At 36.5% G+C, this 72,089-nt stretch overlaps 3 protein-coding genes and 1 pseudogene across 10 annotated transcripts; 2 read left to right on the top strand and 2 right to left on the bottom strand.

Moving 5' to 3' along the window:
• The first annotated feature begins 2,804 nt into the window (after positions 1 to 2,804).
• Positions 2,805 to 5,994, top strand: LOC131146247 (receptor-like protein EIX1). The gene has a single exon (XM_058095718.1). It carries the CDS (start codon positions 2,901 to 2,903, stop codon positions 5,919 to 5,921), a length of 3,021 nt encoding a protein of 1,006 aa, XP_057951701.1. The 5' UTR covers positions 2,805 to 2,900; the 3' UTR covers positions 5,922 to 5,994.
• Positions 5,995 to 29,613: 23,619 nt separating this feature from the next.
• LOC131147083 (5S ribosomal RNA) lies at positions 29,614 to 29,732 on the top strand (annotated as a pseudogene).
• A 115-nt stretch (positions 29,733 to 29,847) lies between these two features.
• Positions 29,848 to 48,543, bottom strand: LOC131146584 (pentatricopeptide repeat-containing protein At5g38730-like). 7 transcript variants are annotated; one of them, XR_009134409.1, is made up of 5 exons: positions 48,220 to 48,508; positions 35,309 to 35,414; positions 32,921 to 33,301; positions 30,911 to 32,768; positions 29,848 to 30,135 (listed from the first exon to the last, which is right to left on the bottom strand). XR_009134409.1 is itself a non-coding variant. In XM_058096260.1 (3 exons), exon 3 carries the CDS (start codon positions 32,835 to 32,837, stop codon positions 31,080 to 31,082), a length of 1,758 nt encoding a protein of 585 aa, XP_057952243.1. In that variant the 5' UTR covers positions 32,838 to 33,301; positions 35,309 to 35,414; positions 48,220 to 48,508; the 3' UTR covers positions 30,329 to 31,079. The 7 variants fall into 7 exon arrangements, 1 of the variants encoding a protein (XP_057952243.1); XR_009134407.1 differs by having other exon boundaries at positions 30,911 to 33,301; positions 48,220 to 48,519; XR_009134408.1 differs by having other exon boundaries at positions 30,911 to 33,301; positions 35,285 to 35,414.
• A 1,305-nt stretch (positions 48,544 to 49,848) lies between these two features.
• LOC131146624 (uncharacterized) lies at positions 49,849 to 62,810 on the bottom strand. 2 transcript variants are annotated; one of them, XM_058096330.1, is made up of 17 exons: positions 62,588 to 62,810; positions 62,246 to 62,489; positions 59,893 to 60,014; positions 59,684 to 59,772; positions 59,565 to 59,600; positions 59,232 to 59,325; positions 56,963 to 57,005; positions 56,707 to 56,807; positions 54,534 to 54,598; positions 53,878 to 54,374; positions 53,693 to 53,780; positions 53,436 to 53,576; positions 52,593 to 53,161; positions 51,525 to 51,660; positions 51,376 to 51,444; positions 51,111 to 51,260; positions 49,849 to 50,457 (listed from the first exon to the last, which is right to left on the bottom strand). In XM_058096330.1, exons 2-17 carry the CDS (start codon positions 62,461 to 62,463, stop codon positions 50,344 to 50,346), a joined length of 2,532 nt encoding a protein of 843 aa, XP_057952313.1. In that variant the 5' UTR covers positions 62,464 to 62,489; positions 62,588 to 62,810; the 3' UTR covers positions 49,849 to 50,343. The 2 variants fall into 2 exon arrangements, with proteins under 2 accessions (XP_057952313.1, XP_057952314.1); XM_058096331.1 differs by lacking the exons at positions 59,684 to 59,772; positions 59,893 to 60,014; positions 62,246 to 62,489; positions 62,588 to 62,810 and adding an exon at positions 59,408 to 59,444 and having other exon boundaries at positions 59,565 to 59,588.
• Positions 62,811 to 72,089: the final 9,279 nt, after the last annotated feature.

Here is a 72,089-nt window from a genome sequence, read left to right as displayed (position 1 = left end):
GAATTAGAATATTAAATTTCTTATGAGATTGAACTAACTGTTTTAATGAATTTATCTTTCCTAAAAAGAATTGCAACTAAACAAATTATTTTCATAATTATTTAAATTGTACATTATCTATAAAGAATAGACTAATAATTTTAAACATTAAAAGTATTTTTATAAAAAAAAATAAACAAGAAGAAGTTTAATCCATTCATTGCTTAACCACTCTTGACCCATGAAAAATAATACACTAGTCTAATTATACAACATAAATGATGGATAAGACTTTCCTTTTTAGCTAAACTTGGTCCGTCAATATTTATTTTCAAAAATAGAATTGATGTATAGAAGAATTTAATAACTAGTTTACACCCAAAAAAAAAAATGCTCGCTATTAGTATAACATAAATTATAACAAATTTTTTTTATGAATTTATAATAAAGAATTGATAAAAGTTAACTAATTCCAAATATTACTTTCAAAATATCACTATTATTCTATTATTCTCTCGTATTTATTCAAGAAAAATGGAAAAATCAAACCAAACCGAACCAAATGTCGGTTAATAATTTTTTAGCTTTGTTTTAGTTTAGAATTTTTAATTTTTTTTAGTTATTTGTTTGATTTCAATTTGACTCATACAGTGACTATGATTAATCAAGTTGGACTGAAATATTACAAATTTATGTAGAATATATTTTATATAACTATATTAATACTTGAATTTAATGTTTAAATTTTAAAATTGACACACCAATTATACTATATATATAAGAAAAAAAAATTGATGGTATCCTAAATTTTAATAAAATTGGATCCTATGATTTGATTCAATTAATTGGATATTTACTTTAAAACTATTAAATTGAATTTTGTCTAATCATTTCAACTGATTTCATCATCTCAATTATTTTAGACCACATGTATGGATATATGTACTTGAATTTTTACTAAAAGACAAGAAGATATTTTCTACATATAGAAGATCAAAGGTAGAAATTAATTGGGAGGTTGATGGCAAAGTCATGTGTTCAGAACTACATATTGCATTAATGAGAAACGTGAAACCGCTGCGTGGAATGAGGGATTAGTCCAGTACAACAGCGCAGTCTTCACGCTAAAGTGACCTGGGCTGATCACGCTAAAGTGACCTAGGCTGTGACTTTGGCAACAAATCAATTTCTTAGTAGCTTCCTCCCCATCATTTGCTGACAAATTACAATTAAAGAGCTGATAAAGATTACCACGTACATACGCTTAATTATCTTTTCATTTATCGACGGTTTGGGGTCTTGCCAAACCGATTTCCTCTTTTTCTTTTCTTTTTCCTTATTTATCTTTTCATTTAATTATTTTATTTTCTTTTTCGGGTTCGGGTCCTTACATATATCACCATGAATTCTTTGTAAGAAACTGGATAACTCAAAATTTACTTTCGAAACAGATGGGTTGACAATTAATTTCCCTTGAGAGCGGACAATACACATGAAATCTTTAGACAAAAGAATCTTCTTCTGGTTCTTTAGTGGATGATCATATGAGTTCTTAATGATTCTTTGCATCATTACATCTCTAGGATGTCCAAGACGATCATGTTAAAGTGTAAATAATTTTGGATTACTGCACTTTTGGTGCAAGACATTATATGATTCAATTGCTTTAATCTTTGTATAATATAGTCCAGAAGATAAGGTTGATAGCTTTTCTAAAATTTCATCTGCAAGTTGGACATGATCAATATCTATGATCCAACTTGAGGGGGAGTGTAGAGATCCTGTGTATATTGGGGAGATTTTTGGGAGGGGGGGGGGTATTTATTGTACATTATTGAGTGAGATTCTTTTAGGAGATTGTTTCCATATTTAGAGCAAAGATTGTATTATAAGTAGTTTGCACTGGCTTGTACAAAATTATTTAAGAAATACAGAAATTATTCATTTTGATTTCATAAGTCAATTCATGCACCAACCTAGCAAATCATATGGAAGCAGTGATCCTGATTTTATATTGATTTCATGTCTCCATCAGCAGCCATATTAGACCCAAAAGGCAGCAAAATGAATACGATCGGTCAATGCCCATCAATCACAGTTCACTGCCTCAAACTGGAATTAGAGCTTTTGTTCTGATAATTAATTATCCAAAACAGGAAAGAGAAAAACGTATAAATTGAGTACAATTATTACATCCACCTACAAAATTAATGTGAATAATAATAATAATAATAATAATAATAATAATAATAATAATAATTGAGTATGATTTAAGCATTTTTATAAAATTTATATAAAAATAATAATTTTTAAAATTTTTAAAATTGTACATTATCTATAAAGAATAGACTAATAATTTAAAACATTAAAAGCATTTTTATAAAATTTATATATAAAAAAAAATAAACAAGGAGCAGCTTAATCTATTCATTTCTCAACCACTCTTAACTCATGAAAAATAATACACTAGTTCATTTAGCTAGACTTGGTCAGTCAATGTTTATTTTCAAAAATAAAATTATTGTATAGAACAATAAACATTTAAGAAAAATATGAGTCTCTTTCTCTAATTAAAGAGCTAATGAAGATTACCACGTACATACGCTAAATTGGTATGCTAAATAACATTTTCCTTTACAAAAACGTTCTACTAGTACTACAGTGTAGTCTTTATGCTAAATTGACCTGGATTGTGACCCTCACAACGCCAAGTCAATGTTGACTTGACTCATAATAACAAATCAATTTCTAAGTAGCTTCCTTCCTAGCATCTGCCGACAAATTAGAATTAAAGAGCTAATGAAGATTACCACGTACATACGCATGATCTATAAATATAAACTGCTCATCTTCTTCAAATTCAAGTGAAAAAAAAAAATGCCCTTTTATTTAGCCTTTGATCTTTGCATGCATCTATAAGAATGGATGCACACCCAACAGCAATTTTGGTGGTTGTTCTGGTGTTGCTTTCTTGGGTCGGGGCAGTGAGTTTCTCTTATGGACATCCAAATGCCATCCATTGTAGGGCAGAGGAAAGAGAAGCCCTTCTCGAGTTCAAAAAAGGTCTCAGGGATCCTTCCAACCGCCTCTCTTCGTGGGTAGGCGAAAATTGTTGCAGGTGGAGAGGAGTTCAGTGTGACAACACTACAAGTCATGTTCTCCATCTTAACCTCTCCAATCCAATCTACTTTAATATTTATGCTTTTTACGATTATCTTCCTTTGGATGCTTTCATGAGGTCCAGGTTGGGTGGGAACATAAGTGGTTCATTGCTGCAGTTGAAGCATCTCCGGCACTTAGACTTAAGTCGCAATGATTTTGGAGGGCTTAAAATTCCTGATTTCTTTGGTTCCCTCACCTCTCTCACATATCTTAACTTGTCTTCGGCAGGATTTGGTGGCTCCATTCCACCTCAGATTGGGAATCTTTCAAGTTTGCAGTATCTTGATCTTGGCAGCAATGTTGTGGATTTTTCTTCTGAAAATAAAAATGATTTATACGTTACGTCAGATGACGTAAGATGGATTTCTCATCTCACTTCAATTGAGTTTCTAGACATGAGCTCTGTGGATCTCAGCCAGGCATCCAGTAATTGGCTACAGGTGATGAGCATGCTCCCTTCCTTATCCACTTTACACTTGTCTAGTTGTTCGCTGGGTAACACTCTTCCACTTTCTCATGTCAATTTTTCTTCTCTTTCCACCCTTGATCTCTCCGATAACCTCTTCGATTCTTCAATATTTGGCTGCCTCTCTGGCCTTCCTTCTCTTCTCTCACTCAGTCTGCGGTTCTCCAATTTCCTACGGGGTTCAATTCCCATCTCTCTACAAAACATGACAACTCTTCAAATGCTTGATCTTTCTTATTGTGAATTCAACTCTACAGTACCAGAATGGTTGTATGGCATGACTAACCTCCGAAGCCTCGATCTTTCATTTAACAAACTTCAAGGTACAATTTCAGGTGCTATTGACAATCTTACATCACTCACAGAACTCCAACTACGTAAAAGTGACCTCGAAGGAAGAATCCCAAGATCCTTGGGAAATCTTTGTAGTTTAAGAGTTTTAGATTTGTCATGGAACCAACTTAATGGAGATATATCTGAATTTTTGGGACATAATTCATGCATCCAGGAGACACTGGAGTCTTTGGATTTAACTGGAAATCACCTATCAGGCCAATTGCCCGATCAATTAGCAGAATTTAAAACTTTGTCCAATCTTGATATTTCTAAGAACTTCATTTCAGGTCCAATTCCTGTGTCTATAGGGAAATTGTCATCGTTAAGGGACTTGGATATTTCTTCCAACTTTTTCAACGGGAGTATTCCAAAAAGTCTTGGGAGTTTCTCAAACTTAGAAAAGCTGGACATCAGTAAAAATTTCTTACAGGGCACCATTTCAGAAGTGCACTTGGCAAATCTGACGAGGCTAAAATATTTTTTTGCTAATCAGTTAAATCAGTTGGCCTTGCAAGTGAATCGCAACTGGATTCCATCATTTCAACTCCTTAAATTTTCAATGAGCTCAAGCCACGTGGGGCCTCAATTTCCTAGATGGCTGGAAACGCAGAAGAATCTCAGGCAGTTAGAACTACGCAATGCATCAATATCAGATGTCATCCCCGCTTGGTTCTCTAGCTTATCTCAGATCTCTTATTTGGATTTATCGCAGAACCAGATCCAAAGCACATTGCCACCCATGTCTTCTACTTTACATTATTTAGATCTTTCCAAAAATTTCTTAAATGGATCCATTACAACCCACCTGTGCAGAAGGAAAGTGAAGGAAACAAACTTGACATATGTAGATCTATCAAGAAATCATTTCTCTGGAGAACTTCCTGATTGCTGGATGAAATTCAAACAGTTAAGGGTCTTGAGATTGGACAACAATAATTTCCAAGGAAATATGCCAAGCTCCATGAGTTCTCTAACATCTCTCAAGTATTTACAGTTGGGCAGAAACAACCTTTCTGGGAAAATACCTACGGTATGGCGAAATTTTAATAATTTAATAGTTTTGGATCTTGAGGAGAATAAATTTTCTGGAAGCATACCATTGTGGATGGGGAAAAGCTTTCCTGGGCTAAGACTCCTTAGCCTCCGTTCAAATATGTTGAGTGGCAGTATTCCGCCCAAGCTCTGTCTTCTCAAATCTCTTCAAATCCTGGACCTTTCGCATAACAACATCTCAAGAACCATTCCAAAATGTTTTGGTGACTTCAACGCAATGGTCAAGAAGCCAAATAATTCATGGGACTTCGAAGTTGATATTTCTAGTGATGTTTGGATGTCCTTCGTAGATAACATACTGCTAGTAATGAAAGATCAGGAGTATGAATATAGTAGTTCAATACTTCCATTGGCGACAATCATGGACCTTTCATGCAACAACTTATACGGAGAGATCCCGACAGAGTTGACCCGTCTCCAAGGTTTGATATCCTTAAAATTGTCTATGAATAAATTTCACGGAATGATCCCTAAGAAGATTGGTAGCATGACACAATTGGAGTCGTTTGATTTATCAATGAACCAACTTTCAGGTGAAATTCCAAAAGGTATATCAAATTTGACATTCTTGCAGAATTTAAACTTGTCATATAACAACTTGTCAGGTAGAATTCCTTTAAGCACCCAAATCCAATCCTTTAGTCCACTCAGTTTCATTGGCAACCATGACCTCTGTGGCCCTCCACTTACAGATAATTGTACCAAAAATGATGATCATGCGGTTCCAATTATACCAAATGGTGGCATGGAGGAGGAGCATGATAGATGGATTGACATGAAGTGGTTTTATATGGGCTTGCCATTTGGATTTGTGGTGGGTTTTTGGATAGTTTTGGGTCCTTTAGCATTTAGAAAGACTTTCAGATTGGCCTATTTTCAGTACTTGGATGACTTGAAATACAAAGTATTCAGATTTTTCCTTTGAGTCAATGTAATTCGTCAGTTCATGTTTCAGTACTTAATAAAACAACACAAGGTCTGATGAGTTGTCTTTATAATTTTGCCGACATTATGTTTTTCTTACAATTTTGCAAACTTCTATTTACAAATTATAAGTCTATGTACAACTAAAAATTTGGCATTACATGTTGGATTTAAGGCAATGATCTTATTGATCTAGTGTTTCCCCCTATATATATAAAATGTCTTTACAAAATGCATGTGTTATAAATTTGTTTATTTTCTCTACCCAAGATGACAAATAAGTATCACTAGTCCTCATTTTCTAAATTAACTTTTTTTCCACTATACCAAGAATTTCTATTTAACAATGCATTATAATTGATGTGGCATGCCATATTAAAGAGTGAAAAAAAAAATGTCATTGTTGAAAAATTTTGGCACCAAACATTTTCTTATTTTTATATATTGAATACAATGATATGATTTTGCAAGTATTAGACCCTCTGATTTCAAAACAAGACATTGGAACCTGGGATATAGCTAGAGTTTTATATTTTTCTTTTTGAAAATTTGTGATTTTCTAGGAATGTTAATGAATTGTGCAAATAATAGTCTTTTTAAGGATGTTTTCATCATGTCCATTTTTTGAATTTCTATCATTCTTGAATTATGATATTAATACTATGAGAAAAGGTGGGCAAACTTGCAGCCATCACTCCCATTAGAACAGCAAAGGATTAGATTCTCTATTCACTGCAAGCAGCTCAATGCAAATTTCCATCTTTTTTTTCTTCCCTAAATTAACCCAAACATCTCTATAATAATAATAATAATAATAATAATAATAATAATAATAATAATAATAATAATAATTGAGTATGATTTTGACATGCATAAAATTAATTAGAATATTAAATTTCTTATGAAATTGAACTAAGTTAAATAACTGTATTAATGAATTTACCTTTCCTAAAAAAAACTGTAAACCAATAAAATTGTTTTCATAATTATCCTACTTTGTTAAATTGTACATTATCTATAAAGAATAGACTAATAATTTAAAAGATTAAAAGCATTTTTATGAATTTTTTTTTAAAAAAAAAACAAAGAACACATGAATCTATTCATTACTTAACCACTTTTGACTCATGAAAAATAATACACTAGTCTAATTATACAACATAAATGACGGATAAGATTTTCTTTTTAACTAGACTTGGTCAGTCAATGTTTATTTTCAAAAATAGAATTGTTGTATAGAACAATTTGATAACTAGTTTACATAAAAAAAAAAATGCTAGCTATTAATATAACATAAATAATAACAAAAATATTCTTATGAATTTATAATAAAGAATAGATCAAAGTAACAGATGCCAAATATTACTTCAAAATATCTCTATTATTTTTTCGAATTTAATTCATGTTGGATGAAATTAGATTAAAATACTAAAAATACTCTAATAAGTAATACTAATATACTAAAGATACCATAATGAGAACACCATAATGTATCAAAATACTAAAAACAATATAATATGTAATACTGAATGCAAACATATTAGCAATGCTGAAATGTCATAACATCATATAAACTACCATAATAATAATCTACCACAATACTTAATAAAATTGTCATGCCATGAACCCCGAAATGGGACCCAGGGGTGAAAATGTAACCTAACTTGTCCCTGTATCATACAAGTCATCCACAGATACAGTACAAATGATGACAGACTGACCCCGTGGGGTTCCCAGGCACCCTAAATACATCCAAACACAACTGAATATACGCAACAGAAAAGGTCATTCTATATATATACAGTACCATACCAGAGACTATATAAGAGCAGAACACGACTCTATCAAAAATGTACAAACGGATGCTCAAATACATCTCAAAATTGTAACCCACCAAACTACAGTTCTAACACTTACCCAGCGCTAACCGTAGTACACCAGCCACTACACTCCCTACACCAGGACGCTAGTTTCGGTTACTTAAAGGACCTATAAAAATGTACGTACAACAGGGGTAAGACACCTCTTAGTAAGGAAGAACACAGGTTATATCGGTGTGTGGCATTTGAGTGTTATCATGATGCAACATACACGCAATTAAATGCAGTCTAGTACTAGTTTACACAGTGCATACACGCACACATACACAAGATCAGCAATCCTGATGTCGTCACACCCTTTGGCCCGAAGCCAGCCCGCAACATACGGCGTTGGCCCGTAGCTAACCCAGGAACACAGCGCCACCGGCACATGGCTAGTCCCCAACTCCCATGGCATCGTACCGGCGCTAACTAGTGGATCCACACCCTTCAGCCTGATCTACTGATATAGGTTCATGCCCTCGGATATAGAGCCGGACACTCTTGACTACGTGGCTGCCGATAAACACACGCCCTCGGATATAGAACCGGACACTCTCAATACCTGGAACAATTCAGAACCCCATTCCTACTAGCATTTCAACAGTCACACACACATGCATGCTCATTTAACCAAACAAACCACACCCATTTGGTAATCTAAATCATGATTTTCCAAACAAATACAATTTAAACAAGTCAAGGCACAGTCATCCCAATAATCCAGTATAAATCAACATCTACACACGATTTTCAACAAAACTAGGGATGCAACCCGTCGCCCCCTTTTTTCCAAAATTGTAATAATGAAAAACACATAGTTTTCCTCGTTATATCCCCCTAAATGAGTAGCCAAAACACACACAAGACCGTGAACCATAGTTCCACCGAGTCCAATTTTAAAAATAACCAATATAAACACAGTTCCTCTTACCTTTTCCCCGAATTGCAAATCCGGAACTCCAAGGCCCCTAAACAGCGAATCGAGTTCCAAAACCTACAAATCACAGTACAGAATATACTCACAAGACTGTTTCCTACAAAACTACCGGATTAGAATTAAAAATCGAGCCTTACCTTGATTTTACGCCGAAACCCAAAAATCACCAAAACGTGATTCCGATCTGTAAAACGTGCAGAGAATCCTTCCACGATCCTCGTGGTAACTTCAGATTCCCGATTTCAGCAACGATTGGTGAAGAAATCTAGAGAGAGAGAGAGAGAGTAGGGAGAGTTCTAGAGAGAGGGAGAGATAGAATTTGAGTTTCTTAATGGTGAAGTAAAGAAAATTCTATTTATAGCCCCTTTGACCTAGGCAAACTCGTTAACGAGATGGTGTCCTCGTCGACAAGGCTCTATAGTCCTTTCGTCGACGAGACGGGGAATTCATCGATGAATTCTGGTATTCCCAATTTCCCGAAACTCCTCGGCTTCTCCTCATCGACGAGACTCTGAATTTCGTCAATGAGAAGGACAAAGACTTCGTCGACAAAATCTGGCTTCGTCGACGAGGCCTACTCCTTTACCACAATGCCCCTCTATTTAAATATTTAAAAACCATTATCAAGAGTCGAGTTCTTACAATCTCCCCTCCTTATAAAAATTTCGTCCTCGAAATTTGTACTCTCTCATACACGAACTCATTCTTACAATCGAACACATATATACCAATCTAAAGAAAGAATGGCGACCACTACAGCGTAGCCCCATCATACACATACACATACATACCCTCACTTATGGCGGAGGAATGTCGTGATTACATATACAACTGTCTCAGGAGTTCATAATACACACACTTCTGACGACTAACCACCTATTCCAACCCAAAGTAGGATATCATACAAGTGCTCAAAACAATCGCGGGTACTTCCGGCGTATTTCCATTTCCAGTTCCCAAGAAGCTTCCTCAATATCGTGGTTTTGCCACAATACCTTCACTAACGGTATCTCTTTGGTACGAAGTTTCTGAACTTTACGGTCCAGAACCTGAACAGGTATCTCCTCATACGCTAAAGTATCCCCAATTTCCAACTCATCATAACTAATAACATGTGAAGGATCCAACACGTATCTTCTCAACATGGATACGTGAAACACATCGTGGACCCTCGAGAGTGCTGGAGGTAATACAATCCTATGGGCTACCGGACCCACTCACTCAAGTACCTCGAATGGTCTGATATACCTCGGGCTCAGCTTGCCCTTCCTCCCAAATCTCATTACCCCTTTCATCGGAGCAATACGTAGAAATACCTTACCTCCCACTTCGAACTCTAACTCACGGCGGAGAACATCTGCGTAACTTTTTTGCTGACTCTAAGCTGATCTAATCCTCTCTCGGATCAAACCCACCTTCTCAACTACCTGCTGCACGAGTTCAGGTCCTAACACCTGACATTCACCAACCTCATCCCAACACAAAGGAGATCGACACCTCCGACCATACAAAGCCTCGAATGGTGTCATCCCAATACTAGATTGAAAGTTGTTATTATAAGCGAACTCTACAATTGGCATAAACTGTATCCAGCTACCACCAAAGTCTAACACACAAGCTCGCAACATATCTTCCAATATCTGTATCGTCCTCTCCGACTGTCCATCGGTCTGGGGGTGGAATGTTGTACTGAAAGTAAGCTTCTTCCCCAATGCTTCCTGCAAACTCATCCAGAATCGAGAAGTAAACCTCAGATCTCGATCTGACACAATAGACACCAGTACTCCATGCATTCTCACAATTTCATGCACGTACATATCAGCTAGCCTACTCAAAGGATAGCTAACCTTCATCGGTATGAAATGAGCAAATTTCGTCAATCTATCCACGATCACCCAAATAGCATTCTGCTCGTGAAGTGCTAGCGGCAATCCGGTCACAAAATTCATGGAAATATGCTCCCACTTCCACACCGGAATAGGCAAAGGCTACAACGGCCCTTCCGACCTCTAATGTTTGGCTTTCACCTACTAACACGTCAGACACTACTCCACGAACTGAGCAATCTGCTTCATCATACCAAACCACCAAAAGGTCTCGCGCAAGTCCCGATACATCTTTGTACTACCAGGATGTATCGTATACAAAGAAGGATGCGTCTCCTCTAGAATCATCCTTCTAATCTCATCATCATTCGGAACACATAACCTGGTCCCAAACCTCAATTCTCCTTCGTCATAGATGTTAAAATCCATAACCAAACCCTATTGCACTTTTCCCACAATCTTAGCTAACTCCGCATCACTAGCCTACGCGGCTTTAATACGCTCAAACAAGGTCGATTGGATCACTAAGCTAGCAATGAAAGCCTGATAATCACCAAACACTAACGCCACGCCAAGGCTTCCCAGGTCTTGTCTGATATGATGCTGAGTTACAACCGTAGATACAACCGCAGGCCTTGACTTCCAACTCAACGCATCAGCTACCACATTAGCTTTCCCCAGGTGATAACTGATCGTGCAATCGTAGTCCTTAATCAACTCTAGCCACCATCTCTACCTCATATTCAACTCCTTCTGCGTGAAGAAATACCTAAAACTCTTATGGTTAGTGAAGATCTCACACTACACCCCGTACAAATAGTGTCACCAGATCTTCAGTGCATATGCCACAGCAGCCAATTCCAAATTGTGCGTAGGGTAATTCTTCTCGTACTCTTTCAATTACTGAGAAGCATACGCCACTACCTTACCTTTCTGCATAAGCACATATCACAGACCTTTCAGAGACGCGTCGCTATAAATCACAAACCCACCATCCCCCGAAGGAATGTTCAATACTAGAGCAGTAACCAACCGGTGCTTCAACTCCTGAAAGCACTGCTCACAATCACTGGTCCACTCAAACTACACTCCTTTCCTGGTCAATCAAATCAAAGGTCCAAACAGTTTAGAGAAACCCTCTATGAACCGACAATAGTAACCCGCCAGTCCTAGAAAACTCCGAACCTCCTACACATTCTTTGGCCTTACCCAGTCGACCACAACTTCAATCTTGCTAGAATCAACTGATATACCATCCCCAGTAACCACATGGCCTAAGAACGCAATCTGACTCAACCAAAATTCACATTTCTTCAGCTTAGCATACAGCTTCTTCTCCTGCAGAATCTGTAACACTAACCTAAAATGTTCCACGTGCTCTTCTATACTCCTCGAGTAAACCAGAATGTCATCAATAAATACCACCACGAACCGGTCTAGGTACTCATGGAAAACCCTGTTCATCAAATTCATAAACACTGCCGGAGCATTCGTCAACCCAAATGGCATGACCAAGAACTCATAGTGGTCGTATCTGGTTCAGAAAGCTGTCTTTGCTACATCCTCCGATTTGACCCTCACCTGATGATATCCTGACCGCAAATTGATCTTGAAAAAGACTCGCGTCCCCTGCAACTGATCAAAGAGATCATCTATACGCAGTAAAGGATAGCAATTCTTCACAGTTATCTTATTAATCTCACAGTAATCAATGCACATCCACATTGACCCTGTGATACCCCATGGATGAATGACTTAAAAAGATTAGATATTACTACCCATATCAACAAGGTGCACTTTTCTTTTTGGGATCTTTCCTATAAGAACTCCACGGTTAAGCGTGCTTGGGTTGGAGCAATATTGGGATGGGTGGCCTCTTGGAAAGTTTTCTCAGGAAGTGTGTGAGTGAGGACAAAACACATTGAAAAAACACATGTTGCTTTGTAAGGCCAGTCATTAGTCTGATAAGGTCAGCCCCTCTGTTGTCTGGTCCAGGTGGAGGAGGAGAGACGCAATGCTCTCTGGCAGACCCCAGGTTGAGGCGTTATAGATGGTATCAGAGCCAACACCCAGCCGGAAGTGTGATGAGATTCACATTGCTTGGGTTTGGAAATGTGGGTTCGCAACGAGGACGTTGCGTTCTATAAGTGGGGGAAAATGTGATACCCCACGATGAAAGACTTAAAAGATTAGATGTTACTACCCATATCAACAAGGTGCACCTTTATTTTTGAGAACCTTCCCATAAAAACTTCATAATTAAGCTTGCTTGGCTTGGAGTAATCTTGGGATGGGTGACCTCCTGAGAAGTTTTCTCAGGAAGTATGTGAGTGAGGACAAAACATATTGAAAAGGACATGTGTTGGTATGTGGGGTTAGTCATTAGTCCGATAAGGTTCGCCCCCTTGTTGTCTTGTCCAGGTGGAGGAGGAGAGACGCAATACTCCCTAACAGACCCAGGTTGGGGTGTTACAACCACGGTGATTGAGACCGATATCCGAGAGGATGAGGTGGACTAGGAATTGAGGAAGAGGACAGTACATTCTGGTTCCCAAATAGGATCTTGTCAGGGATCGTGGAAGAAGAGGAACAAGGGCTCGGGCTACCGCTAGAATACCGAGCGCCAGGATTTTCAAGGGAGCTAAACTAGTGGTCATTGTACCAGGTGCCTCAATCAGCACGAGGGTGAGTGTCGGTCTTTTGAAGGTAACTGCTATAACTGTGGTCCACCTGGTCATATGATTCGTGATTGTCGTGCACCGAAGCGAGATGTGCATGCATTCAATGGGAACCGAGGGAGCAATCAGATACCTCGGGGAACCGTTCAGACAAATACAGCTTCGGCCAGAGTATATTCTCTTACTCCAGCGGACGCTGAGCAGGTAGGGGATGTGGTGACAGGTACCTTATTATTACTTTCAAATAAAGCTACTGTTTTATTTGATTTGGGTGCAACTCATTCCTTTATATCTGTGAATTTTATGGGACAGTGTGGGGTTAAGACCCGAGAGATGAATGAGGTGTTATTTGTTACTATGCCATTTGGGAGTGTATCTTTCTATAGGAAGATGTTGGTAGACTGCCCAGTGGAAATTCAAGGAAAGCTATTATCAGTAAATCTTGTTGTATATGATATGTCGGGGTTCGATGTCATTCTGGGGATGGATTGGTTGTTCTCCAGTTATGCTGTAATCGACTGTCATAGGAAGGTGGTAGTTTTCAAACCTCTGGGGGAGCAAGAGTACGAATTTGTGGGATCGTGTGTGCGTCTAGAGCTACAGATTATGTCGGTACTATAGGCAAGGAGGCTACTCTTGAACTGATATCAGGGGTACCTAGCTTATGTGCATGAACCGTCGCGGAATGAGTTGAGACTCGAGGACATTCGGGTAGTCAACGAGTTTTCGGATGTGTTTCCCGATGATTTACCCAGTTTACCTCCTAATCGTGAGGTGGAGTTTACGATAGAGTTACTGCCTGACAAGGCACCGATCTCTAAAGCTCCGTACCGAATGGCTCCAGCAGAACTTTGGGAGTTGAAGGAGCAGTTACAGGAATTACTGGACAGGGGTTTCATTCGACCTAGTGTTTCGCCTTGGGGAACTCCAGTATTGTTTGTGAAGAAGAAGGACGGGTCTATAACCACCTCAAATTCTTAATATAAAATGTAGCATAAAAAATATAAAAATCAACTTGAACCTGTGGGTAGCAGGGATAGCCTGACATAAACAGCGGAAACCTAAGCAGCAGTAAAAATAAAATCTCAATCATCCAACCATAAAACATAATACTAGAGTTTACTACATCATCAAAATACTGTATATATATACAATCTCCAAAAAGTCAAAATAATACTAAGATCATATAACAAAAATCTCCTGATCCTAGTTCAACGCTTACCCTTATAGTAGGGAAGCTAAACCCACTCAACGGCGGCCTTGACCCGCCAGTCCCTCTAAGTTTCCTAAAAATCATTTAATGTTCAGGGGTGAGACACTTCTCAGTAAGGGAAAATAAATTAAATACAATTGTGTGACAACATGAATATATATAATGCAGTTATACATATACTGTACATTTCACATATCTGTAAACATTCGTCATATCGTACTGAATAATCATGTATTTTCATATTTACTAATAAATCATATCGTACATAAAACATCTGTTATAACTGATAATACTGAAAACATATCCAGGATGAATAGCTAGCTAATGTCATGTATTATCCCCCATGACGGGTTGTGCAGCCCAAAGGCGGGACCCGACAATGGCTGGCCGACCACTGCCGAGTCAAAAATGTCTGTAAGTACGATGGACTTGTCACACCCTGGTCCGGACTGACTAGTGGACGTCTACAACTCTACACTGAAAGTCACATCGACTATCCATCTCCCACTCCCTCGTGGGGTGGTTAGCACAAGTCTGAACATAGATATCTAATCTATATAGCTACGGTACCGAGCTCCGGAAATTGAACTAAACTAACATTCAGGTTCTAATAACATATAATACAAGATATTATAGCGGCCTCATGCCGATCATTTCATAAATATGGTCTCGTGCCGAACATTTCATAATTACGACCTCGTGCCGAATATTTCATAATTACGGCTTCGTGCCAAATATTTCATAATTACGACCTCATGCCAAAAATTTCATAATTACGGCCTCGTGTCGAATATTTCATAATTACAGTCTCGTGCCGAATATTTCATACATATCATTCTAAAAATAAATCAATTATCAAGTATTTCAAAATCATCATATACTGCATTATTACGTAATTCCTGAAAACATGCTTATTTGTAAAATTGCCGTAACATAATACATTTCATGAAAAATGATACTCATGCCACACAATGCTGAATAAATCATACGTTCCATCTAAAATCATAATTCCTGTATACAGCAGTATTTTCCCAAATATACATTTACTCTATAATATTCGTATATAATACATGTTTTTCTGAAAATAATTTACTTATTCATAATAATAATTTGCGTGGAAAAATAACTGTTTTAGTTTATTCCCTTACCTGACTACTGAGAAAAACCCCTATAAACTCTAGTCTCACACCCGTAGGATTTCCTAATCAATACCCTGAAAATGAAAACTCCAAGTTTTAAACTTCAGTATTTTCACATGTATATCATTTCCTATAATTACCACAAGATCAAATTTGGCTTAAAAAGCCTTACCTTAACTCAGAAATGATTTCTAACTTGCTTTCACCAATGATCCGCTTCAGCAGATTTGGAGAGAACTTCCCCAGGAGCGTCGTGGTGGCTTCAAATTGTCGATCCGGCGTAAATTTGGCCCAAAATCGAAGAAAAAGAGAGAGAAAACCAAAGGGAGGAGAGAGATTTCTTAGTTTGAAAGTTAAAATCCAGACTTTTGATATTTATAGGACTGGATTCGTCGACGAGTCCTTCAATAATTTCGTCAACGAAACCCACTCCTCGTCAATGAAATTCAGTCAACTCAAAAACCTCTCTCGGTATTTCCTCGTCGACTAAATTTGGCTTCGTCGACAAGGCCCTTTTATGCCTTCGTCGACGAATCCCCTATGTTCGTCGACGAGGCCTCTAATAATTCCCCTTTCTCATTATTATTTTAAATATCATTTTTATTCGGGTTGTCACAGTGGCTTTATCCACCAACACCGAGAACTCACGGATCTGAAGCATACCCACTAGTCTGCAGATATCCCTCCTCAAGCCCTTCTTGAACCTCCGAATCTTCTCATATTCGCTCGAGATCAGACACGATGCAAATTAGGACAGCTTTATGTACCGAGCCGCATATCCCTGCACCGTCATACTCCCCTGAGTTAGAGCAGAAAACTCATCTGCCTTCCCATCACGTACAGAAGCCGGGAAGTATCTGTCGAAAAACACTTCCTTGAAACGGCTCCATGACATTTCCTCTAGACTGACCCTCTACTTCTCCAACAGACTCACCGCAGTCCACCATCGACCTGCCTCCCTAGACAGCTGGAAGGTGGCATAAAGGACTCGCTGCCTATCCATGCAGTGCAGGAACTCCAAGATCCTTTCCATCTTCTCCACCCAGTTTGTAAGAACTCGAATCATACAATGGGGTTAGTATGTAAAAGAGAAGGGCAAAATGGAAATTCTGCAGACTTCGTCGACAAGACAACAATTCGTCGATGAAGGCAGAAGGTTTCTCGTCGACGAGAAAATGCTGAGAGATTTGGAAAAATTTAAATATCAGGGTTCGTCTATGAAATTGCAGTTTCATCGACAAAATCCCTGAAGACTTCGTCGACGAGGACACCAATTCGTTGACGAAGCCTCTCAGGTCAAAGGTCTTTAAAAGGATATTTTGTGGTTTCTTGGTGGCTAAGTTTTGGAAAAGCTCTCTCTCTCTAGAATTCTCCCTCCACTCTCTCTCTCTAGTTTTGGTTACCAATCGTCACTGGAATCATAAATCCAAAGTTACTGCGAGGATCAGTGAAGGATTCTCTACATTTCTAGTGGATCGGAATCTCGTTTGGAGCGATTTTGGGTTTTGAGTCAAAATCGAGGTAAGGCTCGGTTTGTATTTCTGATTCGGTATATGTGTAGTAGTATGGATTGTAAGTATGTTTTATACTGGGATTTGTAGGTTGTGGAGTCCCGGTTCATAGTTTTGTGGATCGTAGAGTTCGTGGTTTAGTTTCGGGTTGAGGTAAGGAGATTCTGTTTATATTAGTTTATTTTTGAAATCGGGATCGGTCAGCTTGTAGGTTACGATCTTATGTATGATTTGATTACTTATTTTGGGAAATCTATCGGGTAAAATGCAGGATTTTCAGGTTACAGTTTTCTGGGAAAAATGGGGATTTCGAGTATCATCTTTATTTTTATTTGGAAAAACCATTTATGTTGTTTAAACTGTATTATTGAGGTGACCGAATCCATATTTGCGTAAACTGTATACTTGAATTTGTAAACGATGTGATTTGCCGTAAACCAAATAAGTGTGGTATATGTGAATGTATGTAAATGTTCCAGGTATTTGTAAAACAGCTATGTGGCTGCTTATTACCATACGCTAAAATGTATAGGGATGTGAGTTCCAAAATGATTACAAGTATTTGTAAAACAGTCAGGTATTGGGTAGTTACCGTGGCGAGAGTGGCCGGCTCTATATCCAGGGTGTAAAGTATCACCAATATGGTTCGGTTGGTCACCGAAGGTGTGATCTACACCGTATGTAGCAATGGATTCACAGTGGGCCTAGGTCGTCACAGCATAGTTTGCACGTGGTAATGTAATCGGGGTTAGACCAGGTGACCTTGTGTAGTTGTGTATGTAGCAATGGATTCACTATTGGGCCTGAGTCGTAGATCTTTGTAGTTTCATGTGTTGGAACGTAACCGCTGTGAGACTAGGTGACCTTGTGTAGTTGCGTATGTAGCAATGGATTCACCATTGGGCCTCAGTCATCGCAGTGTAGTTGCGTGTGTAGCAATGTAATCGCTGTGAGTCTGTGGTTACCTGGAGTAGTTGCGAACTAATATGACGACACTGATCGTATGTATATATGTATGTTGGATATCGTATGAACTAGAATGGTTTTTGTGAAAATACTGGAACTGTATGGAATTGTATGAAACTGTACGAATTGTTTCAACTGTATCATATGTATGTGTTATGAAGTATGTAAAATGACATTGGTATGTCACACACTGATATAACCTGTTTTCTCCCTTACTGAGAGGTGTCTCACCCCGAGTATATACGAATGTTTTTTTTTCAAGTCCTTTGGATAACCGAAACTAGCATCCTAGCATCCGGAAGCGGGGGTGTGGTTTAGCTACTACTAGTGCCTGATAGGTACGAGTGTTTGTAACTGGGTTGTCGTGATGGATTTTGTAGACCCCCGTAGTATGTATGATATTCGTAGGGATGTATATCCTTGTATGGTATAGACTCTGGTATGGTACAGTTTTTTTAAACGGTTGGTATTTTAAATCCATACGAAAACATATACATATATACATAACAAAATCCATTTATCCATTTAATTCATAAAACCTGGTTTAATATATATTCCCCCTTACCTGTGTTCTTGAGCTACGCTAATAGGGACCCCGAAAGATACCTGCAACGCTCACCCGAACCTTGAATCAAAAATTCTAGTTCCATTAAATCAACCCTAAATAAAATACTATTTTAATATTTTCTAGACCCATAAATTCTAAATAAACAATTAAACTCTCAAATATAATCAATTTACTTAATTCCCCAAATCACACTCTCGCTTTGGAGTGGTACCTACGATACTCAAATTGAAAATTTACTCCGGCCAAAATGACGATGATCGAGACAAGGACCCTATAGTGGTGCCTGATCGTCGATTTAACTAAAGATCTAAGGAGAAATTAAGGAAAAAGTAAGGGTTTACCTTACCCCAGGAGTGGTTCATACGTCGCTCCCATGACAAATTCGCTTCGGTAAAAATATCGGTGGCGGAAATAGGAACGCAGCGGTATCTTCAGTTTTACGATCAGCTGAATATTGGCCGAGAAAATGGAGAGAGAGAGAGAGAGAGAGAGAGAGAGAGAGAGGAGGAGGAGGAGGAGGAGGAGGATAGAGAGAGAACTGAGAGTTGGAGAGAAAAGAAAGAAAAATCTGAGAGATGCGTGAGAGACGGAGAGGATGGAGGGTTCAAATTTCCAATTGCAAAGCAATTGGATTCCAAATGGAATTTCAATCCACTTAATGGCATTAAATAACGTTTAATTAATTTATTAACTTAATTAAATAATATTTAATAAATTAATTAATAATTAATATATTTTTTTAGGATTACTATTCCTTTTATTTGTTTATTTATTATTTTTCCTAATTATTTTAATCATTTTAATTTTTCGAGTCTTTACAGTTGTCCTATAAAACTTCCTTTTCAATTTTAAGGGTATTCTATTATTACAAAACACACTTGAAGCACTTCTCTATTTTACCCAACCTGCTTTAACTCTATGCATTCATCACCTTCAATTTCTCCTTCAGCATCCATAATAGATCCAAGGAATCGAAATCTACAAATGTTATTTATTTCTTCATCATCAAGTTTTTGTCCCCAATATCCCTCCTATCATTACTAAAATTAAATTTCATATATTTTGTCTTATTTCTACTTATCCTAAAACCTTTCGATTCCAAAGTTTCTCTCCATAATTCTAACTCAGCCTCTACTTCATCCCTAGTTTCATCAATTAATATAATATCATTTGCAAACAACATATATCATGGAACCTCTTTTTGAATACTCTCAGTCGATTGGTTCATCACTAAAGCAAAAAGATAAAAACTCAAAGCAGATCCTTGATGCACACCTATGGTGATTGGATATTCTCTAGTTTTTGTTAGAGCTAGAGCTAGAAGGCAACTAGGAGACAACTGGAGATGCGTTGCAAGCTTGGAGTTAAGTCAGAAACGCGGTGTATATATGTCTCCATTAATCCTCTTCGTTATAACTTCCATTTGTAATTGATTTTATTTAATTATGATTTAAATTCCAAGCCCCATAAATAGAGGGCTGTGGAAGATATAATTGTACAGCACAGTGTGTGTGCAGAAGTGTGAGAAGCTTAGAGAGAGCAGAGAGGAAGAAGGAAGAAAGAGAGAGAGAGAAAATTATAATAATTTTTGGCGATAGTGAATACTTGGTGTGTGCTCCGTGGACGTAGGTCGTTATTGACCAAACCACGTTAATCTTTGGTGTCACTTTGATCTAGATGCTCACAGGTTCCTAACAAGTGGTATCAGAGCCCAGCTGGAGTAGAAAAGCCAGATTGGAAGTGATCCCAAAATTCAGAGCTCTGTCCAATCGATCAAAACTGCATTTTGAGGCCACCATCGCATTCAGCTCGCCGCGACGAAGAGAAAGGTGTCAGCCGTAGCTCCAAAGGAGTCCAGAAGAAGCTGCACGCGCCCTCACGCGCTGCATCGGAGCTGAACGCTTCGCCACGCTCCGAACATGCACCGGTGACCTATCACTCATGCGTTGCATGCGTCTTCTTCTCCCAATCTGCCTCGACCTGACCCGAAACCTGACACACACCGGATCAACCTAAGATCCGGTTCCTAACCCAAGTCTAACCTCCACCTCAGTGCCACGTCAGTGCAACACGTCAGCAGGTCCCTACCACATCAACTACCGCGTCATCGGTGGGCCTACCCTGCCACGTCATCTGCCACGTCATTTGCCACATCATCGGTGGGCCCCACCTTCCACGTCATTTGTGCCAAGTCAGTAAGTTTGACCAGGTTTGACCAAATTTTGACTGAGCTTTTCGGAATCATTTTGGGTCCGTTTTTCGAGTGACTTGAACCATTTCTAGGGTTTTCGATCATTTTGGATCCAACCGCATAGTCCATTTGAGCTAATTCCATCTCTAGATCTGTGAATCGAGATGTCAAATGAAAAGAGCTCAAAAATCAAAATGTTCAACAGAAACAATTTCTGTTTTTGGAAGATGTAGATAGAAGATTATTTGTTTGGAAAGGAATTGCACTTACCGTTGAAGGGTAAGCCAGCATCAACCATGAACGAGGACGAGTGGGAGTTGCTTGATCGAAAAGCCCTCGAAGCCATCAGAATGACGTTGTCGAAATCTGTGGCGTTCAATATCAAGCATATAACATCCACCAAGTCTCTGATGGATACGCTCTCTAATATGTACGAGTAGCCTTTAGCCGCAAACAAGGTACATCTCATGAAAAGACTATTTACGATGAACATGTCTGCAGGTGAGAGTTTCAGTAAGCATTTGAATAACTTCAATGAGTTGTCTAATCAACTCGCCTTAGTTGGGATAACGTTTGATAATGAGATTTGGGCCCTACTGATTCTTAATCATTTTCCTGAAAGTTGGAATGGTGTCGTCACTGCCATCAGTAGCTCCGCAGGAAAATCAAAACTTGTATACGATGAAGTTGTCAGCATGATTTTGACGGAGGAAATAAGAATGCAGTTGAACCATGACTACACTTCGAGTTCAGTCTTGAACATAGAGAGTCGAGGCAGAGGAAACAGACATAGACGATCAAACAACCGTGGCAGATCTAGGCCCAGACGGTCTAAATTCGAAAATCCCAGAGGTACTCAGGACACAGGTTCCCAAAGCACAAAGATTATTGAGTGTTGGAACTATGGAAAGACTGGTCATTACAAGAACTAGTGCAGGAGTCAAAAGAAAGAAGTCGAGATGAGGGCAAAGACAAAAGCAAATATTGCTTCCGAGAATGATGAGATGTTGATCTACTCTTTGGAGAGCAAGCAGGAGTCTTGGATCTTAGGCTCCGGAGCCTCATTTGATGCCACATGCTACAGAGATTACCTAGAGGAGTACACACCAGGTAATTTTGGTAAGGTGTACCTTGGCAACGATCAACTTTGCGACGTAACCAACAAAGAAGTTGTGAAGATCAATATAAACAGGTCAGTATGGATGCTGAAGGATGTCAGGTATATTCCAGACCTGAGAAAGAATTTGATCTCAGTTGGTCAGCTGGCAAATGAGGGATACACGACGAAATTCATTGACGATGAATGGAAAGTTTCAAAGGGTGTACTAACGATTGAACGAGGTAAGAAAAGCGGAACACTTTTTCTAACCTCCAATGCCTCCATGTCTATTTCAGTTGCTGTAAGAAATGACGACAACAACATCTGGCACCAACGACTTAATCACATGAGCGAGAAGGGACTCAAGGTGATGCACTCAAAGGAAAAATTGAGCAGTCTACAGTCAATGCAGGTTGACATGTGTGAGGATTGTATAGTCAGGAAACAAAAGAGGGTTAGTTTCCAGATAAACACTCATGCCCCAAAGAAGAAAGGACTAGAACTAGTCCACTCAGAATGTGTCGGGATACAACAGTAGAATACCGAGAATCCTTAGGTGGAGGAACCAGTGGAGCAGATCGTCACACCACCGTCTCCTACTCCAACTACGGAGCTTAGGAGATCTACTTGGTCCTATATACCAAACAGAAGGTATATTGATTTCTTACTTCCTACAGATGGATGAGAGCCCGAATGCTATGATAAAGCATGTCAGGTGGCAGATACGAGCAAACGGGAACTTGCAATGAAGGATGAGATGAAGTCCCTCACCTCCAACAGAACGTGGAAGTTGCCCAAAGGCCTTCATAACAAGTGGGTGTACAAAATTGAAGAGGAGCATGACGGCTCCATAAAGTACAAGCCTCGGTTGGTAGTTAAAGGCTTTAAGTAGAAGGAAGGGATTGACTACACCGGAATTTTTACACCAGTTGTGAAGATGACAGCCATTATATTAGTCAGTAGGAATTGAGCAGACAGGAAGATGGTGACTACAGAGAAACTGAAGTTGTGTTCAACTTTAGTTGATCTTCATGCTTGAAGACACATATTTTGAGCACATCATTTATTCATGCTACTCTGGTTAAGGAGGTGTCTCTGTCTCTAAGTGGGAGATTGTTAGAGCTGGAGCTAGAAGACAGCCAGGAGACAACTGGAGACGCGTTGCGAGCTTGGAGCTGAGTCAGAAATGCGGTGTATTTATCTCTCCATTAATCCTCTTCGTTTTAACTTCCATTTGTAATTGATTTTATTTAATCATGATTTAAATTACAAGCCCTATAAATAGAGGGTTGTGGAAGATGTAACTGTACAGCACAGTGTGTGTGCAGAAGTGTGAGAAGCTCAGAGAGAGCAGAGAGGAAGAAGGGAGGAAGAGAGAGAGAGAGAGAGAGAGAGAGAGAATTGTAATATTTTTCGGTAATAATGAATACTTGGTGTGTGCTCTGTGGACGTAGGTCGTTATTGACCGAACCATATTAATCTTTGGTGTCACTTTGATCTGGATACTCACAGGTTCCTAACAGTTTCTCCATCTATAGTCCTTACACTAGTCATTACTCCACCGTACATATCCTTAATGACATCAATATACCTACTACATACACCATTTTTTTTTAAAAACCCACTATAGAACTTTCTTAGGTATCCTATCATATGCTTTCTCAAGGTCAATAAAAATCATATGCAAGTCTCTCTTCTTTTTCCTAAACTTTTCCATTAATCTTCTTAAAAGATAAATATCTTTTGTGGTAGATCTCTCAGACATAAAACCAAATTGATTTTCTAAGACCGCCTTAATCTTTGTTCAACTACCATTTCTCATAGTTTCATCGTATGACTCATAAGTTTAATTCCACGATAGTTATTACAATTTTGAATATCTCCTTTATTTTTGTATATAGGTATTAAAGTGTTTTTCCTCCATTCATCTGGCATTTTCTTAGTTTTTACAATTGTATTAAATAAATTAGTTAATGTTAGCTTTACCATGATCCCAAGAGCGGGGGTGAATTGGTGTTTTTAAAATTTATCCCCTAGGTATTCCTCCTAACAGCAGTATGTTCACAAACCTATGGTCAATCTAGTGCAAATAATATGAATATATCAGTAATTAAGTAAAGCAGTTTAATTAATCACACAAGCACCAGAAAGCAGTAAAGAGAAGGTGACACGCAGATATGTTATCGAGGTTCGGCCAACTTCCTACGTCCCTACCTTGGCTAACTAACACAAGGATTATCACAATAACTTGCTCACTTAAATGGGTGGAGCGACACCTATACAAACCAGGTCAATTAGCACAGGGCTGACCTCAACCTTTACACCAATCCTTACTGGGATGGATTACCGCCCCCTCTGGCCACGTCAGGAATCACTCAGATATACAATCAAATGGTACAATATAAAAGTACTTTCACGTAAAGCGGACTTGTACCCAAATGCGTTCAATCACATACACCATAGATGATTTAAAATGTAAGCTCAGTGTGGTCTAAATAGTTCAATTCTCAAATATATTTTCTATCAGTGTAATACGTAAGTGAGAATGTCAACGACAATCTGTGTATTTCAAAATATTCAATCAAAACGTGCTCACATAGAATATCAAGCAAGACTCAAGAGTATCAATCAGCAGAATATCTCAATCACATAAATATGTATATGCTTGGACTGCTAATATATATAATCTTTGTTTTCAACAAGTAATATGTGAGTAATTAAATATTGCAACAAAGATTTTTCACCTCAAAAACAAATATCTCTTCAAATGGTTTTCAAGATAAAGCACAATAGATATTTGTAAATGATTTTGAAAATATTTCGCAACCAAAAGCAAATATGAGCTTCTCAAGATGTTGCAACAAATATGCAATCTCAGAAGATCTAGTAAAGTCTTCTTAGGATGAACTTATTAGCAAAGTCTCCTAAGAATCCTTTTGGTTTGGCTCTCAATAAAAATGGATCAATCTCACAACAAAGAGAGAGCAAACCTTCCTAAAACACTCAAGAACACTTACGGAGGATTTTGTAACTTTAGAAGACAAGCTAGAGTGTTTGTAGAGAAGATAAGAGCAATAGGAGATTTTTGGCTTAAGAGAATTTGATTTGCTAATTTGTGCTTAATTTTCCCAAATGAAGGGGTATATATAGACACCCCATGATTTTTTACCATTAGGGACCTATTAGGAATTATTAGAAAAGTTTAATGACATTTTAAACAATTTAACTCTATTTAAAAAATACTTAATCGCGGTAAAAATCAAAGCAACCCGAGAGGTCCGGTCGACTAGAACAGTTTCGGTCGACCAAATCTCATATGGTTCAGTCGACCAAGAGAATTTTGAACTAAGGGCTCGGTCGACCGAAAGTGGGCGATTTCCATTTCTCCGAGGTTCAGTCGACCTGGTCATTTTGAACTAGCTGGTTCGGTCGACCAGACCGCTGGGCTTTTTCTCGAGGACCCTCGGTCGACTAGGTAGTTGGAGTACAAAAATGACTCGGTCGACTAGATGGTCAAATTGTTGACCAGAGAGGGTTTCGATCGACCGGGAGGTTTTAAACCTGCATTGGTTCGGTCGACCAGGGCCTTGATCAACTGTTGACCGAGGCCTGTTTCGGTCGACCAGGGCAAAATGAACTACTTTAACCGATCGATCGAAAGTGCACAATGTGTGCATTTTGGTCTTGTTTCAATAAACATTCACCATATTCAAGTGTCTAATGCATGCAAGTGCAAAGGTGAGTGTCCTAGGGTCATTTATGTCCAAAATAGAGATACCGAAAGAATCCGGTGTCGGTCGAACGAAAGGTAAATCCTAAGGTCTTTCTATGATCACTTTTAGTTCGTACTTGGTTTGAGCTTACATAATAAACCATGCATGTGTTGTGTGTGTTTATTACAAACCAAATATCTTAATTACTATTACAGACAATTTCACTACTGAATATTATAATTGAAAATATGAACCACTTCAAGCTTTCACGTGTCGTCAATGTGTCTGCTAATATAGACCTGCACATGAACTAAATATTCATTAAATACAAGAGTATTTGTCATTATCAAAACCAGGGCGTGACCTATAGGGTCAACAGTTAATCATATAATTCCATTATCACCTAAGCATTTCCAAACTTCAATTAGGATGTTATCTAGTCCTATAGCTTTCCCATTTTTCATCTTTTTTAGTGTGAACTTAACTTCGTTAACTCTAATTTTGCGAATAAGTCTCATATTTTTAATCTTTTCCTTATTTGACAATTCTAAGTTTAAGTCTTCTATTTGGTTTTCATTAAACAACTTACTAAAATAATTTCGTCATCTTTCTTTAATATCTTCGTCCTTAACCAAGACAATATCATCCTCACTTTTTATACATTTTACATTTCCTAAGTCCCTACTCTTCATTTCTCTAATTTTAGCAAGTTTAAATATATCTCTTTCCCCTTCTTTTATACCTAATCTATCATACAAACTATTAAATGATCTATATTTAGCTTTACTAACGGCCTTTTTTGCATCTTTTCTTGCCTCCTTATATTTTTCAAAGTTATCTCTATTTCTATATTTTTGTCACGTTTTATATCAAATTATTTTTGTCTATATAATTTTTTGTACATCTTTATCCCACCACCAACTCTCTTTGCTATTCAAGAATCTTCCCCTGGATTCACCTAAAATATCTTTTGTTATCTTTTTAATAGAACTAGCTAATATATTCCAAAGAGTATTTGTATCTATCCCATCCTCTATGGTCCAATCCCCATCTTTAATCATTTTATCTTTAAATTTTATTATATTTTCTCCTTTTAGGTTCCACCATCTAGTTCTCTTACATTGGTTTATTTTATCCTTCTTTCATTTTTTAATACATATATCTAACACTAAGACTCTATGTTGTGTGATTAGGCTTTCACCTGAAATAACTTTGCAATCCTTACATGATAAACAATATACCCCCTAGTTAAAAAAAAATCTATTTGACTTCTATTTTGTCCACTTGTAAAGGTTATTAAGTGTTCTTCTCTTTTCTTAAAACAAGTATTTATTATACTAAAATCATATGGCATAGCAAAGTCTAAGATCATCTCCTCATACTCATTTTTGTCTCCATATCCATATCCTTTATATATCCTCTAATAATTTTTATTATCTCTTCCAACGTGTCCATTTAGATCTCTTCCTATAAATATTTTCTCAGTCCCTGGTATGCCTTGTATAATACTATCCATATCTTCCCAAAATTGTCTCTTAAGATTTTCTATTAAGCCGACTTAAGGAATATAAGTACTAATGATATTTATTATCTCTTTTTTTTTTTTTAAGGTGACGTCCTGGGTGTCCACGTCCGTTTTGACGGTCCGCGACTAATCCCATGCCCCATGGAGTGGCCCCACAACACCATGAGGAGGTAAATCAGGAACCCAACAGCAGGAATCGAACCCGGGAGGGGAGAAAGCCCTAACCTCGTGAGAGGCACTCCCAGGATTCGCCCTGCCAACTGAACCACGCCCTGGGAGCGATATTTATTATCTCTTGTCCTAATGTCATCTTGCTATCTTTTAAGTTTTTGTTTATAATGTCTACTTCATTCTTGTGTTTTTCTTTTCCAATGCACGAAAGTTTATATCCTAATTTATCATTTTCTCTAACTTTTTCCCCCACCCACTTAGTTTCTTAAAAGCAAATTATATTAATTCTTCTTCTGATCATTGTATCCTCATTTTCTATGTTTTTACCCATAAGTGCCTCTATATTCCAAGTTGCTAATCTAATCCTAATTCCCTGAACTAACGTCTTTACCTACCCACGTCCAGAATGATGTGGGAACTCTCACATACTTAACACCGTTCTTAGGGCGCCGACACGGCACGTCGCTTTGGGGCGACGACCTAGCCCACCCTCGCACATTTTTCGCTACACACAAGTGGTTCAAGTGCGACGTGTCACTCGTAGGGGACACCCCAACAAATATTAGGAAAAGATTCATATCATAGTGATCTGACAAATTTTACACTGACTGTCAGCTACCTAACGCATCCCTCCTCCTTTACCCGGGCTTAGGACCGACCGTGTGTGAAAAAATTAGGACATTAAGTGCATCACAGGCGGAGTTGTATTTTAAAATATGTTTACAAATAATCTTATAAGGTCATATAATAAAAGTAAGTGTCCAAGTACCACTTATTTTAAACATAATCAAACATCACTTATAACTTTCAACATTTTTTTAATTCAGCAGTTAGTAAATTCAAAACTTTTTTCTGAAAAATACTTTTGCATAAATGGTTCCAATTGATCCCTTAAAAAAACAATGTGATAATAGCTTATGATAATTATTTTTTTTTTTTTTTTAAATGATGGAAACAGCTAAGATTATATTTCACAACTTTTGTTTCTTAATTTTTAGTTATTAAAAAAATTAGAAAAATTTAAACTGATTTTTAAATTTTTCAACATTTGTATTAAAAAGTAAAAAGTAAAAAGTAAAGAGTAAAGAAATTGTTTAAATATATAAATAATTTTTTTCATTAATTTTAAATCACATTAAAAAAAAAAAACTTTTTCATGGTCAAGGTAATTCGTCCCAATGTATTGTAGCTTTAACAAATGTCATCTCAGCCATTTGGGAATCGACGTTCAATTCATCCAATATGTGAAATTTACCCTTTTTTATTCCTTGTTCAAGGTTTACTATCAACTATTAAAGTTTAGTTTAGCCTGGTATGCCTTTTTAAAAGGATTTTTTAAAAAAAAAAATTAATGAAAAGAAATTTTCTAAATAACTGCAAAAATTATTTAACCCCTCTTCGAAAAAGTAATTATTCAAAAGAAAATATTGATGTTGAGTGTTTAGTAAAAAAGTTATAAGATATTATTTAAAATAACTAAAATAGGTATATAAATGTATGGATGTTTCTGTTAAATTATTTATCAAAATATAAGTTTAATATTTAATAACATAAATTTTAAAAATTAAAATATATGAATAATATGATTTAAAATTATTTTTAAATTATTTATCAAAAAATATTTTTATAAACCAATATCATAAAATTATCTTCCAACCAAAAGCTCACCCTTCTGCTTTTTAAAGTTTCAAATTCGTAACTTCTATAAATTTTCCAAAAACACAATAGATCTAGCTTTCACTTTAAAAAGAGGAAACTGAGCCAAAAAATAGAGATCAAACTCACCCTAAGTTGCAACTATTTTATTCTAATTAAGTAATGCTTGGGCTGGATAAGCATTGTCCCTAAAAATTATAGGCTTATAGGAGAAAACAAAATGGGCTAAATATACATATTAGGGTTGCAAGTGAAAAGAATAAGAGGAAATGCAACATTTAAAGAGTTCTAATTTTCATAATGGGCTAAACAGTGACTGGGCGAAAAGAAGGGAAATATAAACTCCACTTTCCTATTCTCAAACGCAAGAAATTTAACAAGTGCGAGTTTGCATAACAGATGAAACCCTAAAGCAAAAATTATCATTGGTCTTTTATGATGGGGATTGCATTTCCCTGGAATAAAATCATTTTTAATTAGTGCAATGCCCATGCCTCAATTAGCATCCAGCATTTTTGGCAGGAAAGGCAGCCCCGTTGACAAAGCTCCCGCGTGTGTGAGGTTCGGAAAAGGAGCTGATCCACAATAAATCTATAAAATGCTCTTGTTACAATTTAAGCAAATACTCTAGGTTTATTGGATGCAGTCATACCAGCACTAATGCACTGAATTCCATCAAAACTCCGTAATTAAGCGTACTTAGGCGAGAGTAGTACTAAGATGAATGACCTCTTGGAAAGTCCTCGTGTAGTACCCCTATTTTTAAAAGGATAAAAAAACAAAAATCAACTTTTTTAGTCTGAAAAAAATTTACAGGGTTATGTAACAGCCTCTAATTAGAACTCCAAAGAACCTCCAACTTTGACACAAAATTCCATCAAGTGCACTCTAATTAAGTTTGCAGCAAAAAACTGCATTTTGTTCAAAATCACCTGGTGTTCACCAGGTGAAACAAGTGAGTTTGACTGCAGAAGACTGTCATGAAGCCCAAAAAAAAAAAATGGAAAATGGATTCTGGAATTATTAACATAAAATTTGGGTGGATCAGGGGCATGCCTTTCTAAAGGACTCGGGATAAATCCATTCTGTTCATTTCCTGACTGCAAGCATAAGTTGTGGCGAGTGTCTCATCGTTTTCGATAACAGATCTCCTAGTTTTCCTGCGTCAAAGAAATAATCAAGCAATTTCAAGTAAAGGACAAGGAGGAAATACAACCACATTCTGAACAATGCTGTAAATTGGGAATTGTATCCAAAAACAAAACAAAAATATTAGCATAAAGAAAAGGAAGGAAACAAAAACAAAAATGACCAATCATAAACAAGCAAGGAAAAAGAATGCAAGACACCGAGTAGATAAAGAAAGTTCCATTCTTAAACTGATGTATTAAAGGGAATATGTGACAAAGAACATCAGTCATTTTACATCCAATTTTTAATCAAGAAAAAAAACACATTACAACACAAAAAGGCTGTTCTCAGAAATATTTTTTTAGCTAAAAACCTTAAAGCATATGATATTAGGTTAGGTGGTTGTTAAACATGGTAATGAAGCAATGGTTGCCCCAAGGTCCATGACTCAACTGTTGTATCCCATGTTCATTTCCGATTACACCTCACAACACCATTGAAATTACAGCTACTGGTACCATGCACTCCAGCTGCACCGGCACCACTCTCAACATTCCCACAACTTTTTTATTCCACAAAATTACAGCTATTATGTGCTTTCTAAACAAGAAGTTGGATTCCACTGCCAGTAAAACAGGTTTGAAGAAACTTATAACACGAGAAACTAGGGATTCAGTAAAATTTAACAAAAGTTCCTATCATCGTTTGCCTTTGAAAAAGGAAGAAAATATGTCAAAAACAAAGAAGAAGAAGAAGAAGAAGAAGAAGAAGAAGAAGAAGAAGAAGAAAAAGATTTAGGTTCACCTTCAGGCTTCAGGCTTCACCGCCTCAGGTTCTCTCTCTCGCCTCTTGGTTCTCCTTCAGACTTGAATTGGAGCTAGGATGACATTGGGGCAGCATAGCTCGTACATTGTGATTTACATAAGCCTGCAAGTTCAGTGTGAACTTCAGGGTTCAGCCATGAGTGCAAACACTACAGATGCTTGGAAATATTTTTTGACATTAAACCCCTCTCAACCACATGATCCCAAAATGGATCTAACAAGCTGTTATCCCCAGCATAAGAATCTCTGAAAGAATGGTATATCTTAACAGTTATCATCAATCTCCTCTTAGCCATCTCATCTAACACATCTGAAGCAGCCATTGAAGTCCCTGCTTTGAAGTAAGCACATGCAAGAGCAGTGTATATAACACTATCTCCTGATAGACCCTTCCATTGCATAAGACCAAATATTCTTTCAGCATAATCGACCTTTCCTTTCTTGCAAAACCTTCTTATAAGTGCCCTATACACTGAGAGGCCAAGGCAGAGACCTCTACTCACAAACTCATCGAGGAGTGTAATAACTGCTTCTTCATTATCTTGGTTGCAGTAACCATCTACAAGCCAAGAATATGTGCAATAACTAGGAGAAAATCCTGCATCAAGCATCTGAAATAAGTGCTCTTTAGCACTGTCCATCTCCAAAACTCTGCAGAAACCATGAATCAATGCCTTGTAAGTAAACTGGTCTGGCTTCAACCCAGCTTCCAATAATTTATTTTTTACTTTCAATGCAGATATCATATCGCCTATCTTGCAATAAGCATTTATCAATGTGTTGCAAGTGACAGTATCTGCATTAACCTTCCTCTCACCCATTTCATTCAAGAGCTTATTTGCATCTCTAATCCTGCCCTCCTCACACAATTTACGAAGGATCGCATTGTAAGTAACAACTCCAGGATACAACCCTTCATCCTCCATTACCTTACGCAATCTTAATGCTTCTTCAAGGTCATTCATTCTACAATACCCATCAATTAGAGTAGTGTATGTAACATGGTTGGGAGAAACGCCTTTGATTTCCTTAAATAGCCTTACAGCTTCTCTCATTCGACCTTCTCTAGAGAACCCATGAATAAGGGAATTATAAGTTACAATGTCACAATGCACTCCTGCTCTTTCCATTCTATCTTGAACAGAAAAGGCTTCATAGTGCATACCCTTCTTGCAATACAATGAAATTAATGCATTGTAAGTGAAAAGATCAGGAACAATAAACTTGTTCTCCATATCACCCGAAACTTGTTCTGCCTTCTCCACATCCCCAGACTTGCAACAAGCATGGATCAACACGTTGAAGATGTGGATGTTAGGAACAACACCCACTCGAAGCATCTTCCTATAAACTTTCCATACCATATCAGTCAATCTCTCCTTCACCAATGAATTTAAAAGCACGGTGCAAGCATGCAAATGGGGTTTCAAGCTCTTCACCCGCATGTGCTCAAAAACCTGGATTGCATCTTGGTTCATCTTTAAGTTAACATAGAAGATCACAAGCCAGCTTAAAATTTGGGAATTCCTATCCGGGTCATCATGCGTATCCATAAGAGCATTCAAAACTGACGGAGACGATAAAAAATCCTTATATGCAATCTTTTCCAGCAAGTTTTGTGCTGTTTTGAAGTGTTTTTGCTTAGTGAGAATGTGAATCATCGTCCAAGATGTTTGCAAAGAATGCTTATAGTTAGGAATGGATTCTACCCATTTAAATAATGCCCAAGAAAGAGAAGAACCATAATCAAATAGTGAGAGATGAAGCAATACCTGGTTCATGATTGTTGAGGTGATATTAGACCCAATCCTGGGTGTCAGGAGACAATTCCAATGTCCCTTCACCGCAATAGCACAAACAGTTTGAATTAAATGAGTTTCAGCATTTAGATAAAATAAGCTAGTCATCAAGACAGATCAGAACTCCGTAGAAGCCCCAATAATTTCATGGGCATGAGCTTTTACTCAAGTTGTGGGTATCATTGACTTGCCTGTCCTCGAATTGTCCTTTCATTCAAGAAACTTCACAAGCATGATTGATTGGGTTGGTGTTTGTCAAATCTTGGGCTAATTGCAGAAAAAGATGTCGCTTGGCAATGTAAAGTCTCTCAGCCATTGTTCATCTTTCAGTCGAGCAAAGAACCAATAAAGTTGCTTCTCAAGAAGCAGACACATTCTGCACCCCAAGTTGGTGACCCACAGGAAAGAACCAAGCCTTCCATGGTAGTCCAGTTCCTCTCCATACCCTTTCCTCTACACCTGCCACCGTAAGCACCTTGGCACCTTGTCTCCCAGACTGGGCCCATGAATCGACCAATCTTCAATCACTGAGAAGAAATCTCAAGATATCATGCAGGGACGGCCCCTTCTCCCTGCGCAGTAGGTGTGAGGTGTGAAAATTAGATACTCCAGCAGGATGAGACTTATTAAGGTTGTGTTTGGGAATGTGAATTTGCATTTGACGTGTATTTTAAATTCATGTATTTCAGTCTTAAATTTGAAATACATGCATTTACGAATTCATTGTTTGGTAATTCTTAAAGGCTGTGAATTTGAATGCATGTATTTATAAATTCACTGTTTGGATACCTTAAGAACCTGTGAATTCTGATTTCAATTTAATTATCTAAAAATATATATAATTATAAAAATGCCTGAAATGCAAAAAAAAAAAAAACAAAAAACTAACATTCAAAATATCAAATGAGAATTAAAGTGTGTGTGTGTGTGAGAGAGAGAGAGAGAGAGAGAGAGATAATCAACCAAATACTTGAACTGAAAATTTAAAATAATATTGTTTTTACAATCCCAATTAAAGAAATTCAAATCTAGTAGAGTTCAATAACAAGTTTTAAAAAAAATGTTAAAATCTAATAATATCATCCCAACACACCACCAAATGGAACATTAGAATATAACATGTCACAAATTGAAGACAACATAGACTTTCTGAATGCAAAATGATAAGAATTATGAACAAGAAACATAGCAACAAAATTCAATTGGACTATAGGAATGGAACCCTCATTAGTGGATATTTAGCGGTGGCACAAATCGAAACTGAATTTCTAACTCGCTAACAGGGGGTAAATGTAACAATATCATGTCAAGTTCACTTCATTTATTCCACTCTTTCGGCTGATGCAATTTTATAAGGCTGATAAGCAAAATGAAATCATTTTTTTCTAGACGAAAGCTTCCAAAAAAATGTCCCATAAGAAGCTACAATCAAAGCACTGTTCCAAAAACTGCCTCAGAACAAAAACTCCAGCTGAGGGATGTCACTTAAGTGCCTAAATCAAACAGAAATGAATCAGTAGTCTTTTCAGAAGCCCCAACATAGCACAAAACAAAAATGTGTTACTTTATATTTAATGATAGCGGTTGTTATTCATATAGCTTTTTATTTTATCAACAAAGAAAATTTATTAAACAGAGAAGAGCGCAAAGGGAAGCAGACAAAAGATCTCCTTCCAGTGCTTCCACAAACAAAACAAAAGAGAGAGAAACAACCTATTATTGTTAGAAAGCCCTCCAATATATTTGGATATCAACCTGGCAAACTCCTATAAAAAATACAAAAAAACAAAGTAGCCAAACTGCCACACTGCTCTGCATTTGGATTGTTTGGAGTCTTGCTCCAACTAAACATACAAAACACACAACAATTACATGTATGGTATTCATGTATGTTATTCGATTCATAATCCATAAATCTGTGCAATGATATTCTTTGGTATTTTCAGTATACTATTTGCAGGTGGGCCACTGTTTCAATTACATGTTGTAGGTAACTGTTTAATACATATATAAGGCTATCATATTCCAAAAATTCAGCATCATCCCCTTTCATGCAACCAGACACTTTATCTTATTGTATCATTATTTGCATCTTATGTGTGATATTCAGAGAGATGTATACCATCAGCAGTTTGGAAGTCCCAACATTAGCAATTATAATTAACATTAGCAATTATATTCTAGTGTACATGTACTTTGGAAGTTTAGACCATCAGCAGAAAGGATGTATACCTTAACATAAGGTATTACAAAATCAAGGTACAAACAAAGAAATGAGTTTAGAAACAGCAACAATAACCTGTTAGGGAAGCGAAAAAAGAAATTACAAACTCAATGTACATACAGTATACAGATTTAGCAGCATTATAGTATTATTATACTATTATTTTGAACATTTTTGAATTTCTAGATGATCAGTAATATTTTATTTCTAGAAATGCAATTTCCATTCATGCATGAGATTTTCTACTAGCTAGAGAAGTATCACCCTCAAATTCATAGTTCAAATTTGGAAAAAAAAAATTGGAAATTTTTCTTGAGAATTAATTTTTAACTGGTATAGAAAAAGTTACGCAGACCAGCCACAGTCGGACGAGTGATTCAATGCATAACAGAACTGCAAAGGCAAGTGGAGAGGCTGATTCAAAAGAAGGAAGACCTCTTGTCAGCTATGAATAATATTTCCTGCAGGCAATTAAAGAAGTCAGTACTGCAGAAAATCGAAGGATGGGAAAGGTTCAGAACCCAATAAAACAAAAGAGAGTCTCTGTCATCCCTAGCATTTGAACGTAATAGAAATACCAAACAGACCCCTGCATAAAAGACCGTACCACTAGCAGAAAAATCTAAATTTAAGAAAACAAATTATGCAACATGAAACATATCAATACAGTTACACTGGTAGGAAGTTCTCATCAGCCACAATTAAACCAAACTGGAGAGAAGCAATCAGCTTCTGCTCCAACATCTCTCTCTCGGGATAAACCCAATTACAACAAGTACCTTATCCTATCTTTTAATACCTTCAAAGCAAAGAAAAATTATAATTTTTTTCCTTTATTTTCCCTCTTTATTATAATTTTTTTTCGGATTACAAGCAGGGCAGGATGCATCCATGTGTTACTATTTTTCGGATTACATTTATTCAATCAAGTTCTTTTCCCCCACGAAGAAAAGACCAAAACCAAAGGAGGACTTGAATTTACGCCAATAATGAGAGCAATCGCGGTGATCATTTGTGTATTTTGGATGCAGTCTGTTGATATGTGAAGTTAACAATATTAGTTAGTTAGTTATGAAGTTAGCATGTTAGTTAAGAAGTTATTTTATTTTACTCCTTGTATATAAAAGCTTAGATTTCAGTTGTATACACAGTACTGAATTTTATCAAGAATGCAGAGTAAATTTTTCCTTTCTCTCAGCTTCTTTCATTTCCCTCTACATGATTGATCTCAGTTTATTTTTCCACATGGTATCAGAGTAATTATGAGATCAATTGCTGCTCTTCCAATCCATTTTACACAAGCTGGTGAATCAAGAGGGAGTAATGAATTCTGGCAATTGAAGCCAACCTCCTTAATTGAAGGTCCCAGGAGTTTCTTGAGGCTAGAAGGAAGGTAACTTGATTATCATTAATGGCGTCCTCTTTCTCTGTCTCCTCTGTCAATCCTGCAGATGATTCTTCAAGTCCTTATCATCTCAAAAATACTGAAAATCCTGGCATTCAGCTGGTTACACAACCTTTAACTGGAGAAAATTATCATACTTGGTGTCGATCAATGCAAATTGCTCTACAATCAAAGAATAAGCTTGGTGTTAGGGGTTGACAGTGTGACCTCAATTAAATGGGGAGGAGAGATGCCTTCACTTGCCCTTGTCGGGGATTTTTATACTGGATGTTGAATTATTCGGATGATAGCTCGTTGGTTGTCATGTTGATTGAATATAACAACTAGTTCCACATGTCATTGAGTATGAAGGTCGTTTGTCTTCATGAATTCATTATTGTTGGAACTGATATTTCATGCCTATGATGGCTTTCGAAAACTTCTCAAGTGTTCATGGTAGTCGGATTGAATGTGTAGTTGTTGGCTGACTCATCGAGGGAGAGCCTCGACGAGTGCCGCGCGGCCCGTTAAGTGAGTTTAAATTGGCAATCCGTGACAGTTGGTATCAGAGCACGGTGTGCGTGAACCCGGTGGGCGTGAACACTCTAAGTTGGAAAATGAGACTTCAAAATTTTGTAAAACAGAACGATGTGAAGGCATGTAAAGCAAGGGATAACTCAAGAGAAAGGTGTGCCAATAGAATTTGAAGCCGCCAAAGAGAAAATTGATTTTGAAAATAGAATTGTGGAACTAGAGTACCTCACTCCATGTATAAGAATCCCTGGTATGGAGTAGTTGGAAGCCACAAGAAAAGGGTGAAAAATATAGAGGGCATGATGCCATCTCCCATCTCTTGACGGAGAAAGACAAACAGAGTTTGTGGTATTCGAAAGGAGGATTAAGTAGTCAGAAACTCATTGAGGGCATGATGCCATCCATAATCCCAAGGAACAGTGCCAATAGAGCTTGAGGCTTCCCCAATAGAGCTTGAGGTCTGCCAAAGAATATTGAGTTATTGGAAGCCTTGAGTAGGCTAAAACATATCAAGGGTGTAATGCCATTCATTGTCCCAAAAGGTAGTGCCAATAGAGCTTGAGGCCTCACTGCAGGAAACAGACCAATAGAGCTTGAGGTCTGTCAGAGAATATTAAGCTGTCGGAAGCCTTGAATAGGTTGAAAGACATCGAGGTCGGATGCAATCTAGAATCCCATGGGTTTGTGCCAATAGAGCTTGAGGCCGCCCTACGGAAGTTAATTGAGATCGTTGCTTATATTGCGCGTACAGAGGATGGAAAAAGAATCCATGACAATTTGATGGGTAAGTGAGCAGAGGACTTCCAGTAAGACTACAGAGAGAAGGTAATGGTTCACACCAAGCACCCAGGAAAGTAGGCAAGGTGCCACACAAAAGTGCAAAGGGAAGGCAATGTGAACGCTGCATGCTCTGTAAGTCAACATGGTAGAGAAAGAGTAATAGTTCACAACAAGCACCCAAGAAAGTAGGTAGGGTGTCACACCAAACGCTAAAGGGTTGGCAGGGTAAATAATACATGCTTCGGTTGGTATGGTAGAGAAAGGATAATGGTTCCCGCCAAGTACCTAGGAAAGTAGGTAGCGTGACACGCCAAACACGCGAAAAAGGGTAGGTAGGGTGAACGCTGCACGCTCTGACCAAGTTAAGATAGATAATTGCAAGCCTCTGATGACTTGAACGACGCTACAATGAGAGTTTCAGTAAATTTCAATACCCAAAAGACAACCAACTGAAATGGATGAGTCGTAGACCCTTTTCATTTCTTTACTAGTCGATAATCATAGGTACCTAGGAAAGTAGGTAGCGTGACACGCCAAACACACAAAAAAGGGTAGGTAGGGTGAACATTGCACACTCTGACCAAGTTAAGATAGATAATTGCAAGCCTCTGACGACTTGAACGATGCTACAATGAGAGTTTCAGTAGATTTCAATACCCAGAAGACAACCAACTGAAATGGATGAGTCATAGACCCTTTTCATTTCTTTACCAGTCGATAATCATAGATACCTCACATAGTTGATGAGTCGTATCCTTTTTTAGATCCTTAACTGTCTGTTGTCATAGTCATCTCACACAATCGATGAGTCTTATCCTTTTTCATTTCTTTACCAGACAGTTGTAGTAGTTACTTCGAATAGTGGGTGAGTTGTATCCCTTTTCAGTTCTTTATAAGTCGGTGGGTGTATTTCTCTCATACCTTGGATGAGTCATATAGTGTAGATGCTAAATACGTAGAGTATAACCTAGTAGACATGTAGTCAATGACGAAGGTCACCAACAGCAAGAGTGGAAAGTCTTCTTACAAATACATCGACAAGGTTGTCAATAGAGTGAGTGGGGGAGAATGTTAGGGGTTGACAGTGTGACCTCAGTTAAATGGGGAGGAGAGATGTTTTCACTTGCCCTCACCAGGGATTTATATACTGGATGTTGAATTATTCAGATGATGGCTCGTGTGGTTGTCTTGTTGATTGAATTTGACAACTAGCTCCACATGTCATTAAGTATGAAAGTCGATTGTCTTCATGAAATCATTATTGTTAGAAACTGATATTTCATGCCTTCAGCTTTTAAAAGCCTCTCTCTCAAGTGTTCATGACAGCCGGATTGAATTTGTAGTTGTTGGCTGACTCATTGAGGGAGAGGCTAGACGAGTGACGCACGGCCCATTAATTGAGTTTAAATTGGCGGTCCGTGACACTTGGCTTCATTGATGGAAGTCTTTACCTTGCCGTCTGATTTTTCATACCCAGCACATAATGCTTGGTTATGGTGTAATGATATGGTCTTCTCATGGTTACTCAATTCTGTATCAAAGGAGATAGTAGCGAGTTGTATCTATATTGATACTGCAAAAGAACTTTGGTGTGATTTGCAGCAACGTTACCTGCAAACTAATGCACCATGAATTTTTCAGATTCAGAAGGAAATTGGAAATCTGGTGCAAGATGATCTCTCCATAAGTGCATACTTCACTGGTTTGAAGACTCTTTGGGATGAATTGATGAATTACATGCCCTAGCCTCCTTGTGGTTATTCAAGAAATTGTAATTGTGAAGTCTTGAATGCTGTTCTTGAATATCGGCAACGAGAATATGTGTGTGTTTCATGATGGGACTTAATGACACTTATGCAAGTGTTCGATCTCAGATTTTGCTAATAGAGCCAATTCCTGATATGAATAGAGTTTTTTCTTTGATCCTGCAAGAAGAAAGACAGCGTAGTGTTCATCCTAATGGAAATTTGTCAATCTTGATTCTATTGCTCTGGTTTCTACTACTCAACAACAGAATTTCCAAAAAAACAATTCAAGATATAAGGCTTCTTCGAAACCTAAACCAGTGTGTAGCCACAGTGGCATGATGGGGCATACCAAGGAGAAATGCTATAAACTTCATGGATACCCTCCTAGTTGCAAGTCTACAAAGTCTCAAATTAATTATGTTAATGGTAATTTTTCTAATACCATTTCACAAGGAGCACAAATTTCTGAAGGATCCTCATTGCCTTTTACTCAAGAGCAGTGTCAACAGCTTCTCTCTATGCTTGATTCACATAATTCCGCAGTTAAACCTACAATGGTTCATCAAATAGGAGTGTTCATCAGTCATTGTAAAACTCACTAGCAATTGTCAACGTGTTTAGCCTACTTGGCTCCCTCGCTAAGTACAACATGTCAACGGAGGATTTATTAATGAATTACGTTTGCTTTAATGTTTACTGCTTGTTTGTCACGGCTTTCATGAATTGATTATTCTTTCCGCTGCTATCTGAATGAATGTTAATAAAAGTGCTTCGTGGATGAATGTTGGTAAACGATATGCTGGCTAGTTAAGCAAGAGTGCTTTAGCTAGCGCCGCACGACCCTTCACAACGGTGTGAAAATAGTTGGACCGTGACATGTTGTCACGAACAAAGCTTGTTCGGGGCATTATGCTTGCCTGTGACTGCTTATCTCGTGTACTTAGGATGGATTCCCATCATATAAATACTAATGTAGGGTTATTTTCTGCTAGTAGAGTCTTTGTAAGCCAAATAAGGCAGTATGACTCCTTGGTCACTTTAATGTTTCCTAGTGCCAGAGTAGGAATAGCCTAGAAAGCTCTTTAGGGGAGGGTGAGTGTTCATCAGTCATTGTAAAACTCACTAGCAATTGTCAACGTGCTTAGCCTACTTTTCTCCCTCGCTAAATACAACATGTTAACGGAGGATTTGTTAATGAATTACGTTTGCTTCAATGTTTACTGCTTGCTAGCCACGGCTTTCACGAATTGTTTACTTTTTCCGCTGCTATCTGAATGAATGTTAATGAAAGTGCTTCATGGATGAATGTTGGTAAACGATTGGCTGGCTAGTTAAGCAAGAGTGCTTTAGCTAGCGCCGCACAGCCCTTCACAACGGTGTGAAAATAGTCGCACCGTGACATTTGGTATCAGAGCTGAGTCGGTGACACTTGGTGAGAGCCCAAGGTTGAGTTGCTACATGAATTCGATTGCCTTCGTTGTTGGATTTGGGAAGCTTTGGTAAGTGACCATGGCACCAAACACTGCTAAGAGGATCAGTATGCTGGAAGCACAGGTTGAGACAACAACCAACACTATGGCCGCAGAGGTGACCTAGATAAGAGAACTTATTGATGAGGTGATGGGATCACAAAAACATCAAACAGGTTTGATAGGCGACTTGTCAGAAGACTTTCGCCACACAATTGAAACTTTGCAGTCGCAGATAGCTGATCTGGATGCAAAGGTGAATCTGATGGTTCTTGCTATGGGGAACTCCAACACTCCAGGAGTTAGCAAGACCAAGGTGCCAGAACCCAGGACATATGGGGGTGCTCAAGATGCCAAGAAGTTAGAGAACTTCTGGTTTGATGTGGAGCAGTACTTTCGCGTTGTGAGGATGGCCTCAGAACAGGCAAAGGTCGATACTGCGATCATGTACTTGGTGATGCCAAACTGTGGTGGCGTACCAAGTACAGAGAAATTGAAAATGGAAGCTATGTAATTGATAGTTGGGCAGACTTGAAGAGAGAGCTCAAGGCCCAATTCTTTCCTGAGAATGTTGAGTATAATGCACGGAGAAAACTAAGAGGTCTCAAGCATACGGGGTCGATCAGAGAATATGTGAAACAATTTTCTGTTTTAATGTTAGATATTCGGGATATGTCGGAGAAGGACAAGTTGTTCTATTTTCTTGAGGGGATGAAACCGTGAGCAAGAACTGAACTTCATAGGCAAAGGGTTCAAGAGTTCTCAACTGCACAAGCGGCTGCAGAACGCTTGACTGACTACGCTGGTGATGCTACCTTTTCGTCCAAACGGTTTGGCAGAGAGAGAAACGGTGGAAATTCTTTCAAGAGGCAAACCCAAGAGTGGGGGAGCCGACCCTAACTCATCAACCTCAAAGGAAGTTTCGTCGTCTCAAGGATTCAACACACCCAATGGAAAGGATGGAAAGGGGAAGAGTAAAATTTTGTGCTACTTGTGTAGTGGGCCTCATAAAGTTTTTGAGTGCCCTCACAAAGCATCACTTAATGCCTTACAGGCTTCCATTGTAGAGCAGGAAGTGGAAGACGATGAGGAAGAGGATGGTGCCCCGAGGGTGGCTTTAGTGCGGCTAGTGAACGCATTGGAAAAGCAGGCAAAAACACCAAAAGTTACACGAGCAAAAGGGTTAATGTTTGTGGACTTGATAATAAATGGGAAGAGTACTTGCGCTATGGTGGATACAGGGGCTAGTCATAATTTTGTTTCGCAGTTGGAAGCATGGAAACTCAACTTATCCTTAGAGAATGATACAGGACGCATGAAAGCAGTTAACTCTGTAACCCAGCCTACTCTAGGAGTAGCCAAGCAAGTGGCTATAAAGTTTGGACAGTGGGAAGGTCATGCGAATTTCACAGCGGTGTCATTGGATGACTTTCCAGTCATTCTAGGAATGGAGTTCCTAAGGGGGACGAGGGCAGTGTTGATGCCTTCGGCTAGTTTCCTATGTCTGATGGGAGATCACTGGTGCATGGTGCAAGTCGTTGCAACGAAAGGAAACGACGGGAAGTCCCTTTCAGCCATACAACTCAATGAAGGATTGGGTAAGAGTGAGCAAATACATCTAGCCACGGTGGTGGTAGACAAAGAAGTAGGCCAAGAGTTGGAGCCTATGACCATCCAAGCGGTGTTGGATGAGTATAAGGAGGTTTTGCTGAATAAGCTGCCTCACAATTTGCCTTCACAACGGACTGTGGAGGATGAGATCGAGTTGTTATCAGAAGTGAAATCACCTGCTAAAGGGCCATGTCGGATTGCGCCTCGAGAGATAGTAGAGTTGGGGAAACAACTTGATGAATTGGAAGCAGGATGTGTTCGCCCTTCCAAAACACCGTTGGGAGAATCGGTGTTATTTCAGAGGAAACATGAAGAACATCTACGGAAGGTGTTCAACAGTCTGAATGTGAAGAAGGAGAATTTCTCTTTCACTCGACGGAGCAACAAATTCCTTGGTCAAGTGGTTGAACAAGGTCATATCTGGAGGGGTATGGAGAAGGTAAAGATGATTCAAGAACGGAAGATCCCCACGACAGTGAAGGAGTTGCGTTCCTTTCTTGGCCTTACTAAACTTTGCAGGAAGTTCGTTAAGGGATATTCGCGGAGAATGATTCCAATGACAGGACTACTGGGGAGGTATTATTAGCCGCACACGCGGGATAATGTGGTTGATTATACCAAAACTTGTCTCACTTGCCAACAAGACAAGGGGGAGCGGAAGAAGTATGGTACTTTCTTGGCCGCACCGAAGTATTGTTTGGTAGAGGGGACGACACAATTGTTCCTTGTGACTATTGTGAGATATTGGGGTTTTCCCCAAGTTATTATTTGTGACCAAGATTTAATGTTCACTGACAACTTCTTAACAGAGTGTTTCAGGATATTCAAGTCACATCTTGACATCTCTTCGTGTTATCACCGACAGACAGACGGACAGATGAAGAGATTCAGAGAGCTGCTAGATGAGTACTTGAGCCATTTTGTCAATGACAACCAGAAGAATGGCGTGCAACTACTTGATGTGGCTCCATTATGTGGCAATGCCCAAAGGCGCTCAACAACCAACAAGAGCCCTATTGAGCTTGTTATAGGCCAGCTGTTGTTGTTACCTCACACAGTGGGCAAGCCGTACAGACGAAAGAGTCCCAAGGTGTGCATCTTCACCAGAGAATGGAGACTGAATGCAGAGTTTGCCCAAGCCTATCTGGAGAAAGCTTCTAAACAAATGAAGAAGTGGGCAGATCAGGAGATAAGACCGCACTTTTATGTCAGTTGCCTCAAGCCATTTAACGCCAACACCAACGACCTGAGCAGAAGTCAGTCAAAAAGCACAAAATTGAAGACAGTGCAACTTGACAGACATGAAGTTGAAGAGATCCTTGCAGATAGAAAGTTCATATCCTTAAGGAAGAAGCGACAGAAGTTCCTAGTGAAATGGAAGTGTCTTGATGACAAAAAAATCAGCTGAATTTCTGCGGAAGATTTGAAGCCATTCGTGGACAAAGTTAAAGTGTACCTATCGCCAAAAGTCTACGAGGACGTCAATCGCATAAGTGGGGAGAATGTCACGAGCTAAGCTTGTTCAGGGCATTATGCTTGCCTGTGACCGCTTATCTCGTGTGCTTATGATGAGTTTCCATTATATAAATACTAGTGTAGGGTTATTTTCTGCTAATAGAGTCTTTGTACGCTAAATAAGGCAGTATGACTCCTCGGTCACTTTGATGTTTCCTAGTGCCAGAGTGGGAATAGCCCAGAAAGCTCTTCGGGGGAGGGTGAGTGTTCATCAGTCATTATAAAACTCACTAGCAATTGTCAAAGTGCTTAGCCTACTTGCCTCCCTCCCTAAGTACAACATGTCAACGGAGGATTTGTTAATGAATTATGTTTGCTTCAATGTTTACTGCTTGCTTGCCACGGCTTTCATAAATTGATTATTGTTTCCGCTGCTATCTGAATGAATGTTAATGAAAGTGTTTCGTGGATGAATGTTGGTAAACGATAGGCTAGCTAGTTAAGCAAGAGTGCTTTAGCTAGCGCCGCACGGCCCTTCACAACGGTGTGAAAATAGTCGGACCGTGACAAGTAGGTACTCAGCAAAATTCTCAAACATTCCTTAACAAATCAGGTATATTACCTTCTCCTCAACATAGTATCTTCACTGCTATTAATTTTCAACATTTCTCTTCATTCATCAACAAGGTTGAAAACAACTCTTCTAAGGCACCTTGGATCATTGTTACTGGTGCAACTGACCATATGGTCAGCTTTGTTTCTTTCTTACATTCATATTCACCTGTTCAATCTACTTTTGTGACCCTTCCAAATGGTCACAAAGTCAGCGTTACACACATAGGCATAGTCAAAATTTATGATACTTTAACCCTGACTAATGTTATATGTGTTCCATCTTTTTCATTCCATCTTTTATCAATTAGTAAGCTTGTTCATTCTACTAATTATGTTGCTGCTTTCTTGAATAAATCATGCTTCATTCAAGACCTATGTGCATGGAGGATGATGGTGGTGAACAACAAGATGGACTTTATTACTTGCTGCCATCTAAGCCATCAGCATCTGTTGTAGCTGATGTTTCTATTTCAAATGTATTTTCTGTAGCTAATGTTTCTATAGCCAATACAATTGTTTCCAATCCTCATCCTTTGACATATGGCATTATTATCTACGTCATCCATCACATGCTAGACATTGTTTGTTGAATAAACACGATTTTGTTATCAATTCTCCTTGTGCAAATATTTGTGATATATGCCATTATGCAAAACAAGCTCGTTTATCTTTTCCTCTAAGTAATTATGTTACTACAGCACCATTTGAAATCATTCATACTAACATATGGGGTCCTTTTTCTACTTCCACCTTGGAAGGTTTTCAATATTTTCTTACAATTGTGGATGATTTTTCACGGGCAACTTGGGTCTATATGCTAAAACATAAATCTGAAACTTGACCTAAGCTACTTTCTTTCTTTGTTCTTGTTGAAACACAATTCAATCATAAAGTTAAAACCATTAGAAGTGATAATGGTCTAGAGTTCAATATGACCAATTATTATGCTTCTAAGGGTATCATTCATCAAAGCAACTGTAATGCAACTCCTCAGCAAAATGGGATTGTGGAAAGAAAACATAGATATTTGTTGGAAGTGGCTCAAGCTCAGATTTCAAGCTAATCTGCCTTTATGTTTCTGGGGTGATTGTGTCTTAACAGCTGCTTATCTTATTAACAGATCACCCACTCCACTTCTTTCAAATAAATCTCCTTACAAAGTCCTCCTCTAACAAACCTTATTACTCTCATTTCAAGGTTTTTGGGTGCCTTTGTTTTGCTAGTACTCTTTCTGCCCATAGAAGCAAATTTGATTCCCGAGCTTGCAAGTGTTTGTTTCTTAGTTATCCTTTTGGTGTAAAGGGATATAAACTCTATGACTTACATTCTCATACAATTTTTTTGTCTCGGGATGTTGTTTTTCATGAAACCATATTTCCCTATAGGTGTAATCCTGCTCCTACTTCATCACAACCTGTAGTTTCTTTAGATTCTTTTGTTTTACCAGTTCCATTTTCTGATTCTATCTCAGATTCCAGCAACACACAACCACATCATTCTTCTCCAAGTACTAATTCTGCCACTGATAATGTTCTCTCCCTTCGAAGGTCCACTAGACAGAGACATCCCCCAAATTATTTGCACCGGTATCATTGTCATCTCAGCAGTTCTGCTTCAGACCTTGGTTCCCTTGCAGCAGTTGCTCCTTCCAAGGTATGTACTTCTTATCCTTTGTCTTCTTATCTTTCTTACTCCAACTTGTACTCTACATACAAAGCCTATACTATTTCCTTGTCTTCCAATATCGAACCTAAAACTTTTTCACATGCTATGCAATTTCCTCATTAGCGTCATGCTATGTCAGTTGAATTAGCTGCTCTTGAAGAAAATCATACTTGAATTCTCACTAGTTTACCTCCTGATAAACATCCTATTGGGTGCAAATGGGGGTACAAAATTAAATATAAGTCAGATGTTACCATTGAAAGATACAAAGCTCAACTTGTAGCTAAGGGGTACACTCAACAATAAGGTTTGGATTTTCTTGATACTTTTTCTCTTGTTGCTAAACTCACTAGTGGTCATTGTTTGCTTGCTATTGCTGCTGTGAAAGGTTGGTTTTTACATCAATTACATGTTAATAATGTTATTCTTCATGGAGATTTAGATGAAGAAATATACATGTCACTTCCTCCAGGTTATGGAAGTGAGGGGGAGACAGGAGTATGAAATTTTCTTAAGTCGTTATATCGACTCAAGCAAGCTTCTCGCCAATGGTTTCACAAGTTATCACATTGTCTTTTGACTCATGGTTTTTCACAATCTAAGTGTGACTACTCTTTGTTTACTAAAGTTACTACAAGTTCCTTTATTGCTTTGCTTGTTTATGTGGATGATAGTAGCAAGCAATGATATTCAAGTTATGCAAGACATCAAGAATGTTCTTCATGCTGAGTTTAAGATTAAAGATCTTGGAGAATTGAAATACTTCCTTGGATTGGAAGTGGCCCAAACATCTAAATTCATTTCTGTTTGTCAAAGGCACTATGCTCTTGAAGTGTTAACTAATTCAGGTTTCATTGGTTGTAAACTAGCTAAACCACCTATAAATCCTAGCTTGCGCTTTACTAATACAGACTATGGTTTATTAGAAGATCCTACCATCTATCGAAGGTTAGTAGGGAGGTTGCTTTACCTTACTATTATCAGGCCAGACTTGGCATATTCAGTCCATATTCTGGCTCAGTTTATGGATAAGCCAGCACAGCCTCATTTGGATGCTGCATATCAGGTGTAGAGATACTTAAAAGGGACTCTCACAGATTCAGATTGGGCAACAAGTCCTGAAACAAGAAAATCAATTACAGGATTTTGTGTTTTCTTGGGTGATTCTCTTATTTCTTAGAAATGAAAGAAACAAAACATTGTATCAAGATCATCAGCTGAAGCTAAATACAGGGCTCTTGGTTGTACAGCATGTGAATTAACTTGATTACTTGTTTTGCTTAAATAATTTGGTATCCATCATACCTCACCAGCATTGCTTTTCTGTGATAGCAAAGTTGCTCTACATATAGCAACCAACCCAGTGTTTCATGAGAGAACAAAACACATTGAGATTGATTGTCATTTGGTTAGGGAGAAAATTCAAGCTGGAATACTACATACTCTTCATGTGAATTCAAAGCATCAATTAGCAGAATTCTTTACCAAGGCATTGGCATCACCACAGTTTATATTTTTCCATTCCAAGATGGGAGTGAAAAATATATACACTCCATCTTGAGGAGGAGTGTTGATATGTGAAGTTAACAATATTAGTTAGTTAGTTATGAAGTTAGCATGTTAGTTAAGAAGTTATTTTATTTTACTCCTCGTATACAAAAGCTTAGATTTCAGTTGTATACACAGTACTAAATTTTATCAAGAATGCAAAGTAATTTTTTCCTTCCTCTCAGCTTCTTTCTTTTCCCTCTACACGATTGATCTCAGTTAATTTTTCCACGCAGTCTTTGCTTTTCCTCAAAACTTATCACTCAATTTAATGGGTATTCGTCTTTTCACTCACTTCAGTCTTATAAAAAAGGAAAGGCAGATTCCATAAGCTTTAGTTGTTTCCCAAGATTCTCCGAATGAAGGAATAGAATGCACAGGGCCTTTATTCACATCATGACAATCCATTTGACCATCATATGTATGTCCGGCAGAGAGAGAGAGAGATCAGATGTACCTGAAGTGAAAGAGTTGGGGGTACTCCGCAGTCTGCACACATACGATCGCACACAAGGATTGGACAGAACGACGAGGATGCAGGGGAAAACAGCTTTCCCGTTGAAGGTTCGAGGGAGAGACGAGCAGCTTCACGTTGGAGTTTCGAGGGATCGTCAAGAGAAGGGATGGGGGGGGGTGGAAGAGGGAGCATCTCTGCGCTTGGAGATTCGAGGGATTTCTGTCGAGAGAGCTTCAAGAGAGAAGGGATACAGATTTAAGATTCCCAAATTCAAATACATCCTTCCAAATTCACGTCGCCAAACAGACCACAGGTTTTTTTTTTCTCAAATTCAAAAATATAGAAAATGCGTAAAAGGGAAGGTTGCAAATTAGTTTCCAAAATCATTTAGGCAGTTTGTAACTCACAAAATATTAAAGAAAGAAAAGAAAAATGTAAGGGAATTCTAATTTTTATGTTTAGTTATTAAGAAAAATGAGAAAGAGTATCAAAAAATATACTAAATTTATAAATAAAAATTTAATTTTACATATCATTAATTTTTATTTTTTAATTTTAATTATATTAAAATAAGCTTTTATTTTTGATAATATTAATAGAGAAGGAAAACTAAGAAAAAAATTTTGATAAGAAAAAATAAGTTTACTCCTTATTTTTCTTTTCTTTTTTTCATGTAAATTTCTTGATCCAAATGGACCCTTAGGCCCCGTTTAGAACTCAAAAAATATTTTAAAAAGGAAGGAAAAATATCAAGAAATCCTCATTTTCATGTTTGGTTATCAAGATAATGAAAAAGAAAATGAAAAATATATCAAATTTATAAATAAAATTTTGAGTTTACACATTACTAATATTTAGTTTTTCATAATTTTTAGTCATATTAAAACAAACTTTCATTTTTAATAATATCTAATAGAAAAAAGAAAATATAAGAGAAAATGAGTTTTTTTTTTGTTTTTTTTTTCCTTTCTTGACCTAAAATCTTTTATCCAAGCAAGCTCCTAAGGAATATAGCATTTTTGTAAGCATAATAATTTCCAAAAATAATTCAAATAAAAATTTCCCATTTGATGAACATAATGCTCAAATTTTCTAATAAATCTACGAGAAATTATGCAAGAGACCTCTCTTTCCACATGTTCATGCACCTATCTACTAGATGTTAAATATATGGTAAATTGATCTTACATTAATTGATATCACACAAACTAACTACTTGAAAATGACCATCTCTATTATTTTTCTTACATATACATGTCCATAGTTGTCATATATATACCCATATATACATATCCATACAAATGTATGTATGTATATATATATATATATATATATATATATATACTACCATAGTATATATATTTGTTATCTGAAAAAAAGTTCGAAAAATGCTTGTTTAAGTTTGTGGGTAGGGAATTTAATGGCCTTGCGTGCAGCATAGCGCAATTTGCATGCGCTTCAAAGAAGGATTTTTTGCTTATATCCTTTGTTTGGCTTACTCCTACCCCTAAAGACCCAGTTAACCCTGGCCAGTGGGCTAAGACTGCATTTCTAATGATAATGAACAGGCTGTTTCTTCATTTTTATATATATATGTAAAAGGAGGGGGAGGAGAAGAAGAAGAAGAAGAAGAATTAAATAGAGGACTATTCCATTGAGTTTACACATGTCCAATGTACAAACTGCCACTGTGCTAACTTGTATTTCGTGGGCTGCACAGTTCTAAACAATTGACTGAAGTTTTCCCCACTCCCAGTTTCTGAAATCCCATGTGCATTCCCTTGCACCTCACTTCCGCATTACATAATTTTTCAATATGCAGAGCGGCAATTGGGTTGCGTGGGAAGAGGAACTAATAAAAATACAAATCGACAACTCTTTCTCTTGCTCAAACAATAGTAATACAAGAGTAATGAACCAATTAAAGGGCACATCAACTCCAGTTCAAGCTCTAATGGATTTTCAGCATTTCTCTGTTGTAGGACTTGGTGCAACAGCTTTTGGTTCAACCCCTCACCATTGCATACCCAGAACTACTGGGTTCCATTGCCTTTCCTGAACTTCATCTTGCTTTCAACCATGACTCTTTCTGGTGAATAGTTTCAGATGTCAATTCTCAACAATCTAGAGGAAGTAAGTCAACTGTTGCTTCTTCCTTGAACCTCCTTCTCCATACAAATCGTTCCACTGCTTCAGCTCACCCATTATTGAGCCCTCGGAAGCAAAACTAGCAGCAACCTGCATTGCATGATATATTTTGAGTCTTCAGACATAAAAGTTTACATAGAATAATATAGGGAAGTCATGACTAATAACCCTGGTACACAAATCATCCGCCAAATCCCAATTCTGTCCCTCAGTTCCATATTATTTTTACCAAAAATTACTTCTACTATTTAATAAAATTATTAGTTTACCAAGGTAAAAATATATATATTTTTACCACTTGGAATAAGAATAGAAACAATTTAACTAGCTGCCAACTTTCATGTAAGAAACACTGCAGTAATGAAGTGTGAAAACAGTCTGGAGCATCTCAATAATTTAGTTTGGGGATTGTGCATGATACAAATGAGTTCTTGGAGTTGGAAGATCAGCCCAATGATATTTTTTTTTTAAAAAGCAACACCCAGTGCACAAGACTTCTACACCATATCAAGGGTCAAATACAGGCCAAATGTCCATTTACAATGCTTCTATTAAAATCTAAAATGAAGCTCTGGTGTCTATATTTTCCTATTTAAAAATTCCAATGACTGTTCATAGAGACAGTTCCACACATATTTGCTGTGGGAAACTAACAGCAATCGGATACAGTTTGTCCAATAACTGAGTTTTCAAGAAAAAAGAGCTTTCCAGAGCTTTTACAAAAACAAGATTCCGGACATTACCTGATTCTTAGCCTGCCTCATGTCTTCCATGTTCAAGGGCCTCAGAGTAATCACTCTTTCCTCTTCACTTTCTTCTTTCTTATCTGCTCCACTTTCTGAGCTCTGTTCCTCTTCACTTGTCCGTCCCTCCTCAGCTTTCTGCTTCCTTTCCTGTTCAATGTCATTGAGATTTAGCAGAAAAAAATATTAAGGACTGCAACCAAAAACATTTGGGAGAGGAAGAATATGACATGAAAATACAGGAATTTGATATTATGATAATGACCTTGTCTTTCAGTCTCTCTTGTTGTATTAACTCCCTTACGGGCCGATAAGCAGCTGTCACACACAGATTCTGTTTTGAGCAGTAAATGCTGAGATTCAATCACCACTTATTATAAATCAATTAATCAAACTGTTATAAAAAATACAGACCTTAAGATCGCTTCCACTATAGCCTTCCGTCAAAGTTGCAAGCTCTTTGTAGTCCAAATCTTCAACTTTCTCCTTTGCCAAGAGTGTTCTCAAGATCATTTCCCTGCTCTCCACTGATGGCAGACCGACCATGACTCTGCCCACCACAGAAAGCATTGGAGTTTATAGAAATAATGCTCAATGAAACAATATCATCCCTGCATGTTCTTCATGTTTCTAGGGAAGTACTTAAAAAATGAGTATTATAATAGTTAATGATCATTGTTAGATGTTAAGAGTGGGCACCTTTATTCAGAACTTCTATGAAATTTGTTTGACTGATAAGGTAATAAAAAGCAAATTATGTACTGCAGAATATTAATATGGTGGAAGCACTGACATCAACATATTAGCCACTAATGTTGTCAATTTCAACCCCTGAGAGATTTTAAGAGGCAAAAACTAGTCTTCAAAAATTCCTTGCAAAAGGGTCCAAAGATAGACCTAATTTTGACAGAATTATTGAGATTGATGAAGAGGAGATTCCTGAAGGTGAACATCCTTCAAGCCTCAAAACATAACATAAAAATGAAGAAGGGTGTTAATTCAAAGGAGATCAATTAAAAGTTTTTATGACGTTATATGCAAGGGATATGTATAAGAAGGAAAGAGAAACCAAGAGAATGACAAATACAACCAGCCGAGCAATTGTCAAATCAATTCCCATGAAAGCTTAAGCATGTTAGGTGAGGCCTTGAGATGGTTTCAATACATGCCTAATATGCCCCACATGCAAAATTCCTTGTGCCATAATATTTTAATTTTTAATTAAAATAATGGGAACGTGAGGATGAGGTTTGAACTCTAAGCTTTTGGCCAAAAAGGTTCTGATACCATCCCAAAAAACAATTGGCCAAAAAGCTTAAGCTTGTTAAGTGAGACCCCATGAATGGCTTTAATATATGCCTACATATATAATCTCATGTTTTCAGTAAAACATGGCTTCAAACAGTTTAAGCCTTGCAGTAAGAAATGAACTGAAGAGATGATTATGTTGATGCTGCCTTTAAAATGAATATGCAATTATACCTGCGCTCAAACCGTCTAATAATGGCTTCATCTAGGTCAAAAGGCCGGTTGGTTGCTGCAAGCACAAGAATTCTTTCACCAGGTTTTGTCAAAAGCCCGTCCCAATGTGTCATGAACTCATTCTTAATCTTTCTCATAGCTTCATGCTCCCCTAATCTAGTCCGCTGCCCAAGCATACTATCAACCTCGTCTACAAAAATGATAGTTGGGGAGACCTTTGCTGCAAGAGAGAATAGAGCTCGAACATTCTTCTCATCTTCCCCAAACCATTTTGAAGTGATGGTAGACATTGATACATTGATGAAGCTTGCTCCAGCCTCATTAGCAATGGCCTTTGCCAGCATTGTCTTCCCAGTACCAGGAGGCCCAAAAAGCAATATACCTCTGCATGGTTTTAGAAGCCCACCATTAAAGAGGTCTGGTCTTCGGAGAGGAAGCATGACTAGCTCCTGAAGTGACTCTTTAATTTCATCCAAGGCACCAATATCTGCAAAAGTTACTCCAATCTCATCTGCTGGGATAACCTCAGGCCTTATGCGCTTCTCAAATTCATTGTCAGGAGGAACATCCTGTAGGGGAAGATTAACACACGATTAGAGTAACGGATTTTGAGAAAAAATGGAAACCAGCATCATTTTGGTAGATTTTTGTATGGTTCTTTTCATTTTCAGTTGATCTTTTTAAAAGACAGGCCTTTTTTTAAAGATTTTCATAGCATTTAATTGCATTAAGCTGGGATTTTTGGGCTGCTTGATATGATTTGCATGCTTTATCTGGGTTACATCTTCACCTTATTTCATGCAGCTTCTCTTTTCAATTATCTTTTGTAGGATTTTGACTTACCGGTGTTTTTGCTGGGGTTGGAGCTTCACCATCTTTCTTTACTGTAGGAGCTGATCTTTCTGCCTCACTTTTATTTTCAGGTGCCTGGATGTCACCTTTTGAATCAGGCTTTACACCAGCGCACCCTTCCCCATCAGCATCCTAAAATTGATGAAAAATCAGAATAAAATCAGAATATGTTGGGGATGTCAAGTGTTATGACCAGTTACACTATTCTTGAATTGTTGAAAAGAAGGATGCTGAGATGTTGGAGAAACCTTGGATGATTCAGCATTTGTCTCGAGTTTTATTGAGTCTTTTCCACCACTTTTGCCCTCCTGGAATATACTCAAACCCTGGGACAAACTGTTGAAGGGCCAGAACATTGCATTAATTACATATTTACATGGATCTCTGTCTGGAGCAAAAACAAAAAAAAAATTGATGGAACACTGATGTCTACCTCTTGGATGATATTACAAGCTTTCCATTTCGGTATTCTGGATCTTTGTTATTCATCAAATGAAATGATATTGCTGAGACAACAATTTCTTCAATGTAACTACTGAGAACCAGCGTGTCAGCTTGGCAGATAGAACCCAGATCATCACAGTCCAGATCATTTGCTGCCAGTACTTCAGCAATGTGATTTTTGTTGTCCTGGAACTGGACCAATTTCATGTCTTCCTCCAGTTTGGCTTTCCATTTGACAAGATTAGTCTCATCTTCAGGTGGCTTGACCTCAACGTTGTAAGGGAATAACAATGAGAGTTTCTCATCCACTTCATCACAATTTTTTGCCGGGTCCAAGAGCCGCGAACCGAGTATCAATATCGGTCCTGAAAGTTTCTTCAACATTTTGTGAAATAAGTTGTATAATCTTTGTGATTGAATAAGCAGCTTCTCCACATCCCTAAGGTACAAAATTATAGAACTTTTTTCTGATGTTGAAACCAAAACCTGTAAGTAGAGCAACAATTCGGCCTCAGTACTCAGTAGCTTTCTTAAAAACAAGCAACATAATCAGCTAATATTTAAATCACATATAAGAAGGAAAACAGTGCATGATTCTAATAGAAACTCAAGTTTTAAAAAAGCAACAACTGCATATAACAGTACCTTGTAAAGTGACTGTAAAAAAAGTTTCTCATCAAAACACCAGCTGCTTGTGCGTTTGAGAGGAGCTAAAAATGCAAAAAAAAGAACATTCAGGTAAGAATAAGAATAAGATTTCAGTATTTTCCTATGCATTATGATGGTAAACTAGTTTACAACTGTATGTACACTTCACCTAGAACAACTGTTCAGATACTGAAAAAGAGATGATGTTCAACACTGTATAAAAAAACAGACAAAACAAGCTTTCAAGGAACAAGGAGCATCAATAAAAGAAACTAGATGGAGTGCATAAGTTTCCCACATGACATTTAGAAGCCAAAAATGAGATCTAATTGCTCCACCCTGGATAGTAATTTACAGTCAATAAGAAATTCTCACAGGGAATTAGAGCTGCTAGTGACTACTATCGCACCTCAATAGAAGCAGCGGAAATTATATTAACCATTTTCAGGGAAGTTATTTTCCGGGGCAAGTGATTTGAGAAATTGTGATTGAAGGGTTATGAAAAGGATATTTAAAGTTAAAAACTAGTGTGCATATTTAGCACTTTCCAATATCAAAACCGGGATAATACGAACCAAGATAAAGTTTCCCCAACCCAATTTTAAATTACTGAATGTAGGAATGGAGGGATAGACTCACAATAATTAGGACTGAGGTAGAAAAAGAAGATTTTATAGCACTCCAACTTTTTGAAGATATTGCCTGAGATCAAGCAAAATGGAAGAAAAGGATTCATATAGATGACTCCATCAGGGCTTATTGTTCTTAGGAAACTTACACATCAATAAGAGAGCCCATAAACTTACACTTGATACCATGCTCACAAATTGCAAACCATTCCAGACAAACTTTTTTGAGAATCAACTCATAGAAAGCAAAAGGATTTAAAATTAAGGATCAGACAATCAGAAAATTAATGGTTATGATCATCAAGCTTCATCTATTGGAACCAAGGTCTTAAATTTCGATTTCAACTCAAATTTTGAAGCTCCAAAAGTACGGAAATTTCGACAGAAATTTCGATTTCGATTTCGATTTGAAAAAATAACGGAAACTAGTAGTAAAGCATGGAATTCTTTGTGAAACTTTAGAAATGGTTAACAAACATAAAAATATAAGTTTTTAAGACTAATATATTACAAATTAAATACATCTATGTTTTGTATGAGGTGGAAAAGTTGTAAAATAGTATGTGTATCAAACATGTTTGTAAGATAATGTACATTAAACATATTCCGTTAATACAAATGAAATTCATAAATCATTTAAATATTATTTATTATACAAATATTGATAATCTAGACATGAATGGTTAAATAAAATATTACTATAAGTTTATTTTGTCATATAATTTCAAAAGCACTTGTGATAACCTTTTGTTTCAATAAAATAAAAAAATAAATTAAAAGAGAAATTTCAGTTCACTCTTGAGGTTTTGATCAATTTTTCTAAAATTTCGAGGTTTCGATAAATTTCGGATGATTCGTTGAGATTTTGACGGAAATTATGCAAGACGGAAATCGACTGCCATTTCAATTTCGAAGGTGACGGAAATCGGAAATTTCGACAGTTTCGTGGAAATTTAAGACCATGATTGGAACAATAACTGAAATGACAAGTCAGATCTTAAACCATCTTATTTATTAATTTATTTTAAAACTAGAATAAATAATGCATGCTCCAGATAAATTAAGAGTCCATATGTTCAAAATATTGAATTCAACACAACAATATGTCCCACAATGTTGTAATAGAATGACAATGGAAGCTTCTTTCAGCCTCAGTAATTCTCTGAAAGAACTGCTTCAGATGAAGCTAAAATCCAATTCTATCATGCAGCTTCCAGTAAAATTGTTGTATGCATGCATGAAGAATTGATATAAGTGTCTTCTAACAGTTGTGACTTATGAATATTACTTAATTTCAAACAAAATCCCTTATGGTGACTCAAGCATTCATTAAAATACAAGCAGGAAAATATTGCAAGTAATCAGTGTTAGTGATAATTTCAAACAACATTCCTTATGGTGATTCAAGCATTCATTAAAATACAAGCAGGAAAATATTGCAAGTAATCAGTGTTAGTAACAACAGAAATTCTGAAAGAAGCCAGAATTTTTGTTTTTTTGGGTAGATAGATTTTATTTAGAATAAATTCTGAAGCAAGAACCTGAAATTGTAGGAGGAAATTGGGAAGTGATGCCACTCATATCAACTGAAGCAGAGGCATTTCTATGTAGTGTTGAAAGATCATTAACACCTTCCATGCCCCTGTAAACGTGTGAACATGCACAGGTAACACATAAATGGCTGAACCTTCATCTAGCTATTCAACATAAAATAGTAAAAACTGATCTAGTAAACAAACTCTTAAAAGCCATCTTCTTTTGTTCAGCAGAATTAAGGATATTGATTGTCTACCATACCTTGGTTTAATATCCAACCTGCTGGTTTGCCTATGTAACGTTCCTGTAATGAAATTATTAATCAGTCCATGACAATGAAAAATGTAAAGAAGAAGGAATCAAAGAACTTAAAGATATAATAGAACTTATCAAAAAATCAGGATATCCTGATTTGACTATACAACACAAAAATGTGCACACACGAAAACATGCACGCACCCATACAAACATTTATGCATATGCTTGTATGCGCAAAAGAAAATCAACTTTTTATATTTGAGAATGAAATAAGACTAAACAACTATGAAAGAGATGCAGTTCAAACTCTGTCTATCATCTAATTGAACAGTACATTATGCAATCATACACGTGTCAAGCTACCTAAAAAACATTACCTTGCCTACAAAAGTTTATAATTCAAGATTCACATATACACACATGCATGCACACACGGACACGAGCAAAGCAATCATTCCTGAAAACTAGAAATTGAAAGACTATTTCCATTAACTATAACTGCCACATCAGAGCTGTGATCTGAAATATCCGAGACTCTTTTTCTTCTTTTCCCATTACAAAGGTAAAAATTTTGGGTTTAGGTAGACTATGATGTCCTCTTGAACATTTTAATTGCACTGTTGATATCACATGATTCATGAATAGCATTAGTTTTACGCTGGTTATCAGCTACTTAAAACAACTCTACTCCTTTATCCATCCTCTCTCTTTATTTTTATTTGCATGAATGTGTGCATATATATATATATAAAGTCACTGTTAGATTACCACTTTACCTAAGCTTAAGCTGTCAGGATGTGGGCCAACAATGTATATCAAGCTTTAACACTCCCCCGCACGTGCAGACCGACAGCACATGGAGAGATAAACACACAATGAATAGCACCCATGATAGGGAACACAATAATTTTTTAAAAATACCACACAGCAAACACAGGCAACAAGACTAGAACTCAAGACCCATTGTAACCAGCTCTAATACCATGTTAGATTACCATTTTACCTAAAAGCTTAAGTTGTAGGTTGTGGGCCAACAATGTATATCAAGCTTTAACAATCACATATCATTCTCAAATTTACTCTTAGATATTTTAGAATGACATATTTCTCCAAGTGCGGAGACAAGGCTGCATGTATCATACCCTCCCCATATCCCAATATGGCATGGAAGCCTTATGCACTGAGTGTTGCATTTGAATTTCCTTTTTTATTTGATTCTTCGGGGGGGAAAAAAAAAGAAAAACTGTTCTTTTATGGAAAGTTGCTAAATTTGGCACAGAATGATATAGTCAGCATAACTGCTGAAATTTGCACATATTCACTATTTTAAATTGTCTTGAAATCCATAACGAATCAATGTAAATATTTTTCACATCCCTAGGCATTTCAATTTAAGGCTTTTATGTAAGTCACAGGTTCCCCTGCGGAATGAAGAGAGGCGTAATAAAGCTAAAAGAGAAGAATGTTTGTATGGCATGTCAATTGGACAAATTTAGTGATACTTGGATTAGCGACGGAAGTCACTCTCATCTTCATTGTGGAAGAGAATAATATAGAAAAGTGTGAATCTATGCCTGTCCATTAAGTCCATGAAGAGTTGAAAAAAACTAGTTAAGCCAATAAGAGAAGAAAGAAGGTTTAAAAGGTTTTATATCAGAGTTCCAGCATGCAACATGCTTGGTCCATCACAATTGGTTGAGGACCTTTGCTTTCTGCAGTTCTGGAGAAGATTTTATACCATTACATTACGTTGGCTTGATGCCCAAATTGTGTTCATTAATGTTGCTAGCTTCTAGTTTTGCCCAAAAGATACATTGGTGGCCCTGTTCTTCCAATAAAAAGGGCATTAACCCCATTTTAGAGCCCGGAGCTACAACCTGGATTTAGATGTAGACTATCATGTTTTGTCCAAATCCAAGTCTGAGGCCTGAAATCCATGCTCCCAAACCCAAGCTAAAGGTTTTCTGACTTGTAAGAGTCTATAGGCAGGCTGACGTTTACAATATACGAACCCCCCCCCCCCCCGAGGCAGGGGAAGTACTTGCAGTTACCTCAAGGTATAAAAAAACAGTAAATATAACCAGCATTAATATCAGCCTTTTGTCCGAGATTCATAAAAACAAGAACAACAAAGAAATTAGCACACAATCATTAAAATACCCTTCTAACAATGTCACAGGATGAAGTGAAAAAGCAGTCAGCTAACCATAAAAAGTTTTTACAGAATCTCTCTCATTAACCTAATATTTTACGTGTGAAAAACTACATGTACCTCTAGTTTCCTCCCTTGAAGAAAGAACTGAGAAGGAACCAAACAAACTGGACATTCGCCCCAGTGTCACCTCTGACATGGACCGCTTGAAAGACTACAGGAAAAAGCTTCTGGATCAGAAGAGACTTCTAGAAAAAGAATAAAATTAAATTTACACAACTAAGGCACACTATTACATTGAAATACATGTTTAAACTTCATCTGCTCTTGATTCTACTACATAAGAATGCAAGCATTAGTGGATCATAATTCAAAAGATACATTTTCATGTTCAGGGAAAAAAAATTAAATATGCCAAATTTATGACAAAATCAAAAAAGAAAAAAGGCTTACAGATTCTTTTCTGGCACATCCATACTTGCTCTGCATCTGAGGGAAGTAAACATGACATAAGTTAGCATGACTGAAATGAAAAGCTTGAACTTATAGACAAGTAACTGCTGAACAGTTACCTTTAAAGAGAAGTCTGTCACGTCCAATAACAACAACTTTGCTTCAAAGAAATGTGCTAATCCCTTGGCAAGCATTTGCTGGTAAAGTTCTTGAGAAGATAACAAATAATGGAACAGGATTAGGTCATAAAAGTAATAACAAGCACTAAATCGCAATGCAATTGCAGGTAAAATAGCCTACGAGCACTAATACATTCCATATAGCATACCAGCTGGCCCTGAGAGCAAAATAGCCCTGCTAGCAGGAGAAAGGTTCCGGGTGTACTTGGAAAAATCAGTGTGCTTTAAATGAACATATGCAGAACTTGTTAATAGAACACGTGTCTGCTCACTGCAATATCCATAAACAACCATGGACATCAGAATAAAGACAAAAAGGTACTGGCATACATTAAAAAACTCTGATATACAGTAATACATAAATCGTGAAGATGTGCTGTAGGAATGAAAGCTACAAGTAACACATCATTATCAAAATATATGTACAACTGTGCAAATTTAGTATTGCATAATTTATTCATACCAAAAATTCAACAATCCATGTAAATGGAAAGTTAAGCACTAGGAATAAAAACTATTGCCAAAAGCTCTAATGAATATAATAACTCAAAGGTAATAAACTTAAGTCTGGTTAACAAAATGTCTATTTCTAGGAATCGAATGAAATAAGATGCGGATGTAATATAAAGTGCACAGGAAAAATCACTCATGCAAAAGCTGATGTCATCTGCTTTACAAGCTGTCAAATTCTTATATTATGGCTGTTCTATTCCTTAAAATAGACATTTTATGAACCAAACGTAACCTAATATTTTATTTTTTTTTAAATAGAGACCAAGGAATCTGTGCAGTGAGTTACATGTAACTCCTCAAACAGCAATTGATGCATTCAAATTCGCCAGGAAAAAAATGCATGATGGCAAAAAAACATGAAAGTTGGAGAAATGATGTGGGCAACTTCTCATTCTTCCACCACACAGTATTACAGCACAATCTTGCTCCAATTGGATTCTTGAGCCCTTGCAATCACGAACTCTTGTTCCCCATCACACCGTATATTTAGAAAGGACTACTAATACAACAATAACAACAGCAACCAAACCTTACGTCCCACTCAATGGGGTTTGCTTTAGAAAGACCTAAAACAATTTTATATATACATACACACACACAACAACAACAACAAGACCAAGCCTTAAGCCTCACTATATGGTTGTTGTTGTGTGTATATATATTCTTCCAATGAACTCCCACCTATAGAACTTTTATATTGAGATAGCATCCTCTGTTTTTCTGATACATTCAACTAGGAGTGACAACAATCTATGGTATTGTGCGGTAAAGTTTGCCTTCATCATAAACAGCAATATCATAATCAGCACCAGGGTTTATAAGCTAGTTCAAGAAAACCCAAGACCAACTTTGTCAACCTGCTCATGAAAATTCAGATATTCACATATATGTTAAATTTGAATTGGGGTTTATACCACAATGCATGATTTTAAGCAACATAGTGTGTGATTCATGTGCAAGGTGAAGCCCATCTTGGAAAAGTAGACAGAAAACAATGCTCTCAGCAGGTAGTTTTCTGGCTTCCCTAAGTATCAGATAGCTATATGATCACTTTCAAGGAGCTATAAATATGCAACATAAATTTCAGAGTTGACTTTTTGATTGCTCTACATGCAAGCGGCATCATGCCATAAGGCATTCAATAATAAATTTTGTCTTGAGAAACAACCACAGACACAGGGATACTACATATTCCAAATTCCAATAAATATTAAGGCTCTATGTGGAATTCAGAAAACATTAAAGAAAGGAAAAGAAAATATGAAGAAATTCGCATTTTCATGTTTGGCTATAAAGAAAGTAAAAAAGAAAATAAAAAATACATCAAATCTAAGAACAAAATTTAAATTTTACTCATTATTAATATCTGATATTTTCATATTTTCAATCATATTAAAATAAACTTTCATTTACAATAGTATTTAACATCAAAGGAAAACATAAGGGAAAATGAGTTTCCTCCTTTTCCTTCCTTTCCTTTTCTTGAGTAAAATCCTTGATCCCAACGGACCTAAGACTTATAAGTTAGGGCTCAATACCCACACTCAAACCATCAAAATCATCGCTTGATTTTAGAAAAAATCGTTCCGCCAAATAGAAATAAAAAATAGTACCTCAAAGTTCCTAGTTAAAGGAGGAAATCAAATTACATGAATCAAATAATAAACAAAACACAAAAATATCCGAAAAAATGGGGAAACCCTACTTATCAAAGCCCAAATAGCATAGCATAGCATAGCACTCAAAAACAATATGAATAGAAAAAAAAATCATCAAATTAGCAATTTTATAAATGAAAAGCATGGGCAGGAAATATCTCTACCAAACCAGAGCATTCCCTTGGTGACTGAAGTTTGCAAAACATCAAATTCAACCATCATAAACAAAGACTAACAATTTTAACAATTTCAAGTAAAGACAGAACGAATGAAAAATTACGCAATAGACAAACCATTCACCATGAAACAAAAAACCCACTTCCCATCTCACCTGAGGTAATAAGGGAAATCATCGAATGTGACATCGCTGTTCTTCCCCTCAACCACTTGGCGCATTAGCTCCTGCTCAATCTGCTCGCCGGTCAAGCCCTCCGGCGAAGAATTCAGGCCAGCCCATTTGCTCACAGCCTCTCCGGAAGCCAGTCCAAGCCCCACACCAACCCCAAGCCCCACGCCCAGCGCAGACAACAGAACGTGCTTCTGCTCCATCCCCGCTCACACCTTGATTAATTTCTCTGCGCAGCAGAAAAACACCTACCCTTAAAAAAAAAATTGGAAAAAAATACACAATCTTTCTTTTCTGTGAATCCCAAAAAGTGGGTATCTCACATACCCAGAAGCAGCTGCGAAGAAGATGAACAAGAATGAAATTATTCAACGAAGAATCAAACTTCAGAGGATTTGAATCACATGAACAAGAAACCCAGAAGAAGAAGAAGAAGAACCGAAGGATCGAACTTCAAAGGATTTGGAGAACTTTTTTTCAATTGGGCATTAAAATGTATGAATCAAAGTTGGTTGGTGCTTTAGGACAGGTATGACTAGCAAACAGCAATGCGGTGTCTGCCTCATGAGACTATTTATAGAGAATGGGGACGTGAGAATTCGGAGACAGAATCGTTGCCAGAAAAAGGAAAGAAATTACTGCGGTAACATTTTGACTTTAACGGTAAAATTTGGTTGGCATTATTCCTATTTTTGACTTGGACCTGCATTTCTTCAACTCCTTTGGGATGGGAAATATAATTGGGTATTTCATGTCATAAGCACAAGACCAATACGTCCTGAATGAACTAGAAAAATAATATGTCAGTGAAGCTTATGAAATTTTAAAATTATTATAAATAAAATAATTTTGTGAGGTGATCCTAAAAATTACAGGATTAAAGTAGAGTCAATGAGTAAATTTATTATTTCGTGACAGATTACAATGCATCCAATCTATAAGTCCATTATATATTTCTATTTGACATATATTATAGTTGACATAGATTAATTCTTATAATAGATAAGTGCACAGTCAATTCAACTTAGTCGATTAAGCTAAAAAATGATTGGAACTTTAAATGAATCTATGTTTATGTTAGATTAAAGAAGCAATAGGCTCACTAAGACCCAAATTGACCATATGGCTTTAACTGATTTAGGCTAACTGGGTCTATAGTTACACAACCTAATTTTTTTATTTGAATTTTAATAATTTATTTTTAATTTCTATGTACAGATGGATTCGTTATTTTCAATTAAAAATTAAGATTTTATTCATCTTAAATGTGTTCATTGTATTTTCACGCGTGCTTCCTAAACATAATATTTTCGCAAGTGATCTATGGTTGACCTATTTTGCTTCAAGCTTCTCAAATTGATTTTTTTGTCTGTCATATCTAAGTTAGATGAGGTTTATTTTAATATTTGAAGTATGAATGTAAATTTAAAATTTGTACTGGATTCAATTACAATAAATTTAAATTGAACTATTATTGACCTATCAATCTAACCATTGGCACTGTTATCTATAAAATGCCAATTGTTAAGTTGAATTTAATATACACACACATACATATATGCGTGTAAGAAGGTTTTGTCATTATAAGATGTTGATTTTTAAGAGTGGTTTGACTCAAAATCTTTTTTTTTTTTTAAGTGAGGCTCATTTTGCAATTTAAAAATTAAATAAAAGAAGTGATTTAAATTTATAATGAGCTACATAGTAGAACATGTACTATATATACACAGCGATCAAAGAAGTAGCCTTTAACTTTAACTTTTTAATTGTTGTAACACTAAATAAACTAGGCTTTAAAATTTAAAGATGTGCTAGTCAACTATATTGAAAAAATTCAACACACACAACTTTAAGTCACGTGTTTTTCCTTACTTTGGCTTCAAAATAATATGGCTCGACTCGGGTCATTCTTATTGTGTGCAGAAATACTAAATTTGGCATGTATGTGTTTTTCTTATTGTGTGCAGAAATACTAAATTTGGCATGTATGTGTTTTTTTTATCGATTCCATCACCTGTACTATTATATAATATTATTTGTTCTAATGCGTGTTGTGTGTTGAGTGGGCCTCGAAACATCATCTTCTCCTCCACGTTGTTTAATTATTAATTTTAAATTAGATCGATTTGAGATTTTCTTTTTATTGGAAACGAGTTTCATTTCTCTTTCGTCCATCATCATTCCATCTCTTTCCCTCTCTCCTTCCTACATTGATTGTCGATTGCTCAAAGGTTCAATATTTTTTTATCATGATTCAATCAAGCATTCATTTGATCTTTTGTTGCAAAAATTTCTTTAATATTTGTAATTATGAGTGATATTTGAAGAATTTGAGTCTAAAAGTTATTTCAATTTTTACTTTTTTTGTTAAAAATTCTACTAGTGAGTTGTGTCACATTGGAAAATTTGAATAAATGATGATGTCTATCTGCATGACACGGCTCAAGACCCAAGTCAAGTTGATATTCACACATATATGTTAAACCCATGGACTTCTCTCATGTTAACAATTTTTGTAAGAAAATTTACACACATAAAAATAATCTTATATTAATAAAGTTTTTTGAACAAATTATAATTCATTTATTTAATCGCTTATCTACATTGATGTTTGTTATATGCAGTAGGGATTTTTAAATTTTAAAATTTGATTTTGTGAATTTGTAAAAAAAAATCAATATAAATATATAATTTTTATTTAATGTACATAAATTTTAATCTAAAGTCCGAATATATAATAAGTTAATTAATTTCCTTCCACAAGCATAATTTTTGGAAATTGTTAATTTTTATTTTCCCAAAGTTTACCCGAACTGGTCGGGTCAAGTAAAGATAGCGAGCGACGGCGGGGAAACAGGGAAGAAACTTCGACGTCCCTTCCACGCTGTCATCCTCATTACCTACGTTGGGCCGTAGGATCGATCCTACGTTTAGTTTCCGTCGTGAGAAGAAATCAATGTCTGAATGATTATATGTATCCAACGGTCGGTGATTGTTTTTCATGAAAGTAAAGAATTTATTTTGTTTGTCGACAGACGTGGACGCCAATTGGCGCAGTGTAAAGTGAAAAGCAGCTACTATTTTACATGTGAAACTGTCACAAAAAATTTTCCCTATAGCTACTTTCTTTGTGTTATTTTTTTATATATTAATTAATTAATTTTTTTTTTTGATAACTCAAGTACTCCAGATATCATCATGTCATTTTGGATACTATGGTGCGACATGAAACTCGAGAGATAAAAATCATCCGCCTATTGACACACCTTCGATAATTCACTAAAATAAACTCTTAATGAGAAATTGAACACATGACATTGGAATTACCAAAGTCATAAGCCGCTCTTACCATTTGAACCAATTCAGTTAGGCTTTTATATTTTAATTTTCATCCATGTAAAAGCCGATTATTGGAAAATATTAGGAGAAAAAAATAGAAAATAAGAAGGATTTCATATTTTTATATTTGATTTTTAAAGAAAGTGAATATATATATATATATATAGTAAATCAATGAATATTTAATTTTACACATCCTTAACATTTGACTTTTCTTAATTTTTAATTATATTAGAATAATTTTTATTTTAAATAGTTTTTAATATAAAGACAAATTATAGTGAAAAATTATTTTTTTACTTACTTTTCATTTTTTTTTCTTTCAAACAAAATCCTTGAACCAAACTGGATAAGTTTTGAAAAGAAAGAAAAATGTTTGGTGTCACGAATTAACTCACAAGCTTTAAGTAGCAGCACCAAAGAAAAGAACATGGACAATAGAATCTATCTATCCACCGTTCTTTTAATGTTGTTACATAAATATGTAACAATCACGTACCCATTACACTTAATTAACATTGCACAAAAGCTATTAAGTACACTAAGTGTACCAATACCCAATATGATGATCAATACGATGAAGCTAATGTAAACATGTTTAAATTATTTAATGTGTTATTGATTGTGTGTGTGTGTGTGTTTTTTTTTTTTTTTTTTTTTTTCAACTTGGTTCTTTTTTATATTACTTAAAAAGCAATTTTTTCATTTTTTTTATAATACGAGGACTCTAATTATCATCGCGCGACTTTGGATACTAAGGTGCAACACCAAATTCGGGAGTGAAAGCCGCCTATTCATTGACGTATACCTAATAATTTATCAGGATAAACTATCAAGGAAAAATCGAACCGATAATTTTAAGGTCATAAAGTCACAAGTCGTCCTCATCATTTGAATCAATTCAATTAGACAAATAATTATTTTATTTTACAGAGAAATATTGATTAGGATGGATCAATTAACATGTTGACTGCATGTATTATACACCAAATAACATTAATTAATGTATTATACATAAACCTTTATTATACTTAGAATTAAAGGGGGTGGAATGGATGAATGACCCCAACCACAAGTTTAGTTTGATGCGGGGGGGAATGCATCAGCAACTGGGCGGCTAGCTTCCCAAATGCTTTAATGTATATGAAATTAGAGATAGGTATGGGAGTAATATGTCCATTGGCTAAAACCCTAGCTAGCTACGTAAGAGGAGGAGGTGCAGTGGTGGGGCATGCATGCATGCATGAATTTCCCATTTTTCTCATTGTTATTTGTCATTGACGAAGCCGCCGTCCCCACTTTTGCCGCCCACCTTTCTTCTTTTTTCAACTTGGTTTTCCTTTCTTTAATTCTTTCCTCTCTCCGTTTGAACTTCTCCTTTTCCTTTTTTCATATATATATATATATATATATTTATGGACAAGTTAAATTCTAAAAATGAAAGAAAACTCCTCTTTTTACTAGTTATTGTCAACAACAAATTAAATAGTGATAATTCTCTTGGGATTGCTCCGGTGGTAAGGTGAGGATCTTATCTACTATATGATCGAGAGTTCAAACACGCTACATCTGAGATCATAGTCAAGATAGATATTAACCGGATGTTAATGGTGAGATCTGCTAAACATATCCCAAATTTAGTATCACATATAGTGTCTAATATGGTGCAATCATGGCTGGAGTTCTTGGGTCATAAATAATAAATAAATAAATAGTAATGAAAAATAAGTAAGAATTTATATACGGTCGGAGCTAATGGAGATTTCTTCATGCGCAAGCCTCTTTAGAATTCTAGTTTTTAATTGAAATAAGATTTTGATAGTAGAAAGGAATTTTATTATTATTTTAACGGATTAATTGACTGTTTACATAACCTTTTTTTTGCCATCTTATAAAATAAAATCAAAAGAAAGTCATCGAGTCATACACATCAAGCTAAGAAAACTAATGAATTCATAATAAAAGAATCACTAACTTTAAAGAAGATTAATTAATTTGGCGTCAAAACAAAGTTTTTTTTTTTTTGGCACATTCATCTCACCATAGTATTATATTTCTTTAAAATTCAAAAAGCTGTCATGACTTACCTTATCATAAAGAAAACTTATATTTACATATATGCACATGTTCACACATATACATATATATATATATATATATATATAAATGACCCGGAACTTCTGCACGAATCCTTGAAATATATTCAAACGACACCAAACGAGGGAATAAAACTTTTACTATCCATTTATTGACACATCCTTGATAATTCACTAAACAAATCACAAGTAATTAAGGAATCTAATCTAATATTTTGGAGTCATCAAAGTTTAGCGTCACTCTTACCACATATATATATATATATATATATATATATATATATATGTCTATTGGGTGTGTATGTGTGTATAAATAATATATGGAGAGACACATGATGTGAATGAGCCATACACAATTCATGCATGCATGCTTTGTCCATGAGGCTTGCTTGGGCAGCAAAGCCAGCTAGCTCAGCATCACACATGGTTTGCTTTATGGACCTTTCTGCAACTCCACCTATATTTGATTTGTGGGTTTACACGCATTCCCCACCTTACAAATATTTATATTTCTATACACTTTCCACTGCTCATTTGTAGAACTACACTGGCTACCTAACTAGACTTCCACATTTCACTACAAAAGCTTCTTTTATCAATTCAAAAAATGAAAGCATACAGCTAAAATGAATGAAAGAGTAGAAAGCAAAAGACAAAGGACGACAAGCCATACTCATTCATCCATGCAAATTAAAGTGGTCCTTTGTACATTCAAATCCACGGTTTCATTTTCTTTCTTTTCATTATTTATATGTGTTCTCGTTGGAATACACCACCGGCCTCGTTGGGAGATTCTGTATTCTTTAACTTGTTGCTAGATCTTCTCACATTAACTTATTATATAATTTCTCTCCTCCACACTTAAAAAGTAAACATATATATATATATATAAAAATTCAATGCCCCCTAAATTAATTAACATTTATGCTTGCCTAAATGAGGAAATGTAGATTAAAATATTTCAGCCATATTCTGAACAAGCTAGGTTTTAGTTTCTATACTAGTTTAATTAATATTTTAGTGTGTGCAGGGTAGGTAGCTATAGGGAGTGAGACAGTTTTCAAAAAGCAGTTTGTTTATTCATTTTATTGAAAACCTACTGGTTTAATTTCTTTAATTTTTTAAAAAAAAACATCTCAATGGTTTGATCATTAGTAATTTATCTTATTGAAAAGAGATATGGGGCATACTTTCTCTCGTAGAGTATATACTCTAGCCTAATAAATAGATCGACTATCCATAAATTTAAATATATGGAGGATTAAGGACATATCGGTGTAACAACTTATTGGGAAATCACGTCTTAAGTTATGCACCCATACACACCAAAAACGAAAAATAGAAAAAATCAAAACAGAGGAAAAGAACAATGTATTTTTAAGTGGTTCGGAAATATGCATACATTTGTGAAACTCATGTGCAATTTTTAATATCATCAAACGAAAACTATCTTAAAATTTTGACTCTCAACTAGAAACTATGTATGTGTAGTCCCCAAAATACTTTAAATATAATATTACAATTACATTATATTCTGTTTCAAATATATAGACCCTCTTGTTTGTAACAAATTTTAAATGGATAAACCCTATGAATATGAGCCATAACTTAACACAACTAAATGAGAATTACTCCTTGCTAGTTTGACGTTGAGGGTAGATAAAGTTTTTACGTACAAACCTTCAATTTAGGGTCTTAAGTTCTTTTTCTATTCGATCGATTCAAACTAGTATTTTAGTAGATGTACACATGTGACAGACCTAATTTAAAACTATACTAAATGAAAAATTAATTCTTAAGTGTTGTACTAACTATCTGGACCCTTTTGTATATAATCAATTTTCTCTATTGAAACCAATTAAATACAAATTTTTATTTTTTCAAAATGCATTCACACATGATATATATACTCGTGTCGTATTAAGAAACTTTTCCCTAAATATATATGATTTTAGTTTAACTTATCATGCATTATTATTAATTATATAGACACACATTGAAGGCTGGCAGCTGGCTTTAATTTTCCCCGTCAAATTGATACATACCATGATCTGAGAGATATAATTTATTTGGTCTCTTTAATTTTGTTTGTATAGAGATGGATGTGCCAAGCTCAGCACATGTTAGGATGGGCCAACCCTCAAGGGTCTCACACTCGCCTTCAGATCTCTGTCAATTATACATAGCAAGGCTCCAAGAAGACCTTACCACCACAAGAACATGGCCATAAGGTCCAAATCAATTATATATACTTTTCAAAGATCGATCTTAGGCCATTTATTTCTTGATTTGTTCTGCCACTTCTCCAGCCAAACATGGGATTTTGGATTGTGAGGTAATTGATCATTGCTTGATTTACTTTTAGGACTATTGTGATTATTATCAAGATAAATGATTTATCTATATCTCTTTTTACTTAAAATATATTAAATATTAAAATTTTACTTCAATCAAAAAGCTATAATCCTTAAACCTCTAACTAAGAGTTGCATACACATATTCATTTTTTATCAAAAAGATAATCATGGATTCGAATTCAATACTTGTGAGCGGCATACTTTATACGTGTAGCTTTCAAATTTTTTGGCCAGATCCTTACATAATTTATTCAAAATTAATCTAAATTTTTGTTGGAGAAGAAGAAGGGGAGGCAGTAAAGTAGCCACTTTGGTAAAGTGGTCTCTAATGAAATTAACTTTAGTTTGAAACTTTAGTAGTGTGGATTTTTATACTTTTCCATTTTGCAGAAAGTGTGGGAGTTAATCAAAGAAGTGATGGATTCTTAACTAGCAAGCAGCTTTTGCCTGCAGGCCTATCTTAGCTTAGCTAGGTGAATATCCCATTAGAATTCTTGCCTTTCATTGTAGTGAACCACTCCTATATAATATTAATTGCATACACATATTGAAAGGGAATTAATCAATAAATTAATTAGTAAAAGTTAGCTATATATATAGGAACAAATAGAGCATGTGTCAGTACAGTACCCACACTCAGAAAGTAGGGAACGATCCCATGCCATGCCATGCATGGATCCGATCACTTTTGCTTCATGCAACGAAAGGGACTTAATTTCTTTTTTGGGTAAAAGTTCAATTAGAATTTCAGGTAAGATTTTCAATGCATTAAGTGAACCTGGACTCGAAACACACTAGTTGTCCCTCCATATAGCTACAAAATAAAACCGAAATAATAGACCTAAAGTAAACAGAGATGAATTGTTATGCATCCACTTGCCAAATATCTCCTTACCACACGTAATTTAAGTGGTGATTTGGTCAAACTGTGTTTTATTATTCATATTTCATAATTTTGTTTCCATAAGTAGGATTCAGACAATTTTTCTTTCATCATTTCTAAAGAAGGCTGCCTAAACATGTCTAGAAACTAATCGACCATATTGCCCAGGAATTGAAAACATGTTTAAAATTGAGTGAAGATGAAATAAATTAACAATATAAATCCATGATACATGTCTGCACAACCATTCCCCCAACCATATTTCAGTGAAATGTTATTAACTATTTTATTATAATCCTTGCAACTGTCCCACCAACAAGTATGAATCGTGTTAATTATTGATTAAGAGTTTAAATTTCATTCTACACTACTCAGTGAGGATGCGAATGCTATCCACCTTGTGGATTAATCAGGTCTTGAATGATCTCTAATTGCGATAAGGGGGGAAAGACTTGATCATCAATCGATTCACCATCATAGTTCGAAAAAGAAAAAGAATAAAACCAGAGCGACAGCTTGCAGAAAAAGTAATAACTGAGAGGAAGCCAAAAAGCAGGACCAGTTTGGTTAGGTTGGGCAGGGCCAGTGGGTCTTTGTCCATGCCCATATATTTATATGTGTATATGGTAAGAACACTGTTGGGTTTTAGTGGTGCCTTTACACACGATCACAAAAGGGGAACTAATTAAGAAGAAGAAAGAAATAAAGAAAGGGGTTAGTTCATTTTTAATTTATTTTAGTACTGAAAGTGAGTCAACAAACACAGTGCATGCGTTAAGAAAACTTCTTCATCCATCACCTCAGAAAAGGAAGAAAACAGTAGTGGTCCAACTTGTGAGGGGATGCATGTGTGACCCATCTTCCCTGCAGTGAGCCATTCCAATTTTTTTTCTTCTTAATTGCTTCCCCTACACTCAATTGGGTCAGCCCATCTCTTCCCTGAAATTTCTTTATTTCTTTTCATTTTCAATACTTTTCCAAATGGGTACCTTTTTTTTAAAAGCAACTTTTTATCTCCCTTTTATTAAAATAAATACTAAAAAATATAAATAAATAAGCCAATATTTAGTAGTAAACTACGACGGACAGATTGATTTCGACTTGGCCTGATGTTATACCGCCTACTTGCAGCCGGAATAAAATCTTGGTCCAGC

This window comes from Malania oleifera, chromosome 13, assembly GCF_029873635.1.
Source record: "Malania oleifera isolate guangnan ecotype guangnan chromosome 13, ASM2987363v1, whole genome shotgun sequence".
In the NCBI taxonomy this organism is placed as follows: domain Eukaryota; kingdom Viridiplantae; phylum Streptophyta; class Magnoliopsida; order Santalales; family Ximeniaceae; genus Malania; species Malania oleifera.
The sequence above is the reverse complement of the archived record's forward strand: the minus strand, read 5'-3'. Positions and strand labels throughout refer to the sequence as shown.

What these genes read in the sequence shown, in the direction of transcription:
- LOC131146247 (XM_058095718.1), top strand. Translation starts at nt 2,901, where the DNA reads ATGGATGCACACCCAACAGCAATTTTGGTGGTTGTTCTGGTGTTGCTT.
- LOC131146584 (XM_058096260.1), bottom strand. Translation starts at nt 32,837, where the DNA reads ATGACTAGCTTATTTTATCTAAATGCTGAAACTCATTTAATTCAAACT.
- LOC131146624 (XM_058096330.1), bottom strand. Translation starts at nt 62,463, where the DNA reads ATGGAGCAGAAGCACGTTCTGTTGTCTGCGCTGGGCGTGGGGCTTGGG. An exon ending in TGACAGACTTCTCTTTAAAG is followed by an intron (nt 59,601 to 59,683) that starts GTAACTGTTCAG and finishes TACTTCCCTCAG; the next exon opens with ATGCAGAGCAAGTATGGATG. An exon ending in TTTTACAGTCACTTTACAAG is followed by an intron (nt 54,375 to 54,533) that starts GTACTGTTATAT and finishes CTCTACTTACAG; the next exon opens with GTTTTGGTTTCAACATCAGA.